We start from the raw sequence: 72089 nt of genomic DNA, 5'->3' as shown, positions 1-72089 counted from the left end.
ACCTATGGTCATGAAGGATGGGTCATGACCGAAAGAACGAGATCGCGGATACAAGCGGCCGAGATGGGTTTTCTCCGCAGGGTGGCTGGCGTCTCCCTTAGGGATAAGGTGAGAAGTTCAGTCATCCGGGAGGGACTCGGAGTTGAACCGCTCCTCCTTCGCATCGAAAGGAGCCAGTTGAGGTGGTTTGGGCACCTAGTATGGATGCCACCTGGGCGCCTCCCTAGGGAGGTGTTCCAGGCACGTCCAGCTGGGAAGAGACCAAGGGGTATACCTAGGACCAGGTGGAGGGATTATATCTCTTCGCTGGCCTGGGAGCGCCTTGGGATCCCCCAGTCAGAGCTGGTTGATGTGGCCAGGGAAAGGAAAGTTTGGGGCTCTCTGCTGGAACTGCTACCCCCGCGAACCGACCACGGATAAGCAGGAGAAGATGGATGGATGGATGGTGTTATTACATTTAAAACATATAATTAATAAATGGATGAAAATTGCTTGTGTCCATAATGGGCAGCATTAATATATACCCACATGACAGCTCATTGTTACTTTGTAATTCTACTCCACTACAATTCAGAGGTTAACCTGGTATTTTTACTCCACTACATTTATTTGAGTTACTTTGCAGATTCTGATTAATGATGTGAAATATAAACAACCCTTAAATCAGACTTTAGTTACACCTGAGTAAAATTCAGGGAAGGTGATTATCAAGTGCCAACAATCAAGCGAGATATTAGTTGGTGCTTGAGAAGACTAAAAATGTATCTGCAGATCCCTATAAAGCAGGGGTGTCAAACTCAAGGCCCGGGGGCCAAATTGGGCCCGTGACTTCATTTTCTGTGGCCCCACAAGAGCTTGCAAAGAATATAATATGTTTATTATACGGTTACATGATGATTTAATGAAGCACGTTGCCCATAAACTACATTCCCCTACAGTCCCACAATGCATATCTAATTAGACTTTTGTCTCAGAATTTGACTTTTTTTCTTTTAAATATGCCTTTTTCTTAGAATGTGCCCTTTTCTCAGAATTTGACAATTCTTTTTCAATATTATTTTTTTTTTAAATGTCAGTTCCTTTTTTTTTTTTCACTTCTCTTTTTGTATTTTGACTTTTTTTCCAGCTTTTCTTTTGAAATCATTTTGTGACATTCTCACTAAAGAGATTTGCAATTATTTGCCCCAGACTTCTGCTTTCAGACGTAGTTAATTATGAAGTTATTACCCTATCCAATAATAATCCAATGCAGAGGCAATAATGTAATATAATTAGGGCTGTCAGTCGATTAAAATATTTAATCGCGATTAATCGCATGATTGTCCATAGTTAATCGCGATTAATCGCAAATTAATCGCACATTTTTTATCTGTTCTAAATGTACCTTAGAGGGATATCTTTCAAGTTTTTAATACTCTTATCAACATATGAGTGGACAAATATGCTTTATATGTTTGTTTATTATCATTTGAACAATGACCAATATTCTCATGAATATTAAACACAACAACCTCTGAACATTACAAATATTCACCTCAATTCAACCTGGAACCTCTCTCATACAATAATACTGTGTGTGTGTGTGTGTGTGTGTGTGTGTGTGTGTGTGTGTGTGTGTGTGTGTGTGTGTGTGTGTGTGTGTGTGTGTGTGTGTGTGTGTGTGTGTGTGTGTGTGTGTGGACACTGTGATGAATCGTTGGAGCTATGTACAGCTCAAGGCATATATGCTCGAATGGGAGCTGCCTGGATGCTGCAATCATGTTGCGCGCACTATCCGTGCTGACTGTGCTGACTTTTCGTACAATGTCCCACTGTCTGGCTACCTGCATAAAGTCAAGTGCTCGGCGCAGTTGTCGGCGAAATGTCATTGAAACAGCTCCTTATATCCGTCAGCGCAGCTAGCTAGCACCAGATGCTAACAACAACAACACGTAAGGTGTGCCTCGCTCGCGAGTCGCGCCACACATACACCCTCCTTCCCGGTCCTCCTGATGGCCAGTCCGGGCCTGCCAGTGAGCGTGGTAGTGTGGTCTGCCACAAGCGGGTGGCAGGAGCGGGGCTGTCAGCATCAGCTTGTCGATGGTATTTTACACTCGATGCGCTCTGAAACTACGGCGGCCGAGGACAAAAAATACACATGCGTTAATTGCAAAATGCAATTAATTGCAAAATGCGTTAATATATAAGTTACAACCGGCCCTTTGAGTGCAGCCATAATGCTGATGTGGCTCGCGATTACATTGAGTTTGACACCCCTGCTATAAAGTATATTCATTACTCGTTATTCTCTACTAATAGTTAATTAAAGACTGTATATAATGGCTATTTTGCACATCCCTTTCAAGATTTCAAGATTTTCAAAGGTTTATTGACATAATCATATACACAACTATAGTGTAGTTATGCAATGAATGAAAATCTTGGGTCGCAGGTTCCTCAACAGTGCATTACAAGACATCTATCAATATGTGTGTAGACCTCCACCATTAAACTGTCATATTCTGCACATTTATTATACTATCTACATACATAAGAGTATAATTCATATGTATAATATCAGTTAAAATAAGTGCTTCAACATAGTTAACATTGCAGGAAAGCAATATATTAGACGTTAAGTACTTTGTCAGGCTTAATATTTATCTGTAGATACCCCCAAAGCTTTTTTCTTATTTAAAAGAAGACCTTAACCGAAAGTATTCTTTAATGTTTAAATAAAGGTTAATTTGTTTTTCTGTTTTGCACATCCTTCTATTAATATCTTTGTACATCCGGCACTAAACTGTTTTATTGTAGAGATCACTTATCTTCTTGATTTTTTATATTCTATATTTCTATCATTGACCTTCTACTTTCCCCCTATTTTGTATGTACTCTTAATATTTCTTTCATCAAATATAACATATTAAAAAAAAAATTCAATAACGTGCTTTAACCACTAGGCGGTGCACACAAGGTACACACAGCATACAATGCCATAATAACTTTGTATTATTAGTGTAGGACACTTATGTATGTATAACATCTGAAGATGTGTAGTTTTATTCATGTTTTCACATAATTTTACAGGATATTGCTATATTATTTCACATGTTTTACTTCTACACATTAATATCTGATTTGTAAAACAGACAGAATGGTATATCCGTCATTTAATGGTAAGCTATTGAAATTCTGATTCCATAGATGTGTCTCCCATCACCCAAAACCCCTGACAGCACACTCGGATTAAAGTATTATTCTTTTTTTTTAAATGTTTTTCGGATTTCATATCGCATAAACACCATATGCCAAAGTGCATTGCGGCTAAACAATCCAATCACCGAGCTTACACCATAGCTGAGGATCTTGGGTAATCAGTTCAGTGGGTGTGTATCTGTTTCCGGTTATTTTATTTTGAAATTCAGTTCCTGACGGACGCCAACAAAGCCACAGATTATAGAATTAAACAAATAAATAAAAACAAGGATAACAGTGTGTTATTTAGAAAAGAATAACAAATTAGAAGGAAAAAAATATTTTAAAAATATAGATTTCAGTATTCTGAGGCTCTGAGCCCCATTTATTTTCCTCGCGGATGGCAAAAAAAGTCAGACATTATACGATTTAAAATGAAAACCCCTACTTCACATAGAGAGTAGGGGTGCAACAACTAATCGACTTAATCGATCAAAATCGAAGACCAAATTAGTTGCCAACTAATTCAGTCGTCGATTCGTTGGTGACGTCATCACGTGTGTTTTACGAGTAGTTAAGCTCCAAAATGATCGGTCTTTTTATCGGTACTTGAGACATTTAAAAAATATATGTCATATGTAGTATTGCTACATAAACATTATATCGCAGTCTTAGTGTCGCCAACTCGTTTATAATATGCAAAAAGACAAACATTCGTCTATGATGCATTTTCGGTCTTACCAATCCAGACGAGAGATCTCTCTCCCCATCTGTGTGCGAGGGGGCGGGGCAGTTTACACGCACGCTCTGCAACATGCATGCAACACACACACACACACACACACACACACGCACGCACGCACACACACACACACACACACACACACACACACACACACACACACACACACACACACACACACACACACACACACACACACACACAGGAAGTCCAGACGGAGAATACTTTTGCGGTAGTACATCTCTATACATCGATACAACATTACGTGTTGATTTCTTTCGTAATGAAATAAGACCCCACGGTTTGATGATTGATAGGTGTGTGGGCTGTCTTTCATTTTGACACACAGAACAATGGGGGCTATCCACCCTTATCCACAATGTAAAGTAATTCACACAGCCTCTTCTCTCTGTGAGGAGCAGCAGGTTCAGGTTTCAGAACAAAGTAACAAAAAACTAATATGGCATTCATTTTTTTTAAATATGTCGTGTAGTAATAGATTTATTTATTTTTCTTCTCAAGAGAGTACCAGAATGTGTATTTTATGTTAGTATTTAAAAAAATCTCCTGGGGGAGAATCCCCCCCAGCAGGGGTTGGGTTTTCAGCATGTCAACTCTTTCACCTGTGGGGAAATTGCAGGATTGGCTCCAGGTCGCCCTTTTTATTTAATACAAGACAAATGTGCCATTTTATTTCATACAGTTCAATTTGGATTGAGAGAGACAGGGAAATAATCTAAACCTCACGCGTGGTGTTTCACTGTCGGGGGGAGCGTGTATGTAATTATATTGCAAATACTGACTTGAGCCCCACCATTGTATGAGTTAGCCCTACCATAGATTACCCAACAAAAATACTCTGGAGCCGCAACTGCCGACCCATATTGCGCATGCGCAGATCTAAGATCCAGTAGAAATGATAAAAAAGTAAAAGTCTGCTGCTTATTGTTCTACTAGGCCAAAATAGAGTCAAAGAGTATATGAGAGTGAGAGTGTGTTCATTAATTTGGCAGTTTGGAGTAAGTCTGTAGATTTGTTTGTGTGTGTGTGTTTCATGTATAGGCCTCTCACGATAATTAATTTTGTTGGATACATTTTCCCAGAAATTATTGCGATAAACGATAATATTGTCGGCACCGTTGTATGACCATTTTAGACCACTGACATAATGATAATATATAATAATAATTCAAGTACATCCTTTCAAACTGCTAGTCCCATCCTCATGTAAATGGCAATTTATCGAGGTCAGAAAAGTTATTGAGTTCATTTTTATTTATCATACGATAAGTCAATGCATTGCTTATCGCGACAGGCACACAATAAAACAGTGGAATGAAACTTTGTGCCCTTTATAGTCTGTGTCCATTATTGTGTATTTGTATATATTGTATATATAATATATCCTATATATATGCTAAGGTCCCGCTGCTGACACGATAGCAGTCATTTCGTGCGCATATGTGTAATTAAACCGAATTAAACCCATGATATCAAAATCTCACTCCAGCCAGGTACCCAAAGTTGGCAACCCTGCTAAATATAAGATAACTTTAACAAGATGCCTGTGTGCTTAGTACCAGGTTGTAATCATACCAGCAATGGGTCTTGCTCGTTCTTTCGCTTCCCGTCTGATGAAAGGACCAGGAACGGCTGGATCAAGTTACCTAGTTTAGCAAGCACGTTAGTTAGCATTACAGCCTTAGCCTTGTCATTTTTATTAGCCTTAACATGAAGTAACATGAAGTAACCCAAAATGTTAAACAGTAAGAGTAGTAGTCATATTTCGTGAACCCTTTTAAGAGTACTGTCACACCGGTGTGATCATTCTATAATACACCGTTTAAGCCCGGATGCCCGGGGGGAAGACATGCTAACGCTAACGCTACATTAGCATCAGCGTTCTTTTCTACTTCATAATATCTGCACAAATGGTTAACATTGAACATTAAAAAGATCAGGCAGTTCAGGGAGAATCGAAGGCAGGCAGGCAGCTTTGCATGACATTCTTCTGGACGTGTTTCATTGTGGTGATAGTGAGGGTGAGTCAATCCCTTTTTTGGCAAGACAGTAGTGACGGCCATCTTGGTGTTAGTGACATGTGTTGTGCAAGACCAAAGATGTAGTTCATTGAGCGGTTTCACACAAAAAAAAGTGTTACTTCACAGTTTTACGGCAAACATTATTATTTTTTACTTGCAAAATTAGCTTTTAGATTGACAGACATCATATGTGTAATTCGTGGCACAATTCAAACGGGATCGAAAGATAATTTTTTCTCGCCATTGACTTCAATACATAATCTTTCCGAAATATTGAGCAGAGCATATTAAGACCAAAACTCATGTACAACAACTTCCTTACTTGCAATAAATAAGCACTAATTAGAAGGTTATAGAGGAAAAACTCTCAACTAATGGGTTATTACTTGTAGAATATGGTCATGTAGAATAAGGCATTAATAAGTGTTTTATAATGACTAATAAACAGCCAATATACTGCTAATATGCATGTTAATTAACAACTAGTTGATGGTTAATTTGTGTACCTTAATATAAAGTGTTACCAAATATGGTTTTAAAAGAGTGGCAGTAAAGAGATTTGTAGAAGAAAGGAAACGTGTGTTCAATAGCGAGGTGTCTGCTGGAAATAGATTCTGAGCATGAAAGTATTCGCCGATATGGCTAGAGTCTCTGTGATCCATCGGGCGGAAAAATGACATTTCAGCAGGAATGACTCACACAATATTCTTCATATCTGTATCATGACACATTGATTACGGTAGTAAACAGGGAATTTAATGTAATGTGGCTTTATGCTTTTAGAGTATACAAATATTGGGAATAACTATATAAACATATCATGTTTTTAATGTGAATGATCGCAGATATGTAACTCATGTGAGCTAAAAACATATACCAGATGTCTAATCCTCTCATTATCCTTACATGGTTTTCTCCACCATGCATGTCTCATCCTGAACTTCATCTCCTCACTCAAGTAAGGATTCCTGTCCAGACTGAACATCCAACAAAGGAAAAAGATCTTTCCAATTTATCCAAATACAGATAAATAGCAACATTGAATTGTATTGACGGCTTAATGGTTCATCCCTTTAAACTTTGCTTTGGTATAGGGGATGGTCCAGTAATTGGCTATGTTAGGGGATAAAGGCCCTGACACACCAAGCCGATTTTGGACGCCATCATTTATTTTACATCATGGCGATCTGGAATGAAGAAACCGAAGACCAACTCAGTTGCCACGTAATATGCTGCCACACTTCCTGCACGACGTGGACAATAGCTTCTTCAAGTATTTAACGGACAGGACCCTGGACGATGTGGCTATTTTTTTATTATTATTGTAGGCCTACTACTTACTATTTTTATCTTATTGTATTTTAGTCGATTGTTTACATTGTACAGTTCTACATTTGATAAGAAACCACTTTTTACCGCTACTGCAAAATACAAAACTTTATTTTGTACCTTCATACTACAGCCATTAGATAACACAACATTAGAATGAGGATACAATTAGCTATACTACAATAAACGTCAGAAGATACAGATGTACATGATGATACATCATTTGCCAGTGTTATGATGTTGTATGTTAATATAATCTTGGATTATAATTACTGATGCATGGAATGTGGTAGCAGCAGTACTTTAAGGTTGCCAGCCACAATGCTTAAATAGTTTATTGCTGCTTCAGAGAGCTGAAGTTTGTATATATCATGTCTTCCGGTTGCCTGTTTTGAATGACGAATACACACTACCGGCACCTGCTGGTAAGGAGAGTTATTGCCACTCACGCATGCGCAGTTCGTACGTGCTACTTGGCCGTCGGCTGAAGTCTTTGCGGTGTGTTTCAGTGCGACTGTTGGCCAAGACGCAGGAGACGTGAGGCGACACAATAGTCGTGTTCCGTCGGGACGTGCTCTGGGCCTTAAGAAGGGAAGTATTGAGCAATTAGAGAATTGTATCAGCTCTTGTCATGGCTGCCACTTCAAACTGTTTTCATTTAATTCAGTTAGGAGCCCTTCTAAGCATAAGGAATCGTTTTGAATGAAAATGGTTTTGAATCTTAATGAACGATTTTCACGAGTCTTTGATTTGATAAGCCCCAGGTGCACATCGACGATATGATTTAAAGACTCAATATTGGGACCCCTAAAATGGGTCCTTGCGGGACGCCTACTCTGCATTTAATGTAGTTGTGTGATGTTGTATCAAAAAACAACAGGCTCAGTTAATATTGTTTTTTTAACGACAAAGACTGCATTGCACTAAACACAGGATGAATATAAAAACGTAAGGGGATACAAGAAATCCTCATTAATTGTGTTGTGTCTGCATTACACTGGTATTCATTTCTCAACAATAACAAAGACTAAGGACTCCAAAAATCCTAAAATAGTTTAATAAAGGCTTTTCTGACACAATGTCAAAGACAATGGAATATCTTGAGCTTCACCAAATGTTTTATTTACTGCAAGGCTGTTGCGTTTGCTTGGAGTACTGTAGACAGGAATCACAAACGAACTGGCAACTCATTGTAAATACAGTATATTAAATCAAAAATAAATGAAACAAGCAAAACCTTTCCCGAAGGTAAAACTGGAGGAGAGATGCCTTCTTCAGATTTAATGTACATTGAATCACGACAGAAGAAGACAAGGGGGCATTGTCCCCCCCTTAATTTCTCCATCCTCCACTGTTCTAAGTGTTCACAGTGAGTGTTTCACTGATGGAAAGGTGTTGTTGCAGAACCATAAACATGATTGCCCAGATAATGAGCTCCGTTTTCTGTATGTCATCTGTTGAGCCTGTATACCCAACCATCAATATTGTTTTTGGACCATTACTCCATCCATCATTGTACCAATTAATGTAACAACAATGCAGCTTGAAAGTGCAAAGTGGCAGCAGGTTGCTGGTGGATATGACAGATGACCAGAGATGGGGTCGTTACTCAAAGAAAGTAATATATTACATATTACTTTAAAAAAAGTAATATATTACTTTACTTCGTTACTCTCTACATAAAGTAACTTGTTACTTTACTTGTTACTTTACTCGTTACTTTACTCGTTTCTTTACATTACTTTTGCGTTACTCAGCAACAGCCTATAGCCAACACTTAAAACTTAGGCCTACATTTGCACACATATAACAATGGCTATTGCAATAAGGAAGACATAACACAAGTCTTTCTTTTAAATGCTCTTTAATAAAATAGGCTACCACAAGCTAACAGTCGGTGAAAACCTAAAGAGCATTTCAAGATTTCACCATTGTGCAAATTGCAACATTTCCTCTACTATAAAGGATGCTATAAGCCTGTCCATCTCTGCTTTTGTTACCGGTCCAAATTCTAGTTTTTGCTGCTTCGGAGACGGCACTCGGCACACACTCAACATCCTCACTCTGGGTTCGGGGGTTCTTAGCTACAGAGATGGGGTCGTTACTAAAAAAAAGTAATATATTACATATTACATATTACTTTAAAAAAAAAGTAATATATTACACTACTTCGTTACTCTCTACATAAAGTAACTCGTTACTTTACTCGTTACTTTACTCGTTACTTTACTCGCAGGGCCGTCCCGCCCCTCCCTACAGGCAGATCACGCAGACTGCTAAAGTTTCAAATGTTCTCTTTAGTTCAGTTTCCATTGTCGCATAAGACTGATCCAGATAGCTCTGACTATGGCTGTCCTCTGTCTCCTGCTATCTGTATTTTGCGCAGTATATCTCTGAACGATGCAATGGTGATTCCACTGTGCAAATGGGCAACATTACCTCTACTATGAAGGATGCTACAAGCCTATCCATCTCTGCTTTGGTTACCGGTCCTCCAAATTCTAATTTGTGCTGCTTCGGAGTCGGCGGCGGCGCACTCACAACATCCTCACTCTGGGTTCGGGGGTCCTTAGCTATTAGCTTCACCTTAGCATGTGTTCTTTGCAGGTGTTTGTTGAGGTTTGACGTGGTGTTTGCAGCAGAGTATAACAGCTTCTGGCCTGGACACAGTTTGCACCTCACCGTCACATTCCTGTCTATTCTTCAGACAAACTCAAAATAATGGGCATACCTCCACCCCTCGAAAGTTATCGCTGACTCTGCCATGTTTATGCAGCACTGCATGCGGAGATGTGGACGCGCAAGTCGCGCAGATTACGTACATATAAACCTGCGGCGGAAACCCCTCTTGTCTGTCAGTGTGATTATGACTGATTTTATAAAAGTAACGAAGTAACGCGTGTCGGGGCAATGTTAGTAACTGTAGTGTGATTACTGAATTATAAAAGTAACGCGTTACACTACTCCGTTACCGACAAAAGTAATATTATTACAGTAACGCGTTACACCCAACTCTGCTTAGCTATTAGCTTCACGTTAGCATGTTGTCTTTGCAGGTGCTTGTGGAGGTTTGATGTTGTGTTTACAGCAGTGGATAAAAGCTTCTGGCCTGGACACAGTTTGCCCCTCACCGTCACATTCCTGTCCTTTCTTCGGACAAACTCAAAATAATGGGCATACCTCCACCCCTCGAAAGTTATCGCTGTTGATGATGACTCAGCCATGTTTATGCATTGCATATGGACGCGCAAGTCGTGCAAATGTTACGTAAATATAAACCTGCGGCGGAAATCCCTCTTGTCTGTCAAAGGGAGAATCTAGTAAATCTTTATGTTAGTAGGCTAACTGTAGTGTGACTGAATTTATAAAAGTAACTAAGTAACGCGTGTCGGGCAATGTTAGTAACTGTAGTGTGATTACTGCATTTATAAAAGTAACGCGTTACACTACTCCGTTACCGACAAATGTAATATTATTAACCAACTCTGCAGATGACCCGACAACCAGTCAACAGACAAATACAATATTATATGTATCTCTTTTCACAACCAGTTCAAACAATTTGTGCCCAAATCATGGATTTGGGCACAAATATAGTGTATATATTTAGCACATTTTAACATTATTATATGCTTACCTTTAACCTTTGTGTGCTGTTAGGGTCTGTGGGACCCGTTTTCAGTGTTTACTAAAAGAAAATGTATGCAATTTAATTATAATTAACCTGCTTTATTTGGGGGTGGACCTCACCTCCTCTAGGGGGGTCCTCACCTCCTCCAGGGGGGACCTCACATACTAGGGGGTCCGGGGGCATGCATCCCCGGGAAGATTTATTTTTAAATGTTGAAGTGAAAAGCATCAATCTGGTGCAGTTTGAGCACAACATGAATTGATCGATACAGCTCTCAACACTCAGATGAAAGGGAGCTGTATACTTTTCAATAATCCAAACATCTTTAGAATATGATCACAACCAATAACAGATCATTTAAACTGGTTTATTCTTATCTTATGTTACCTAGTCTGCATTCTTTCTTTTTATTTATGCATATTTTACTAATCACTGCCCTTTTAAACTGTTTTTTTTACTGTCCTATAGTACACATTGGAATGATTTCTTACTTTATCTATATTAAATAGATAAAGGTATGCCGTCGCTCTCGCTCTCTCGCTCTGTCTCGCTCGCTCACAGAGGCTGTGTGCTCCTCCGTGGTGATGACGGCTTGCGTTAAAAAAAAAAAATAAAGATATTTGTAAAGTGGGGGGACACAAACGGGATTTCTAAAAGTGGGACATGTCCCCCCTGTCCCCAGTGGAAATTACGCCATGCGTGTGTGTGCGTCAAGTGTAATAAATATATATGCAAGTTGCAACACGAACAGAGTAAAACTCTGCCCCTCATGTGCTGTATAGGCTGCACGACTAGGCTGTTCAATGGGGCTGATGTGTTGTAGATTCTGCCAGAAGGAAAATCACGGTCAAACTCCTTATGAAGCGGTGAGGTGCCGCTCCACATTGCATATTTTTACATTTTGGATTTGCTTGGCGAGCTATTTTTAGAACATGCCCCGCGGGCGACTCACGTTGCCCCTGCGGGCGACTAAGTGCCCGCGCGGGCACCGTGTTGGTTACCCCTGCTCTAAGTGATGACATGTGAACATAATTTGATGATTTATATTAGTTATTTAAATAGTTATAGCACCTACATTGTTGAAACTACTAGGAAAAAAAAAAGAGACTTTGGTAAGAAACTATATAATCAGATCCTCGAAATGCCTGTCACTGTTACTGTAGGGTTTTCATTACATTTGGTAAAGATGAAGAGAAACATAATGAACCCTCTTTTGTTCAACCAAATACTTTTTGGTTGAACTTAGCAACTATTCCAAGGCTCATAGCACACATTTTATAGTCTTTGTATACTGTCTTAAAGCTTCTCTACTTGGCCATTATCGCAATGAAAGGGCTATTAAAGGATAAACTTGTACAAATTGACTGCATTTATAAAGCACTTACAACACATTTCAGCATCCACCCATTTACCTACAAACTCGGACACCGTTGGCTATTCCTTTGAGAGCATCCACTTTCTAAACATATGCGTCTAACCAACCGTCGCATTGTTGGTCGACCGCTTTTAGTTTACCTCCTGCAGCAATCCTTCACTTAATTTACCCCAAAAAATATCAAGGAAGAACTTTTGCCCTTGAATTATTTCTGTGGTCTTCCTGATTCCAAACCCTACTACACTACCGTGGCTCCTAGTCTTCTGTGAAAAGAAGTCAGAATAACTGAATGCAAATTACTGCTGATCCCCTGCAGTTTATCCTTTGAAACACAGAACTGTTTCTTTTTTTAGACACCTTAAAACATTAGCAGTAATCCTGACTTCAGTTCTCTCTTAAAAATAATATATCAGAGCACTTCCCAAAAGCAGATGTTGGTTTATCAAACTGTGAAATGGTCTTGTGGTTGAACCAAAATATTCAAATGTAGAAAATGTACCAGCAGTGATACTGTAAGTAGATGGTAATATATTGTAATGTAGGCACTACCAATAATAATAAGGGTTAAGCTCAAAGAAAGGAATATAATTCATAACTGGTGGTCAAGGGTACTATGAAAATCCCTTATAGTAGGTAAGAACTTTTAAAGACCTGAAGCCACTTTAAAGCTGTAAAATTGTTGAACGCAGCAGAGCATGGTGTACAAGGTCAGTTACCTACTTTCAGGGGCATGCCGACTGTATATGGCTTCATAATCCTTTGAGAGTATTGCCTTTTATGCTCTTATTTTAAAATAGCCTGTGCAGACGAGCAAGGTACAACTCTCTTGCTGTTCCCTTTTTCAGAACAGTCATAACCATCCTGAAAGTTGAGAGCACATTGGTTACACTTGGAGGAGCAATTTATTTCAAGGTTCATATGAGGAGGTTAGGCCAGTTATGTCTATGAATAAGCAGCCCAGTCAGACACACTGCAGCTTGGATGCACTTACAGAGGAGCCTTTTTCGTTTTCTATCTTTATTACAGCCTTTTCCTGGGCATAACATACACTGTGTCTGAACTCTTAGCCCACGAAACTCTGGCACACACACACACACACACACACACACACACACACACACACACACACACACACACACACACACACACACACACACACACACACACACACACACACACTCACACTCACACTCACACTCACACACACACATATACAATCACACACCTAGCAGCCTTATAATGTCAGCTATAGACCTTTATGTCTCCCTTCTCCTTTATGTCTATCCATTTCTCATGGATGATGTTGAAAGAAGGTACAACATGAAGCTACGGGAGGGAGAGTATATGTATGCAGACTGATTTGGTTTATGTATTAATGAAAACATCAAAGCCAATACCCAATGAAAGATTAAATGCCTTCCATGTAAATTATTGAATGTGAAAAACAAACAAGTACTGAGTGTGAGGGAAAAGAAAACATGTCACGTAAAATATGCAATTAGGTCAAGCACGGTTAAAACTAAAGCAACAAAGAAAGTAAATCAGAAAGCATATTTATCAGTATCCGACAATATATGAATAGCATCAAAGACTGTCATAAGGACACTATTTGCAAAGAATTATATTACATTATCGGTTTGTCTGGAAAAAAGTACAGTCGCTGATATTTACAATGTATTTCCATCTGGCATTGTGTATGTGCCTTCCTGCTCTATGAGTCATTGGTCAGTTATTTGAGACAACTCACTGAATAGACATAAGTTCTGATGAGCTTTGCATTGAAAAGAAAATAGTTGATCAGCAAAGACGATGTCATTGTCACGATTAAAAGTGGGAAAAAAAATATCTGATGAAAAACCGTCTTAAATGCATGTGTTGTTAGTAGGTCTTGCATGTATTCAAGTCTTATTGGTTTATGATTAAATGTTTCACAGCAAGTATTTGAAAACAGAAATAGACTATTTGAAAAGGGAAAGAGTAACACCTCTTTCTTTAAGATATATATATGATGGACATGTCACTGTTTTACTGTTCAATATCAGTGTGAAATTGTGATTCAAGAAGGAAGCCCTGACAATTATCACGTATGTCTATGCCATCCTTGGATAAACAAGCGTCATTTGCATAGCAGCAACCGTATGTGCAGTCATGCTTACATGAATCCACATGTTCATGCTTTAGCTCAACCACACACACACACTTGACCTTCATGCACAATGTCAAGCCTCTAGGGCATGAACTGTGGCCTCCAAAGAGTGTGGACATTTTTTGTTAACAACCGACAGAGGCATCGAGCTGCTGATCCAAGCAAAAAATATGTACAACCAGCACATTTATCAAATTTCAAAATGTAAATATTGTCTTCCCCCACTTTGATTTAGTAATTAACTTAGATAAAGCTGGGAGATTGTCAGTGTTGGCAAGGCAGTTTGATGTGCCACTCTTTGCCCTAAGCTTGCTTGAGACATTGCCAACAATAGGAGGTTGTGTTGAAAAGATATGGCAGGTTGAATGAATTGACAAGGCAAATGTGTGGATGTCCTAAGATGTATTCCAACTAGCCAAATATAATGCAGCAGTGAATAGAATAGCAGTAAGTGCAATAACACACATCCTACTTAGCACAGTGGCATTTGATATCACACACATGACATGATCAAGGGTGTAGCTTTTAATATACAGCGTGTATACAGTTTCTGTCATTATCGGATGTTATTGTCTGGTAGTCATTTAAAAAAAAGAAAGTGTGGCTTCGATTTACGCTTACTATGTAACATGAGCTCTACTAATCTTCTTACTTTAGGTCAAATGTACATGTTGGACTAGTTTGAATTGAAGCATCGTTTTCACTTTTTACTTACTGAAATACATTTTACGACTTTTCAGTGTGGAAAAACACAGTAGCTTTTCGGCTTTACAAGAAAGTGAGAATCTTTAATGAATTGATGAACATGCTGAAAACATGAGGCCTTCGAGCAAAATGGAATTGCCTGCATTAAGACATAAGCAATGCTCTCAGCAGCTATTTTAAATGTGTTTGCGTATTGTAACTTCTGAGAGTTATATTTTCTGTCTTTTGCTTGTAAATACAGGTGGTGATGTTGCTCTCTCCTCACAGACTTATATTGTAGTGCCTATATTTAAATGGGCAGCTACTCCAAAAGTAACACAGTAGGGCAAACTAGAGAATGCAATTCCTGAAGAAATTGCTAGTGGGAATGCTTTATGCTGAAAATCTGACGCTAAACTGCTATGCTGAAATGTAATGTGTAAGAAGAAAGTGAAGAATTTAGATTGAAATGATACATGAACACTGGGGGCTTGAATGTGTGATGAGAGAAGAAAAGAGAGTAAAAAGGCTTGGAAAAGCAGCAGAATATTTGAACTGCAAATCTTTGAACTAACTTGATGGTGAATGATCTGTCGCCATGCCAACGGCATTTGAAGAAATCTCAAAACTGTCCCATAGATGTCTTCACGGCTGGACTGTTAGCACACATGTGAAGTTTGAGCACTTTTTGAACATTTTCATAGGAGTTATAGCGACATCGTCTTTTATGGCGAGAGATGCGTTTCCATGGAAACGGCATATGGTGAGATCTCACATTTGGCGTAGAGCTGTTGAGGCATGGACCGGTGATATACAAGTGAAGATTGGGGGACGATCGGACCGTGTCCATTGGACTTATAGCGAGCATTGTGTTGCCATGGCAACGGCATTTGAAGAAATCTCAAAATTGTCTCGTAGATGTCTTCACGGCTGGACTGTTAGCACACATGTGAATTTTGAGCACTTTTTGAACAGAGAGAGAGAGAGAGAGAGAGAGAGAGAGAGAGAGAGAGAGAGAGAGAGAGAGAGAGAGAGAGAGAGAATGAAATGAACAGTTAGAACTGACTGCTGTCAGTTGGAGTGATGACATCATCGTGTTCCATTGCACAGGTGTTTATCGTTGAGCTAACGAGGTGCCTAGACTTCAAAGGTTTCATTGTTCTGAATGAGAGGTGAACCTCTTACATGTGAACATTTTGTGGAAGAACGATAACAGATATCTGTGAAATTTCAAAACGTGAAGCATGTGAAGGAAGTTGAGTATCTGAAGTGTAATTTTTGTGTACTTTCGGGTTAATAATGGGGCCTTTTTGGCAGTTTAAGAAAGGTGTGCGGCTGCTGCTGTGAGGAAATATCTGCCTGAAATTACAATGGGCTTTAAAGGAGACATGTTGAACGTTTTTGTCACTTCATGCCCTCAAGAGGCATTTTGTTTAATTATTTTGCTTAATTATTTGTCAATTTTCAAGCTACGAGATGTTTTCCTACGTTTCTCATGAAATATTATGTCTCAAGAATGTAGGGTTTGGAAATTATGGCAGTTTTAAAAAAAAATATGAAGGCACATTTCAAGATTTCTTACGGTACGTCTACACAGCAGCGTTAAAAAAATCTTGGAGGTGGGCGTATCTGAAGCTTGAGGATTTTTTGCGAGCAAGGCACGAACAACCAATCACATGAATCTCCCGCCCACGACATACGAAGCAAAAAAGCCCGAAGTAAACTGGATATAAACTCCCCAAACAGGCGAAAACCTACCACTGTCTCTGCCACCTCCCTCCATGCCTGGCTCCTCCGGTTTATATCCCGGTAGGTCTGGTCATAAAGCACCGGGTGATTGATTCGCTACCGCTAATTTCTCCTCCATTTTTTGGAATATGAGGAAATGACCTGCGGTATGTCTCTCCCAGCATACACGCCGTTTGATTGGCTAGAGCTTGAACTGTCAGATTTGCATACACGGGATTTGATTGGCTGACGCTTCCACCTCAGCCTCAAAAGTTGAACATTGTTCAACTTTGAATCCTGAAAATCCTGAAAATCTCCGCTCGCCTGCCCACAATGCAGTTCGGCGAAAAGTGAGGGAAAGTGACGTCACCCCATTCAAAGTGAATGGGCAGAAGCGTTTCAAGATTTTTTTAACGCTGCTGTGTAGACGTACCGTTACCCTCTAGCTGTGACATTACGCACTCTAGTTAATGTTAAAATCTGAAGAAAACCTCTTTAACAAGGTCTGAACAATGTTTAATATCTCTAAAAGTAAGAATCAGATTTAAAAGTTGTGTTACACGAATAATGTCAGAAAGATGTGTAACATTTTAAAGTTCGAATGAGGTTTCTGAGTGAAAGTATGAATGAACAGTTAGCAGTTGAAGTCGCATGAAGATTTGTTGAAGTCTGAAGAATTTCTCCATTGACTTCAATGGTTAAAAATGTGATTAATTATGGGATGTATCTCTGGAATTATGAAAGTTATGAATGATAAAAGTAATAGCCATCGATTCCCGACGGAGCTGAACGTTTTGATGTTTGAACGGAGTTTCTGCGATGTTGAATGTGGGAGGAGAAGACGGACAAAATAATTGGACGGAATAATAATAATAAACTTTTCGTCCGTAGCATAACATATAGTGGGAATGCTGTATCAGCATTCCCACTAAATAAAAGGTATGTTGCAACAAACAATCAGAAACATTAAAGGTCAGTGGAAATGTGTTGTTATATCTTCTTTTGTAATTGTTTTACATGAACAGGACAGCTTGTTATGTTTGACGTTACAACTGCATTAATCTAGTGTTTTTTACAACAAGTAAAGATAATAATTCTGCCTCTAAAGTCGTAAAAAAGGAGCATATCTATATTATGCCATTCATATCTGTCAGATATTTTACGTGACATTTACATATGTCAGGAAATTACAAATGGAAATTGCAGTTGTATACATACATTTTCTTGTCAACAACTCATTCTGCATTTGGTCCAAAAACATATTCCATACCATGTTACAACAAAAAGCTGCTGTCATAACCAAAAATCTCATTTAAAAACACAACTTAATAAGAAATGATCCATAAACTACCAAGAAGGCTGGGAAATGGGTCTTTACTGACTTAAAAATTGAGAAAATGAAAATGCAGTGCTGTCTATCTTTGCTTTTGAAGCTGGGTGGAAAGCTGCAGGACGATGCCTGCGAGGCTGCCCAGGAGGTAGGGCAAATCAAAACACAAAATGCTCCGGGGAGACTGAAGGTTGGAGTTGTGGTTGAGGATATTAAATGAGAGTGGGAGAGTGTTGCATTCTGCAGATAACTAAATCAGAATCACCAGCATTGGAGAAGTCCCATCACAACATAGGCTCTGGAACACTCTGCCCCTCCATGTGAGGTCGGCCCAGACCCTAGGGGTTTTTAAATCTACACTAAAAACACACTTCTTCTCTCTGGCCTTCTAGTTAGAGCGGAGTACGACTCCTGACTTTTCCTTGTGTTTTATTTTTATTTTTTATATCTGTTGTAACTTATTGTCTTTTATTGTGATTGTAGTAATGTGTTTTTATTAAATGTACAGCACTTTGGCTCGACCAAAAATCGCTTTTAAATGTGCTTTATAAATAAAACTTGATTTGATTTGATTTGATTTGAACATAACAGCCGTAAGTAGGGATGGGTATCGTTAAGGTTTTAACGGTACTACTACTTTTATCGATACCGCTTATCGGTCCGGTCTTTTAACGGTACTCTTATCGGTTCTTTTGGAGAGAAAAATGAGGTAAACTAACTATATGTTGTATGTCAGGGACGACGGATGGAAATTAGCTCAAAGCAAAAATCCGGCATATTTACACTTGAAGCTAGGGTGACCAGATGTCCCGCTTTGCGCGGGACTGCACAGCATTTTCACGACTTTTGGTGCGTCCCGCAAATTGAGACGATGTCCCGCATATTTCATTTTGATTGGCCAAAACGCTTTTCTGCGGAGAAAGGCCGGCTCGGTTCGCTAACGGCCGGCACCGCCCATTATGATATGTTTTAAACGGCATTATGTAAGTTGCGCTGACAGGCGACAGAGGTCCACAGTGTACCCCCCCCGTTGACAGTTCATGCGTCAACATTACATTTACATGTCCCACATTGTCCCACACAAACATACTCTCTGTCCCACTTGTGGCTTTCTGGCACCTGGTCACCCTACTTGAAGCATTATTTGTCTAAAGTGTTCATTAATGTGCATTGTCCCTATTCAAATAAACGATTAAATGAAAATTAACAAATTGTGAACAAAACTAACATTGCTTTTTATTTAAATGAAATACATAATATTTCACATCAACAGAAACAACAACGTTTTAACAAATCATATTAAATAATCTGATGACAGAACTGTGAACAGAATGGCTGAAACTTTAACAAACTAAATAACTCAGTTCCCTCTAATCATTAACCCATGTTTGAATCATTGAGTTAGCTCCGTGTGTTGCTGCTAGCATACATAACACCTGACGTGGAAACGTTACTCGTGGATGGGGCTACAGAGCTACTAGAGAGACAGTCGAACCCGGTGCATTTCTCCGTCTGAACGTGGTGCACTTTTGCAAGATGTTTAGACAAATTGCTCGTGTTACCGCCCTGACATGCTAAACTCTTATTGCACTTTAGGCAACGAGCGAGACGGGTAAAGTTTAACCACACCTCGGAGCGCGTTCTCTCCGCCATCTCCTCCGTGTGTGTGTGTGTTGCTGCATGTAGCAGCTGCGTGTGTGTAAACTGCCCCGCCCCCTCGCAAGCAGGCGGGGGAGAGAGATCTCTCGTCTGGATTGGAGAGATCGAAAATACTAAAAATGACGCATTTTGCAGTCTTTTTGCATATTAGAAACGGAGTTGGCGACACTAAAACTGCAATATAATGTTTGTGTAGCAATAATACACATGACATATTTTTTAGATGTCTCCAGTACCGATAAAAAGACCGATAACGTCGGAGCTTAACGGTACCACGGTCTTTAATAATTCAGCCCCGGGGCCCGTTTAATACCGGGGCTCGGTACCCATCCCTAGCCGTAAGGCCAGCCAATGAGTTTAATACTGGCTGTGTGTGCTTGTGGCAACTCAATACACAATATATGCATGCTTACACATACAACAACAGGCAAACTGCAACATTCACACACAATTACACAACAAGTCTTCATTCATAACATGACCAAATATGTCTGATCCAAATGCAGTAATTCATTGCTCAATATCCTATTAACCTAATGACACAGTAACACATGGTGTACAGTCAGTGATAATGATTTTAAAGAGTTATTACATTTCAGTTACTATTTATTTTTGTTTTTTCAGGTGTATCTTGTGAAATAATGACACCAAATGATTATTGAATCCTTGAATACCAGAAATAGGATAGGAATGTTGATATATTTTTTTCCTGTGTGTTGAGTAAAGTAACTGATCTGGGATAAATTACCCTGGAGCAGGGATTTTAAATACGATTTAGGAAGGTAGTCTACACCAATCCAAGATAAATATGCTTCATGGTAAATCCCAAGTTTATTTATTTAGATTTATTTTATATTAGTTTTCTTATTGTTATCAAAAGAAATATGAGTTATTTAACTTGGTTTTTTATTTAAATGTTGTAAATTAATATAATTGAAATATAATGTTTAAGTGATACTTAATGAGCATTTGGTAACGTAAATTGCACTAACATTTTATAAATAATTGTGAATATTTTGCTTCTTCATCACACAGTAGAGTTGAATATAGTATATTACACATTATAGAAGTTGTAAACAACCAGGCAAGTGTCTCTGGTCTGAATACCTGGTTTGGATTTTGAGATTGTTCTAATAGTGGTTGCTTTGAAGCAACCACTACAACGAACAACGTATTTTCATATAGAATGCAGTAACACAATACTATTGTAGTTGTTATCGTATATTATGTAAGGGATAATGTGCAGCTATCAACAATAGTCTTGCGGTGAACATAACATGTTTCTGAGCCAATTCTTACAATCAGTTTTATTATATAATTCCTGACAAACTGCTCTAGGACACTTGAACATAAATATGAGTGTACCCACCTGACTAACCAAACGGAACCAAATAATTACTTGTGATTTTAAACTAGTAGTCCTAACACGTTTTATCAATAAATGAAGCGTTTCCTTCTCTGCAGTGTTTGAGTGGTATTATGAGGGACCATCATCAGCCGATCATAACAAATATTTTACAATTGTGCTCATTTTATTTTGGAATACAATGTCACTCTAAAACCCAATTTCTGTACCCCCTGGATGCAATTTTCTATGGCAGAATATGTTTTCTCACTCTCGTTGAGTTTTTTTCAAAGAAGGACCATTTTAGACATGTAATGCAGTATATCAAATAGATGTCAGCTACTCTGCCAGTTCCACAGACCATGTGCCGCTCTCAAGAAAAGAACACTTTGCACCCACGTTGAACAATCATAAAGGCAGAAATCCACTTTTGAAGAGGCAGAGATGCGAGTTCTTTCACTGACAGTAACCTCAATAGACCCAACTGCATTGCAGCTGCCACAAGACATGTGTTCAGTACAGGTGGGACTCACTTTTCCTCAGAAAGAAACTCACCATGTTTACCTCTGCCTCTGCCGCTGTCTCAACCTACACATTAAACCCAACTGCATGTCCTGGCAAGCTGTCTGAAAGATGTTGGAATTCACCCACTGAAGTTGTTACGTTCCCTACTGGGCTAGGGGAACCAGAGGGAAGTAACAACATATAAAATGACCGGGCGAGAGAAAAAGGAGAGGAAACTGTATACGGAAGCAAGGTTTTAATGGAACAAAAGAAAAAGGGCTCACCAGCCAACTTGCAAAGCAAACTAAGATACACATATATACAGGTCCCACACAGAGACATAGACACCATGCTGCAGCCAGAGGAGAAGGAGAGACCGACTGCAGCTTTTCTCAGGGTCCTTTATGGAGGCCCTGATTGGTGATTAGGAGCACCTGGAGGAGAAGCTGCACCTGGAGACAATATAGAGGGAGAGAGAGAAAGACACAGGTTGCATTCGAATAGTCCATTTAGCTTAGGAACCTTCCTAACGGAGTGAAATGACCCGGAAGTCCCTCAGTGGCAGCCATGATAAGTGCCGTTCGAATTCTCTAAATTAAAAGGAAAGGAGGTTTCAAACTTCCTTTATAACCTCCTTTAGCCTAGGAACCACTGGACCTCCCTAACCGAAAGGAGAGGAGAAAATGCTGCCCCACAATGCCTTGCGGCCGCAGCATTTGCCGTCACACAACAGTCGGCCGTTCACGGAAACAACCGATTATGAACGAGAAATGATATCGGTATAAAGTTACGGTGCTTATTAAGCAATTTAAAACGTATGTGGTAAGTTGCCAAAGTGCTTTGTTTTGAACGTTCATCAGTATTATAATCAAAAAGAGAAATATGAACGTTAGTTTTTACTGAAATGATCAAATAAAGTCAACATTTCACAGTCTTTACTGAGCTGTGTGGGGTTTGTTCAACTTTTAAAAGATGTTTGAATGGTGATATACACAGTGATAGATGTTAAGGACTAACGTTTATAATAAATACATTTGTATTGATTTTAAGATCTTTTCATACAATCATACGTATTGGGATCATTTGTATTAATGTGGACCGGAGGGAGAGGGTGACGAGCATAAGTTTCACTTTCCTTTTTTATTTCAATTCCAACTTTGGTCATGAAGAATATGTTTCTCTGTTGTCCCTGTTCATAAAGCATAAAACAACAGCATCAGAGCACGGTGCAGAGTCTCTAGATGAGTTTACAGTAGTCCCTCGTTCTTATTAAACATCCATGTTGTAGTCCGCTGTATAGAAAACTGTAGTTTCCATAGTTTCCCCACAGCAGCAGGCGCACATTTATGACCTCCGCTGGCGCATCATAAACACGTCGGATAGTGAAAGTGCAGTCGGATTCTCTAAAGTGCCGCAGTCTCTTCTCCTAAATCCTTTTGAATTCTCCTATCCACTATCCCTTAACCCCATGACGTTTCACTCCGAGGTCAAGGAATAGACGATAGGGTTAGAACTTAGGAGCTGTTTTTTTGGAGTATTCGAACGCAACCACACACACACACACACACAAACACCAGCACCCACTACGGCACGTAACAAAGTAGACAAAGCTAGATAAGAGAAGATACAAAAGATTCCAAATATACATTCTTAATGCAGATTTAATTCAAATTTGGATTTTTGGATTATCAATTTAAGGCTGTAATAGACCAACACTTTCATGCTCATAATATTTTTTACTTTCCCTATCTTATTGAAGGCATTGTTTTAGTCACTGAAAACACAATATAAAAATGATTATGCCTGCTGTTTAAAAACAATTGCAATTTATTGAGTCTTACACTATGCATCAAAGTTAATCACAACACAATTCTTGTCTGGCCACCTTGTTCCTTACAGCAATTATATCTGGGGGCGTTGTTGCCATGCATTGCTAAACTCATCAGTCTGCCATGTGTGTGCAAGGGCCAGCTGTTGTTATGATAAGTACTCCCAAGTTGTAGATTTATGACGTTTACCAGCTGAGTTGTAAAACTGGTAGAAGCCAACTCTTCTCTAATTCTAAGGAAAAATTGGCAATTTTGTTGACCGCATGTAAGAAGTAAGTCAATCTTGATACATCAAGAACACTTTACATACCTTTGTTACAGTAACACTTAAACAGGCTTTGGGAGGGCATAGAAATCAGACAAAATAATCAATAGATCTCGTCTCGGTCATTGTGCGTCTGCCTTATCCTGTTTTGTATAAACACTGCAATCGGAACACTGTCTAGATAGTCGGAGGTAGGGCACCTTGGGTCAGCAGGTGGGCCACTGCAAGCCGCATAATCTCTTTGCCACAACACAACTGCAGTATGCCCCCACTATTAATAACAGCAGTGGAAGCGAAGTGCACATGGAGGAAGAGGAGAGGGCCAAGTGGTCAGGCATTAATCAGATGTTGTGAGGGCTGTAAGCCAGGAAAGTGCTGGTAGCAATGTTATCAGGCACAAGAAGGGAAATGCATCTTCTCAATGTACACTGTAGGGCTCACAGGTATAAGGATACGGAGATGTTAACCCCATATGATTGTTGAACACCTCATCCCAAGACTTTTGCCATTCATTTGCTTTAAAAGCATGTAAGGCGTAGGTCAAACATACGAGAGTATTTCTCATTTGTTATTGAACAGAATGATGTCCATACAAGCAGGATTTATAAATAAATGATGTCCAGCAGAAGGAGAAAAAAACACAATTCATGCACTTTCAAAGCCAGTGGTCAGTTGGTCTAAACACACACACACACACACACACACACACACACACACACACACACACACACACACACACACACACACACACACACACACACACACACACACACACACACACACACACACACACACACACACACACAGACATAGTTGGCCTCCTGTGTTGTGGGTTGGTTGGATGTATCAGTGACCCGTGCAGGAAGGTTAATTGGCCAAGTCTACCATTCAGAGGTATTTACGCCACTGTTGCACAACATGTCACCTCATTAGTAATGCCTCACATAGGGCGCACATTCTAATGCTACAAGACAAATTCATGTCGTTTTCCACACACATTTCTACAATAAAAAGCAGAGTTTCTTAAAATCTTAGAAATGTGCAGTTTTCATTGACTCAAAACACTGTTTGTTTATGTACGTAAGGCAAAGATAAAGCTATGTTTACAAAAATACCCATAGATTTGAGGACAAGGACTACATTAAACTCATAATAGTTAAACATAATTGTATTAGCTGCAATAAACAGCTGCCTTGCTGCCTTTTACATTGCATGAGAGTCCCTTGCAGAGCCTTGGGTTCTTTAAAAATGTAATACGGGAAATCGTCTCTCCATACCATGACATTTATGGCGCATTTCCACTACACGGTCGGCCTCGGCCACACTCGGTACGGCTCGGTACGGCTTGGCCGCGTTGGGCCTTAACAGGGCCGACTCACTTCATGCTGCGCTTCCATTACAGTTTAGGAACTGGGGTAGTTACTATAGTAACGCAGTGTAGGCGGAGCCGTAATGTCATCTTCAATGAGAAATCCAGAAACACAACACAGCCGTTAGCTGTGAGCACTCGGAGCTCACAGCTCCTTATATATGTTCAGAAACTCGACAAAAGTTAAACAAGTACACACCACAGACTGCCTGTGTCATGGTGAATACAGTCGCTGCTTTATTTATGTCTGTATAGGCCGTTGTTGTGAGTGTGGACGGTCGGGGCATATACTGCGTTAGCTTAGCCAATCTCCATCTAGAAAAACACGAATTTTAAAAGGTTTTTCGCCTGCCGTCTGTCTGCAGACTTGACAAAGCATTAATTCATGGTTTTTACTAACCGGTATCAGTATGTTGTTACTTCGGCATCATTTTGAAACGTGTATTACAATTAAATCACGGTCAAATATGTCCATCTTGTTGTAGTTCTAGCCCTCTTGCCAGCGCTCCTCTCTCTAGTTTAGCATACTCAGCCCGACTCAGCCCTGTTTGTTGGCCCCGATAGAACCACAATTTTCTAGGGCCAGAAAAGAGGGGAAAAAGTGGCCCCGCGCCGTGCCGCGCCGGAACGAGGCCTAGTGGAAGCACAACCAAAAAAGGGGACGGCACGACACGGCACGCTTAAAGCGAGCTACGCGCTGCAATGGAAATGCGCCATAAGATCATCCTCTTCTGGATCTACACTATCATTGCCAATACGAAGTTACACGCAAGGCCATTGCACATCATCCACCCACCAAAGCATGACATTTGGCTTTAAGAGATGTGAATGTGGTTATTACGAGTCAACAAATCAACAATGAGCCCCCCCCCACTACTATCCATGGATGTTCAAACATTGAGTAACTCAGCCATCTGCACTCTCTTTCTCTCTTCCCCTCCCTCACACACTCTTTCTTTAAGACCATTTCTCCTTGGGGAGCGTATGCGACGCAGCGATCCAACACTAATTCTGCTGCCTCTGCTCAGTATAATCCAATCTGCTCTACTGGGGAAACAGAGGAACTGGCAAAAGAGGAGAGGCCCCGCAAACAAATAAACAGCTATAGTCTTTCTGACAACAGAACAATTGAGATTTCCTTCTGACGCATATTCCCTTTGATTTATTTTGACCAAACGTACAGCATATACGAAGATGAGCACTGTGCCATTACATGGTCTACTTGCAAATAGTCTGTGCCCCATTTTAACAGGCTCTATACTTAGATAAAACAAAAACAGAATTACGGATTGGAACTGCATTCGCCCCCTTTGCACGTCCCTCCTGAGATTTTATAGCGTAATCATTTAGAAATTCAGGCTGCTCAACTTCCACCAGAAGAGCATGAATATTTCACCCTCTGCAAATGAAGACTCAGCGTTAAATTCCTTGATGGCAGTGATTATGACACGGTAATTAGTGCGATGGTTATGTGATGATGATTGTCATTATCGTGCCCTCATCAGAGGCTGTCAATCACAGCTTGTGTGAAGCTAATAAACATGAAAAGGAAAGAGTGAAAACTGGCATACATAAAGAACTGATATGCTAGTATAATGGAATATAAATTCACCAGAGAATAGGTCTGCAACCAAATTTAAAGATCAAAGGAATGTGATTATTTTTACATGCTTTGACCATGTTCACAAGGAGCGATGATATATACGCAGCTAATGACGGGTATGCAATTATTTAGGCAATATATGAGTCTAGTGCACAGGTTTATCATAGTCAGAGTAAAGTAGACTATTACACATACAAACACATTCAGTGTAACTGGGAATACTCTAGGCTAGGGGGATGGATCTCTCATCCACAGTTAGTCAACTACAATAACCAGGCGTTCAGAACGTTTACTTTTTGAAACATGTTACATATATATTTAAGGCAAGTCATTGTTTATTTTAAAGGTTCAATTTGTTTTTAAAGAGGACATGTGGCCCCTCTGGTCTGCAAACGTCTTTAGTCCTGAAGTTCACCCCAGAGGGAGTTTCTCTCCCACACACTCCCCCCCTGCCTGAAACACCTCAATTGGACTCCTTTGTTTACTTCCGTAACAGTGACATCACTATATAACATGCAAGATTCTATTGGCTAGCGCTCTAACACATTGTATGTGATAGGCGGCGGGACATCTCTGATCGATTTAGCAATCACAACAGATCCGGACAGCTCACCAATCAGATCAAACTGGGCTCTGGTTTCAGACAGAGGGTGAAAAGAGGTGCTGCAGCACAGGCTGTACTCTTTGAGGCATAAATTACAATTTTGAAACCTGAAAATGAGCACAATAGGACCCCTTTAATCCATACACGTGACATATATTGCACATCTGTCCATCCTGGGAGAAGGATCCCCATTTGATGCTCTTCCCGCAATGGGGTTTCTTGGGAGGTTTTCAATTTTACAGACGTGTTATATGTGACATTTGGCCTTTGATTCGAGCATTGAGTTAAGAAAATTCCCACTTTTTAATATTTCTCACTTTCAAAATAGAACCTTTTTTCCCTTACAATATTATGAAGGCTAGTCCTCCTAATGCTAGGATTAAAATGTCACGACAGTGAAGTAATTCGCCTTCGGAAGAGTTCTGTAAAATGAGTCAGATGCTACACCAAAGGTTTCCTCTGTGATTCAGCAATATTTTCATTAACCGGTCTTGACTCCCATGCCTTCCTCTGCAGACTCCCACATCTCTGTGAACTACTCCCTTTCCTCTATTATTTAAGTCCTGCAGCAAGCAGATTCCTGAAAAGCAGGGGGTGGCAGGGGAGAGAGAAATACCTCTAAGGATTAGTAACTAATCCAGGCTTTGGTCTGGGAGACTCTGGCCTCTGCCTCCTGTCCTTCAAAACACTGGGTGCTCTGTCGGCAGGGTCACCACTAATGGGTGGGGGCTTCAGGGGTTTACACGGAAGGAGTGATAGGGGTGCTCGTTAGCAGGCCGAGGGAGTATTAGCTGCCGCTGTTTGTTAGTGAGGGTCTGCTGGTGTTGGACTGCTGTGTGAAAGTGTAGCAGGAGTGAAGCAGTTTTAAGGTAATGGATTCAGTCGATCACTTACACCAAAAGTGTACAGAACATATATAAGTATGTTATAAATTGTACTTTGTTACTGACAAGACATTGATTGGGGATGTTCTTTGGTAAAACATTCTTTCTATTTTCAAGAAAGATATTAGACAAAATCAATCCCCCATTTAGGAACAGTCACCCTGTTATAACAGCAGCAACATTGTCAACACATAATAATCGTACAAAAGATGCACCACATCAGCTGTGATCAGTTCAATCATTTAATGATATGGTGATCGTCCTCTGAAATGAAATACAGCAGACCCTTATTTGCATTAACTGCAGTTTCATATAAAAGGGTTTACATTTCCCCCAGTGGATGCAAGACACTGACAAATATGTCGGAATAGGCACTGTATCGGTTAGGCCTAAAACAAAAACATAAAGGGACAGGAATGTTTATCATTCCCCATGGATTATAATAATAACACACTGTAGTTTATGTGTGGGTTAAAGTAGGCTTATTTTAAAGTCTTATTTATTTGTTGTGTTTTTTTCATGACCACTGTCCATGGTGCTGAATATGTGGTGTTCCTGGGACATCACCGACATTCAAAGACTGATAAGTCAGTAACTGTTGTGGGAATTTATTTATTAAAAGTGAATAATAATCAAATTCCGTGTGCTGTAGAACAAAAACGTAACAATGTCAAAATATGACGAATGTGTCATACCCACTTAACGGGAAGAGACTCAGCTAACTGACGATATGAAGCATTTTTACCTAAACAAAACACAACTCTAACGCAGAGCGTCTGACTTAGCACTAAGCGAAAGAGTGCTAACGCACTTAGCACATAACTCACGGTAGAAATATGTTATACTTCATCGGATCTGCACAAACTGTGCGACCAAAACTCGCGGCAGCGAAGGCAAGCAACACACAACTTCACTTTACGGGGCCAAAACGGCAAATACGTCTTACCTTTGCTGTTTTCTGATCAAAAGTTGTGTTCAATGGCATTAAAACGCATATAAACGCTGCTGAAGGTTTAGTCCAATGTCTCTGTGTCACTTTGAAATGATTACTGATAATCCATCATCATATTTATGGCAAAAAGCGTAGTTTTCTATAGAGCGTAACCCAGCTTCCGGTTTTTGCGCATCACTCTCATTCACCAATGGTAATGTGGATTTTAGGAACTCCGTCTCGATTCTATTGGCTCTAACGGTTCAAAAGAGGTGTCAATCACCAAAATCGACCGATGGGTTCCAGAGATAGGGCAAATCCACCCAAATGACCCCAGAGGTGGGTTTTTCTAAACCTCTCTAAAAAGGTCAAATTTCACTTGTTTTGCATCAATCTTGATACAGGGTACTTATTATATGTTATAGTTTGGATTCCTAAAGCTTTATGGCTACTAACCCATCATTCAAGGGGGGTTTTCACTATAAGTAATGGTTTATTTTTGGACGGAAACTATAATTTATATTTTTTTACTATGTTCAATCTGAATTTACTTTAAAATAAAAACATCTATATTGATTCTGACTTTTCTACATTCAACTCACAGGTGTATCATTGCTGAAAAACAGGCTTGGGACTTAACAGGTTAATAGGTTGTTAAATGTTAAGAAGCCCTGAGACACAGTTTCGTGAATATTGTTGTGTTATGCCCCCGTCTTATTTTCATAAAACTGGGTGGTCGCATGGGCCAAGAATGAAACCATTACATTTTGGAGTGGGTCTGAATCACAGGGCAGATACAAAAATCACTTGCTTACATTGCAAGACTGGGTATTTATGCTGCTTTCCCCCCTTAAAGGTCTCCTATCATGCAAAATGCACTTTTTAATGTCCTTTATACATACATATGTGTCCCCTGTCTGTCAGGGAACTCACAAAGTGTCAGAAAACAAAACTTTTCCTCCGTACCCAAATCTCTAAAAATGGGGGTACAACGGAGCTGATCCAGATTTGCGTCCGATATGACGTAATATCGGAAATGTGGACCCATGGCCCTATCAGAAACGTTGCTATCAGAAACAATGCCTGACGTGTTTTGGAAGTAATATGTTCTTTGTTTACATTAGCAAGCATCGCTAACACTCAGAGCTAACCTGTACTGGAGAGAGTATGTGTAAAAAAGCAGGAAATAAAAAAAAAAGGAACTCACCTTGTGGTAAACCCGCAAGAGAAAAGCATTATACTGTTTCAGAAATAATCCTTGATGTGGTTTGGAACATGGTATGGCATTTAATCACGGCAGCATTTAGCTGTATCTCGTAGAATTCTGAGCAGGCACAAGCTCCCCCTCCTCTTTTTTTTTTTAAAAGGACCCAGAATCAGCCATTCTCTAACAGGGCTGTAATAGAGGGATATGAGAGATGTCTAAAATGCATGATCTGTTTGGTATTTTGAGCAAAACACATCATAGACATGTTTTTTATATATTTTTATCTGAGATCCATAATATATGCCTAGAAATAGCATGATCGGAGATCTTTAAGTCAGAATTACAAATTGAAAACAGATATTTTATCAATGTGATGTTCTTTTGTAGCATCCATGTTCTCCTACAATTGGTCCACCTGACCACCATTTGACATGGCAGTGCTCTTCACCCTCAGAGTTCCTTTGTGGTTTCATCCTGTTTGGAAGTTGTGGTTGTACAGTAGTTACTTACACACTAGACACTTAACTGAATAGCTTCTTGTCTTTTCTTTATTGTTCCTCTCTTGAAATGAGTCACCACTCACAAGCCTGTCCGTCCTGTCTCAGCACATAATTACATGATTGATATGTGTGGACAGGCAGAGGATGATGTGGAGCACCACTCACTTTGTCACTGTCAGCCACACATAGGTGATCTAAACCCAGAATGAGGGGGCAAGTAATCACCTTCAAGGTTTGCCAGACATTCTTATTAACATGGGCAATGAATAGAAGATCTGATCACAACTTTGCATAATGAAAGAAGAATAAGTCTGGTGAACTAACTGAATTGTGTTCAATTAAATGGAATCTTCTTATATTCTCACTTGCTGTTTAGAGCAGCAATAAATGAGGCGATAACATCCAATGTGAGGCAGGTGCACTTCCTCTGAATGTAATGCTCTACTAAAGTGACAACAACTCATGAAGTGAGATGGCAGCCCTCCAAAAAGACACAAAGTAATCTCAATACTTGAGACTTGGGTTAGGGATTTTTTTCCCTTTAAACTGATGCGTTTTAGAAAAGCATTCATCAAAGCACCACACAAGTGATCTCCTACTCCTTTCAGAGAGAATGAGCATCATCCCCAGGTGTGTGGGAGAGGTGTCAACCACAATGAGCAATAATATAAAACCCACTCTTTTCATCAAAAGAATAATAGATTATTTGTATTAACCCAGCTCCAAAACCACAACATTGAGAAACATTTTGTATACAGAGTCTAAATGTAGGTATACACTCTTATCAAGGCGGAAATACCTAAAATGATAAATAAAATAACATCTAAAGAATTATGTTTGGAATAGAAGGTCTACAACACAATCACTTACAGTATGGCATAATGTCGTAAACATTTTTAATTCATTTAATTAATTGGAGTTCTACCAATACAATTCACATGCTCATCTATTGCTGTGGCAGGGTCTATGTTGGTGGAACCAAAAGACATCTCAAAATAAGAATGTATATGGAAAATCTAACATGCAATATATCAAGTTCCCTACTTATTCAGCAAGCAGGGCTTCGAGACATGGACATATACCTACAGTTTTGACTGAGAGAGACATTTTTGATTGACCAACTTAATACATTGTGTCCATTTGGTTTACATTATTATTTATGATTCCTTTCTCTTCTCCTCCCCAGTGTAAATGAGGCCATAACCACGCTGCAGACTCACAGGGTTTCTTGTCAACTGTCCCTTGAAAACGGCAGTTAACGTTACTTTGAACACTAAAATCAGATCAAGCGCTCCAAGTAATTCTCAGTGAATACACTGCTAAAGATCACACATTGTTACTGTCCTTCCTTTGATGATTACCAAACTGCCTCTGGTGCATTACTACAACTGTCTGGTCTGGACTGGGGATTAAGATTATTTGCATATAGCTATACAAAATAAATAAGGACAAGCCTGATCCGGCTAGCAAAGATACAAAATACAATGCTGAGCTAGGTGCTATTGTCATTTTGGAATTAAGGGAAGTAATAAAACAGGTTGTACCAAAAAGGTTAAAACACACTCACAGAGAAATGTCCTGTTTTCAGACCTCTACTCGTTTTGACCTAAATTGTCATACTGAACTAACTTTGCAGGCTTTGCTCAATTAGTTTATTGTATAAGATGTGGGTAGGAGTTCTCTGAGGAAAAGAGGCCATCATAAACCCCTGCTGACATGCTAAGCTATTTTTATTTCCCCCCAAATTGCACTGCTGTTCGGCACAGCATGAGCTTTTCAATCCCCAGTCTCAAAAGCGTAAAGAATATGAATTATTAACACAGAAACTGAAAGAGAGTTAGACAAAGAGGGAGAGGGACAGTTAGGATTAAAAGTCATGTGATGGGATGTCAGGAGGAACTTTGAAAAATAAAATAATAAAGAAAGGGGTGACACTGTTACTGGAGTGTAACGAATGACATGTGAGAAATGAGAGACCAAGAACAAATTAGAACCAATCAAATTAAACGTTCCATTTTCCTGCAGTTTTATATTATACTCTTCAATCCAATCTGTTTAAGCTCATGGCAATCTGTGTTGCTGCTCCACTTCTCCTGTCAAAATGAGAAAAGGTTTGGATGATACTGAACCAGAAGTTATTTGCAGTCTCACGCAGTGTCATTTCTGCCCAGCAGGGCGAGCTGCCCCCGGGGGAAGACCTTATCTTTCAAAACTCTGGCATAAATGTTGGTGAGCAGGATCAGATGATGGGCAGAGGAGTTCTCAAGCTACAAAAGAGTGATGGGTGGTGTCAGAAGGATGCAGTCAAGCACATGCAGCCCCTGGCTCTTCTGGGACATCCAATTCCCTGTTTGTCAGTGGCGAGATGTGCCTGGAATATCATCTGAAGATATTGCCACTCACTCTCCATGTTCAGCCTCCCAAGACACCTCAGTTACGTAAAGAAAAACTCTGTCCATGTACTCTCAAATAAGTTGTTAAAAACTGCCCCCGTGATGTTTCCAAATTAGTTTTTGAAGGCTGAGAAGCCGCAGCGATGTTTTGCAGTGTGACATTGTGGGTTCAAGACCAACAGAATCACATTTTCACCAAAAAAAACATACCACCCATGTCTCTTTGTCCATTATGAATGTGGTATTGAGTACAAGGACATCACATCATTCAATTTCAAAAACAGCTTTTTGTATGATTCATAACTGAAAATCGTAATGTTGTCTTTATTTATTCAGCAGTTAAGACCTCTGAATATTGATCCAGTGCAAGTGTTTGACTTTTTTCATGGTGTTTTAAAGCAAGGCTTTTTAAATTCAGGAGAATATCATCCAATATAAACCAAACTATTCTCTAACAACTCTTGCGAACGACACATACATTTTCTTTTTAAATCTGATATCTGTCATCACAGAACATTGTAATGTGTCAGTCCAAAACCCTTACAAATCCCTGCTCCAAAAGTAAAACCTCTTCTGTTTTTATACAGCCATAGATACGTTTTGTTTTCAGGTTGAGGGAAAGATTGTGTTTTTGGTTTAAACCAGAGCCGTATAATAGAAGAGTTACAACATCTCCGTTCACTCCAATGGACCAGTTTTTTTACAGCAATGGCGGATCGTGGAGCCGTCAATAGTTCCCCGGAAGTTAGCTTGCCGCTTACTTCCGGGGAACTATTGCGGCCAGCAACACAGTAGAGTTGCAGCATAATAGACCGTTCGTGATGGACTTTTAAAGGTAAGAAGACGTTTAAAGATTTATATTGCAGATATTATCAGCACATCTGAGTCAAATGAACATGTGTATTAAAGGATGTTAGTGGATTATCCCTAAATCAGTAGATTTAGGGAACGTTTACAGATAACAGATTAGGCTAGGATACCGGATAAAGTTAGCAACACACGTTAACCATGAACAGCTATTAATCCGTTCTCCTAATGTTATTTCATCCAACGTTGTGGAATTAGAGAAAAAGGGCTTCTAAACGTGATTTTTTTGTGGGGTGGAGGAATATAATATTAGTTAAATATAACATTGGGGCACGTGTGATTGTAATGAGTGGAGGTGGATAAATTACGATCTCCATTTTGGAGTAGACCTACAAACTAGTATAATAAAGTTAACGTTACACAATAATAAGGAAGAGAGCTATTTGTGTGATACATCGCTATTGATATTAATTTAGAGTGCATATTTGAGACTTCCAAACAGTAAACAAAAACGTAATTTATGGGTGAGTGTTTTTAGTGTATTCTGTTGATTATTACCTGTCTGTATTATGTTGCAGCTCAGCTGATTTTGAAATGATGGCAAAGTGAGAGTGAAAACACAAGGTACATTTAATACTACTGTTGTATATAAGTAAGCATACTAAAGATGTATTCTATCACTGTATTATATAAGTAATCTTGTTAGTGTATATTAGTAACCTACTGTATGGTAGGTGGAGGGGCAGTGATGTTACAGGTGGAGGACTTACTGGACATGTATACACTCATTACATACTGCACGTAAAATACGACCAAGAATGTGAGACAACTTTATACAAATTCATATCACATCCATTACTGATGCCATTTGTCATACTTTGTTAAACTCACAAATAATAAAGTTCCATAACTTCAGTTGGAAACAAAGACCACACCTTATCTCCCCAAGGCAATTTCCCATCCAATAGGTGTGCTATATAGGTGTGTATAACCCTTTCTCCTGTCTGTTTCTCCCTCTTTCAGCACAAGAACCAGAGGGGGATTCAATAGAGCCTGAATACCTGCACTGAGACCCTCACCCTGCACCCTGAGTCTCAACTCTCAGAGTTTTTCAAGCCTTTCCCTGTTATTTGTATTAAACCAAACATTAAGCTTCCCAATGGTGTGGTCTTCGTTTTGTGAAAAAGTGCAAATGCAGTGTTTGAATATGATTACCTCACATATTTTGTTGCGGCTGTCTGTTTTGATTGTTAAATTGCTCCTGCTGACTTGAGCTAGCCATTTTTCCCTCCTCTCTGTATCAGTGGGGAAGCCGTACATTCTGATTCTTACTCCTTTCTCTGAGCGATTGCAGCATCCCCAGGCAGCACAGCAAACTATGGTGGAGACGATATGCCAGGACAACACGGAGGAAAAGGCACAGACAACTGCATGACATGCTATTCAATGTTTATTGAATTCCATGTATTTACAATGGATGTTCCTAAAACAACACTTTTAACGTCATAATCATGTTGCTGCTAGTCCATTGATAGTCACCTGTTGGTCTCCTGTCCTTTCTGAAAGTCATAAAGATGACATTAGTCATTTAGATTACTTATGTCCTCAAGTACCATGGGATTACTGAAACCACCATGAATTAAAAAAATGGTAGAAATTAATCTAATCTAAATTTTGAAGCATTCCTTGCCATCCCCTCCCATATAGGTATGGCCCTACAATATATCATTTAAATATAGCATGATAGGTGTCCTTTAAATAAAGCAGGATGTGTATTCAAAAAAGATGTTCAACTTATGAATTGGCCTTTCAATATAGGACTTATATCATTAAGTCAGGCAAAAACAATATATAATATAAGTGTTTATTTTATTATTTTTATTCTGGGCCACTTGCACTGTGACTCACCTTTTTCATTATTTCTAAATTGGTTGACACGGCAGCAAGGTTGCCTTATTTACTTTTTTTATCTATTTATTTATTGCTTTGTTTTTTGGCCCGTCACACACAAACAAACTCTGGCAGAGACAGCCTCGATTTTTTAATGTCAAAGTGATACCCATCTGGTGCACCTGGAAGGTGTGGATTGATCCCTTAAGTCAATGTGGCAGGTTTGTGCCTGGGGAGATCAGCAGAGAAGATATACACACATAAATACATATGTGATCTCTAGAGGCAACACAGTGCAGACCAAAGTGGCAATCAGACAAGGTCCATCTCTCTTCTGAAAGTTAAAACACCATATAGAGAGAACATTTCGGATTAGATAGTGATTTTTTGCGAGGAAATGTGAAAGAAAAGACACATCCATCATACCGCAAATGCAGTCAGATTTAGTCTGCAATTAGAGAGCAGAAGGTGGCTGTGGGAAGAGAGGTTTGCATGCAGAGCATTGGCAGTTGGCACCACTAGGCACACTCCCCTTCCACCCATACACATAAACACACATGCACACACACACACTCACAAATCTCTATGTGCCCTCTCCATGATGAAAACCACAGATGTCACCCCCATACCCTGATGACTTCTGCAAGTAGTCCTTTTCAAGCTGAGAAACAAATGTTGCCTGGGTCACTGATTCATGAAGGTCATGTGATGCATCATTCATGTTCCTCCTGTCACCGTCACCTAACTGCGGTCTACTACAGACAAACATCCGAAAAACTCTGGCAGTGAAAACGTTTTTACATTGTTTTATGTTTGTTTTGCAGAAATCTGGCAAGGGTACCAGATAGTCACTCACATATTTCTAAAGCAACCCTTTTTCACTCCAGGGGACTGCGAATATAACCGACTGTAAAAAAACAAACAGAAAAATAGTGGTGATTCTTATTTTCTCTGTCAGTTTGCTAAATTACCAATAATTAAACATGTCTACAAAATGAGTGTTCACATACAATTTGAGTCTAAAAATGCGTCTCCTTGATGCATTTTTTTACAACGTAAAACTAATCCAATGTTAATGTGCTAGTCTCATTTACTGCAACTGCTCGGGACATATCATAATGATGATATAGTAGAATCCATGCTGGGTTTATGCTTGTACAAGTGCATCCATTACCTTTTCCCCATCTCTAACTTTATTCACAATCATTATTGTTCATCACAGGTATATATATTATACTGTATATAATATATATCCCATCTTAGCATCTTAGCTAACTGTTGGTTTTACAGCATGTCATTTTCAAGAAGTTAGCTGATTTAAGCAACAAAAACACCCATATGATTACCTACTGAACAATTCACTACTTTCTTGTAATAAAAAAAAACATCTAGCAGCTAGAGAGTCAGATATTTCTTTCTGAATTGATAGCGCGCTAAATAAATTGTGATTTTCAGATTTACCGTCATGTAGTGGACAGTAACACAACTTAAATGCGAGCTTGCCATCAGGACTCAAGTTCCAACACAGCATCACTGTAGGTTACCGTCCAAAATGGACACAAGTAGGCATATTGAGCAGTTATATATCTACAGCTTTACTGGTAAAAACAGCATTTCTGTTCTGTCAGAGTGAAAAACGAAGCTGAAACAATTAAATCCGTTGGAAGGTACAGGACAGATGCAACTCAGATCAAAGATGGCCGACAAGGTCTCAGGAGAGCCAGATGCTTGGAAGTGAAACTGTAAAGGACTCATTATGAGAAACGCATTGAGATAACAAGCATACATTGTTAACAGATGTTGCTGTAACATTGAAAGTGCTTTTAAGAAGAAAGAAATGCTACAAAAATAACTCCATTTATCTACAAGACAAAGTACGGTGCATTCCAAAATTACTCGTCTGAGTGCTCTGCCAGTCTGACACCTCAGAACTATATTTTCTGTGGTAAAAAATGTTGAGTACACTGTTCTACTGTATGTAATTATAGATATGGAATTTCAATTATTTTATAGAAAAATGGCATGAAGCAAGATGTTCTCCATAGCTTCATCCCAAGACAGTAATGCCTTCTTGGTTGTTAACCAGTGGATTAATAACATTTTCTCCCTGGAAAGTGCTTTCATCTGCTGATAGTCGGTGTGTTTGAATCTTTATTCTGTATACAATAGAAGCAGGAAACAACTGTAGCTGTAAAGGGGAAGCAACTGTGAAGGGAACGAGCCAACAAAAGACATTGTCCATCCTTCTTTAATTACGTTTTAGCCAAAAACGGAACCTACGAATGCTTCACGTATTACTATTCTGAGCCCTTTGATGTATCTGAATGATAAAAGGAGTGTTCATTGTGTTAAATTGTACATTTTGTCTGAAGATGTAAGAACCAGATTAAAAAGAGCCATTCGTGTGAGTCAACATCACACCAGGGATCATAATAAACGTCAGCTACACTATTTCTAGATTACTGCATCCCACTGTATTATGGTATTAGTCATGCTTTTCTGCCCCAATCCAGATTCCCCAGAATGCAGCCAGGAATTGTACTGAATGCAATAAATGGGCCACATTACACATAATGGTGTATCTGGCTCTGATGTGACAATTATAGAACTGACAAATCCTTACAGTGTGCTTTGCAAATCTAGATCACAGCCTTGCTTCATCTTCTTATATCTCTGAAATGTCCTCAGCCATTATCCCTATCCTGTCAGGCTATTGATCATAGTCTCTTATCTGTCCCACCGTTGAAGAAAATGGGTGATTGAGAACCCATGAAAGTTATACAGGCCATCAGTTATATCGTTCAGTTTGTTCATTTCTGACTTTGGAAAAAGGAGTTTGTCAAAAATCTCAACTCACAATCTACTTGCTAATTTACCCATTAAAACTAAGGAAGCTTTACTAGTAAAAAGGTAGAGAATAATGATTATAATATCAATAGTAATTGGGATGCTAATTGTTGATGCATGATGTGCAGCAATGGTCTGGAAAGTTGCTTAGATTTCATGAAACGGTCGTTTAAAATCCTTATCTTCAAAGCAACTTGCGATTTTCACAAGATTCCCACAAAATGCAGTGGAATGAAAATCAAAAGTAACAGAAAATAAAAGTCATTGTCAAATTCAAGTACATGAGTTCATGTATTATGATCACATAAAAGCTCCTGAGTTTAGAGTTTACGGGATTAGTGAATTATGAATCCGTGGTTTACAGATCACAATATTATTACCGGCATGTATTAAATTGTTGATTCAATAACATTAGAAGCCCACAGAGCCCCCTCCATTTCATCCAACATTTTTCTAGTGTGTTTCTTTCTGCCTTCTCTATTCAGAGCAACCAACGCAAGTAGAGGAGCTTCCTTTCCTCTCGTCTCACGTTTCTAAATATATCACCCTTTACAGCTGTTGCTATAAAAAATGACCTGAAAACAGCCTAAAAGAGAGGTTTGACACGTGGTGTATATGTAACAGGCTTTCCCTGCCAAATCCGTCTCTGTATTTGCCAATAAAGCAACCACGACAAATTGATCTGAGAATGAAAAACCCTGGATGACGACATGTGTGGCTGAGGTATTAAAGCAGCATATCTCTGACATTTTACCTCAGTCCATCTGCTGCCCTGTGACGTTTCAGTATGTGAACAGTAATTCCAGAGCAGATTATTCGTGGCATTTCGTCCATGTCGGGAAAAAGGGCTTTAGATTCCTTTTGTAGAATCCTCATAATGTGTAAGGTACAAGTGACTGCACAACTCAATAATTTAAAAGTACAGGGTTATTCCCTTTAAACACAGGAACACTACGTTTTTCAACATCAGACAAATTCTGACACAGGCATTACATATTTAACCAAGAATGAGATCAAGCTGGATTTTGTGTATAATCAAGCAGTTGGGAGATTTTGGACAGCAAGTACATTTTAAACCATACAGTGTTGCACGGCAGAGATGGACATCATCTATTTTATATATCCCGCACAAAATAAATCATCATCTTGTGCGGGAATTCACTATGAATGAGGCAATCAAGGTCTGGCTGCATAAAAGTCTCATACACAGTGCCCTGAGCCACATTTGTGAAAGTGTATATGAATGTGCATGAACCTAAATGTGTGTTACAGTACAGTGTTACTACACACTTGCTGTGGTTGTGCATACAGCTTCTGCACACACTGCCAGCGGGCATACACAATCCCTGCATTTCAAGGACTCGACACCTGTGTTTTGCTACCCAGGCAGCACTGCTCCACTCTAACAAGATATCCAGGACAGGGAGAGGAAAGAGAGCTGTATTTCTCGGTGCTAAATAATGCAAAGAGGGTAGAGAAAATATTGCTTCTTATCCGTCTGCAGTTTGTGACCCTTAATGTTACAAAACACTGGTGATTGACACAGGGGTTTTGTATAGTGAATCTAAGCTGACAAACGTCAAACAAAATGCTTTATTTTTGAGATTTTAAGCGGCTATAATTCATTATTTTATGTTTCTACTACTGTTTGTTTCATAAAGGTATTGGTCATAAAATTAACCCACAGAAGAATATCTACTGAATCTATGATTCCCCGCAGCTCTTTCTTCTTCCAGCAACTTGTTGTAACTGTCTTGCTGCTCTCATAATTCACGGATACCGCAGGCTGCTAATTTCAGGGAAACAACCTCAAAAACCAGCTGTTCGCTACCTGTCGAGCACCGATCAACATCGAGTATTTAGTAGCTAAAGAGTAAGATATTTCCCTCAGGGAAAGTTAATAAACAGAGCTGAAAGACAATGAATATTGGACTTGAATGTATCAGGGAGTAAATAATTGTAGCATCGTTCCTTATCTGCCGGGTTCACAAAACCGACAGGTGTTTCCTGACAAGTTTATTTTCTTTCCTATCTATGTGTTTACAGTTTGTTTATCCCAGCACTCTAGTGGATAAATCAATTAGACCCTAATCGTAGACGCAACAGTGCGCGTTGCAACTTCTAAAACCTGTTTGACTCCTCCTCGGAGCGCAAGGCACTCTGAGTCAATACGCACAATTAACTTCCTATGTTCATATAATAATATATATCTTATCTTATTTATCCTGTTATTGCACAATCGTACTTGTTATATTCTAAATTGAATGTATCTCATGAAAGTGTTGAACTAAACAAACTAGAAGAGTTTAGTTAGAGAAAATGCCACTGGGGTTATTGAATTGAGGATTAATCCCCATAAGAATGATCATGTTAAAATATAAAAGTTTTAAAAGTTTGTTTCACTTAATGATGTTTTGGGCTCATGTCAAGGTTATATAGATATTTGACCTTGTAAATGACTTTATTGTAAATAATTATCATTCAGGATAAAAGGCCGTAATCGAGCAATTGACTCATTGTCTAACTGTATACTACCAAAGCATTTCCTTCTGTACATTACCCGTTTGCCCAGAACTAAAGCAGCATACGTCACACATATGTGTTATTTCTTCTCCAGCTGTAACATAATTTACAACCTATGGTTTATTTTAGGGGAAATATATTCACACATGGCAAATCTTCACATATCGCACAAGGGCACCAGTTTCCTCTTGGATGGGAGCATGCTGCTTTTTAGGGTGGGAAGTGGGAGCTACTACCAACACAATTAAACAGCAGCGTTATGATCATCAAAATTGGATGATCAATGATACTTGGTGCTCCAATGTCGAAGTTTGTGGACAATGTTTTGACATTTTGTGGAATTCTCAATATGCTAGCCATATTATCTGCCCAGAGAACAATGGGAATGTACCTTCTGTTTTTCTCGTGTTTTTCTTGTGTAGCATTAATGGACAAAGCTATACTGCATTGTGTTGTGCAACCTTGTGTTGCAGGATGACAATAAAGGACCCTTGTATCTTTGTATTGCATCCTTGTTTCACTTCACTGCAAATACCATGAATCTGTGGATCTTTTATACCTGGTGCCAATAGTGCAAGCTGTTGGTGGTGTAATTAGAGTAGAAGATGTTTTCTAGCCGGAAGAATGACTTCATCGACCTGCGCAACTTCAGCTACACGTTATATTCCCACAGCAAGGTTACTTGGTTCACAGCTGTACTTCTGCGGTTGGATGTTTCTGAGTAATACAATTAGGATATTGACGTCCCTCTATGTTATGGTCTTTTGATGAGTTACAATCAAATTAGGATAGTGTCTGCTCTCTATATTAATGAACTAGCAGCTAGTCTGCATTTGTCTATGGAAGAGGTGTATGTGGCTCAGTGACATGGATTTGTTGTTGCTAGTCAGAAATGGTTCATTTCATTCTGAGAGCAGGCTTTTCCTAATTATTAAACAGGTCTGGTAACGGTGAAGTGTGCTTACTGTTGGTCAACATAGCAACTTCCTGATTTATTTTAACTCAAGATGGTTTTCAATCTGTCTGAGTATCTGCTCCTATCGTGACATGTTGGGCTTTAGTCTATGTCTCCATATTCCCAGCAATTATTTTATATTGCACTGACATATCACCTATGTCAGCACTTAAAAATATAACTCAAGGTAACCAATGCCTTGATTTTACACTTCATTGTATAACTTTAGGGGATTTAGTAAGTCATGAGAAAAAATAAGGCTTTTACAGAAACTCAAGGTCTTCACACAATAATAACCACTGTGAGCTCCTTGATTTCCCTTTAGCTCTTTAACAGACATTCCAACCATGCTGATTTCATCATGAGTACAAATTAATGGGTAGTGCTATAATTAACGGACACAAAAGTGTGTTTTGGAGTCCTCTGGAGAGTGTGAACTCAGGTTGTGGGAAGAAAATATTATACCATTCTCTACAAAATGGTGTTATCCTTTCAGAAATGTTAATCGTTTACTCCATTGTGGTTTGCAGAGACCTTGGGTATTAAACAGATTTAAAGAAGACATCCTCTATAAATATGAAAATGAGGGAAGGTCTCGATGTTCTTATTTCTCATCAACAGGTTGAGAAAGGACTCGTATAGATATTTGCAAAAAACAAATAAAAAGGTTAAAAAAATAATGATTTAAATGTTATTTTTAGGGCTCAAATGTTATAGCAGTGGGGAAATATAACATATTGTTAGACAAATGATTTATAGATGTGCTCTGTTTGGCCAGTTCTTTCTAACCAGCACCTTTAAACATAATGTGTTTCTTTAACCTTTAAAATAGAGATAAATGGTGCTAATGTCACTAATTATTAAATGTAATGGTGTATGGAGCTCATAATAGACTGGTCTGTCATGTTATCATTTTAATCAAGTGTTTTTATTTTGTAAAGCTTCAAGGCCTGAGAGCTTGCCTTTAAAAAAAACTATTTATAGTAGATATTGAATGCAAATAAAACACATATAAGGGAATAATCTTGCAGCGTTTCCTCCAAAATGAAGACAGATTAGAAGAGTGGCAAGTCAGGTGACGTCCCCTTTTGGAGAAAAACTGACATGCCCAAAAGCTTAGATGCAAAGACGAGGTTAAAATAAACACGCAATGCTGCGTGGGTTTGCAGATAATTCCCTGCACGGGTGCTTATCTCAGCAAGGATTTATGAGAAATACTGTCAACCAATATGGAGATGAGAAAAAAAAACATATAGTATGATAAAAATGTGATTACAGACAAGAGTGTTTCATTACATAACTAAGGTTGGGCATAAAATGGCATTATCCAGATATACTGTACACCACTGGGTTCATTCACCACTCCATATGCACCCTCTGATTTACAGCCTCAGTGTCTGAGAAAACAAATGTGCTTGGTCAATTGAGAGTTTGATCGTGATTTATGCCCTTGACCACCCCGCCCAGGTTCAGCCTCTGTCATGGTTTTTCTGAGAGTATTGCACAGAGTCTACTCAGCACATCTTCTCAGGTCATATATCTGTGAATCAACCATTTTCAGCGTCAAAATGGAGATATTTCCATGTTTCCTCTATTCCCATACATCTCGGAGCTTCATTTTTAGCTCAGGACTGCTCATACTTGTTTGCCTGTGCGTGCGCTAATCTCATTCCAGTTTTTCAGACCAGCCGAAGGGAGAATTTAAACATGGAGAGAGCCACAGCTGACCACAGTGACGTAAGCGCTGACCGGCCCGACCGACACTGTGCGCACATACACACACTCGCACACACATACTCTCACACACCTATACCCACATTTCCACGGGGGGATTAAGCATCAATGGCCCCTCAGTGTGTGTGTGTGTGTGTGTGTGTGTGTGTGTGTGTGTGTGTGTGTGTGTGTGTGTGTGTGTGTGTGTGTGTGTGTGTGTGTGTGTGTGTGTGTGTGTGTGTGTGTGTGTGTGTGTGTGTGTGTGTGTGTGTGTGTGTGTGTGTGTGGGAGCCAGAGAGAGGGAGTAACCTATGCTTGCCAGTTGCAGCTGTAGCTCGGAGCATTTAAGGGACTGAGTGTCATTTTCAGTTTTCCCCTCTTTTCATTTAGAAATAATTCGTACCCGCTGGAAGAGCTTTCATATATTAAAATGTTAACTATGAAGAAATAGGTCAATGTGAAAAGTAATTTATTAAATTGTCATATTTCAAATTCTAATGTTTAATCTCTATTTCAAGCTTGGAAATGTTTCAGAAGCATGCTTCCTGCAGAATTAAATGTATCCAGCAAAATTGAGTCATTAATGCCAAATAATCTCGGAATGAGCTAATGTTACAAATATGACAAAAAATGTTGATTTGAATTCAATCCAACCACAACATTTAATTCCCCTGCCTGATATAGTATGCTCCAGTGTGAATAATACATCATATAAAATCTAATTTCAAAGCTGCTCTGCACATTAAATCACGGTGCTCACAATTTCTAACAAAGTAATGACCTGGTTGCTATGGCTCTCTAACGCTGACCTGCTGACAGCTTCAATTAAGCTGCTCACATCGCTTCTAGCCAAGCCCAGCTCGTCCGGCTCACCCAGCCCCCTGCTGCCATTTGCCCAGCAATCCAATAACAACTCGGACAACCTGCGCAGAAAAGTTGAACAAAACGATCTCATGATTTTCACATGAATCGTTTTGATTGCACTGCTTGACTCTCACTCAAAGCTCTTTGCTGGAAAGGACATCAGCAGGTCTCCTCAGCAGCAACTGATTGAATCATCCGGGCTGCTCGTATGCAAGCATATAGTTGACGTGTTGAGGTCAAAGACGATCCGAGGATATGGACAATAGCGATGATTGCATAGCATAGTTCAGTGAACTCATAACTATATCTCCCAGTAAGCAGCAGAAATGGTTGCACACACACAAGACAAAACAACAATAGATTTTCTTTGCACACTATTTTAGAATGATTCTATTACTGCACGCTCTTCAATAATATTCACTTTCCGTAGTGTTTTCTCACTAATGAGTATCCTTAGCTACCAGGACATGTTCTGTCAGCTCAGTTCACTTAACATTGAGCTAAAAAGAAGCAAATATATTTCTGCTCCGTCATGCAGTCATACAGGGTCAGATTATTAAAGTCACATTATAAGGGGATGAGAATGAAAAGGCATAGGGGAGACATGGAGGGAGAGAGATTTGCTGTACTTTCTTCCAGGGGCTTGTGAACCATGTGTTCAGCCCTGGGACACAACAAACAACATGAGGGGCTCAGCGAGAGCACAGAGATGCTTCGACACACTGACACATGGAAGCAGGCTGCACACTGTGTGCCGGGGTCAGGCGCGTGGGGGGAGAAAGTGCAACATTACTGGCAAACTGTCGCAGTCAAACTCCAGGGATAGAAAAAATAAACCAAGTTGAGTTGAATTGAGAGCTTCATTTCAAAAGTGTACATGTTCAGCTAAAATGTCACTCAAATGCAGGACTAGTGATGAACCGTCAAAAATGTTAGTTCTCAATATTTTGTTAAAAAAAAGAGATGTAAAAGACAGCATAAACACATGCCAGTTTCAGCTTTCAGAGGCTTGAGCGGCAAACTGAGTTCCATCCGAAAGCTTTGAAGCATTCAATTTTTTATTTCCTTTGCTTTTTTATTGTAAAGCTGGAAAATGCATTTAAAAAATGTTAAAAAATAAATGAATAGCTTGACATTTTGAGACATCTTTTTATTTACTTACTGATGGAAAGTTAGAAGAGAAGATTGATATCACTTATGTATGTACTGTAAATATGAGGCTACAGCCAGCAGCCAATTAGCTTAGAGGTATAGCACAAACACTGGAAGGGAAGCTAGCCAAGAAATTGTTTGGCACATACAGTAAACCCCCCCATCAAATCAAGATCTAATAATGTTATGCTACATTTTTTGTAAACAGATGAGATCTAATGGGTTAATTAGAGAGCTTTGGAAGTGCTGGCAGGTGTTTTTTCTTCCTTCAAGAAAGAGTCAGGCTAGCTGTGAGCTAAGCTAACCAGCTGATATTCCTTCATATTTAATATTCAGACCTGAAAATACTATCAGATAACAGGTAAGCGCATGTCCCGAAATGTCATATGCATGTACCTACGCCAACCTTTGCAGAATTTTCTGTTTTAAAATTAAAAAGTATGCCAAGCACATCTCAACGCTTCAGAGGTAAAGTGAAAAACCGAGAGTGAGCACTGAAGCAGAGGAACAATCCCCCGAGATCTCAGTAAGAAAGAAAGAGGTGGATGATGGAGAAAGCACAGGCAGAGGGAGAGAAAGTTTGCCTCCAGCCTCGGCACAGAGGAGGATCAAAGGTTTGTGCTCTGCATCTCAATGGACATCCGGTCACCAATACTGATGAGCCCGGGCGTGTGATGCTCTATTCACAGGGTTTATATCTTATGGGTAAACAAGAGGCCATTGCATGGAAGTCAATGGACTTTTTTGCCTCGTGTTTTTTGACTGCAAAGATATATGCTGTGAAGCCGTTTGTAGAAGTAAAAAATTCAAAGCTAAACTGTCAAAAACCAAAAGATATAGAAGAAAAACCATCAGTGTTCAGGACACATAACTCTGCTCTATGCTCAGGGTACATTTAGCAGAACTTATCACATTCTCACTAAACGCAATTTAAGTACTGTAATTTGATATAACGGTGGATCTGAAAACCAGACTTTGTATGCCTATTTATTAAGGCTTGGTATCGGTGCCTCATACCATTAGCGTATCAATCAATCATTGATACTAGTTTTGTGATTTTTAAACAATACCCAGCCTTTATAATTATACATTAGTTTGAACGTTGAAACTGACATATTTGTGCTAATAAATCTGCAATTTGTTGTGCCTCTGCTGTCTTTGGTGGTCAGTATTTGTCAGCAGCATATCAGCAGATGTGGTCATCGCACTAAATGGTGTGCTTTTAGCAATATCACTTGTTCAAGGTGTTTCATTTGCATTTTATAAGGGCAGCTGTGTTTTGTGCACGCATCCTTGACAGTTTCTGTGCTACATAATGCAAACCGACATTCAATTTGAGCTGCTACAGTAACAGAAGGAGAATTAAAAATAGAGTGCACAGCGTGAAATTATCATGTTTGCTGCACACTAACTGTGAAGACAGTTTGCAAACCTAAACTGCTAAATGTGCCCAAATATAAACCAATTGCTGGGATGTTTATCCGAACATTGCTGTTTGTACCAGCTGGGTGTCTCAGATCTGTATTTACTTTTGCAGCAACAATGTTCCTTGAGTCCGTCAGTATCAAACAGCTTAGCATAATGTACATTTTACAGCAGAAATACATGTTGTGCTTTAGTTCAGCGATGTTATGTGAATAGGAGTACACAAATAAAAATAAGCCTTTTTGTATTCAGAATGTTCACTACTCTGGCAAAAAAAAAAAAAGACAAATTACTTGACATGTCTTTTTTGTACTGTATATTAGCCATGACCTGATACACTTTAACATTGCTTAGTTAAAATAGCAGGACAACTGCTACTGTTAGTATTCAGAGGATTTGTCCCAGATTCTAGACAGTGGTTACTGTAAGGCTCCTTTTAAATGTGATATAATGTAGCTATTTGTGAATGTGATTGTGTTGCACAGTATAAGCTATCCACTCAGCAGTGCAAACTGTTCTACAACAAATATCTTCCTCGTTTATGAATCTTTCATGTGAGGGATAAACATAGATCCAGCATGAACTTTTAAAAGAGATGAGATTTTGAATTTAAGAGCCAAGGCATACGCTATTTTTAATCTGAGATGTTTCCTCTTTGTATACCTTTCCTTATGATCAAGGTGACATAAAACCAAGGAAATCCTTTAAAGTTTAACTGATAAGTGAATGTCTCACCATCAATGGACGACAGTAGCATAACATTTTTTAATTAAAGACAGAAAAGGCCACGTAGATTTTACACTGAGTGAATAAATGGATTGACAAGTTGTAAGATAAATAAAGTAATAAATAAAACTGACAAACACTACTTGAATTAAGACTTAAATTACGTCTACATCCGTGTCGTAAACATCTTGACAATTGTTAAGTATTCTCTAAGGAAATTAATAATTGTTCCCTTGTCCCTTTAACTGGAGAGCCAGTAAATTGCAATAATGCATTGCAAACGTAGCATCCGTCAGAAGTGCTCTTCTCTTCCCACATGGATAGAAAAGCCATAGTGGTAAAGGTTGAATGCGACATTCACTATTTATTGCACAGTAGGGCTTGTACAGTCTTTTGGACACAAAAAACAAAACAAGTCTGCTTTACCAAAATCCGTCCAAATTTCAATCTCGTGTTTTTGAAGGACAACAGTTTACTTTCATTGAATCAACAGCTTGCATACAGGAAACAATAAAGACAGTGCCTTGTCTTGGTTCTATTCATGAACAAAACTAATTATGACACATTTGTGAAATAGCTTGTCTGATTTCTTTGAGTAGAAAGTGTGCTGTTCTGAAACCTTGGGGAATCATCCGTAGTTCCCCTCGGTGCATTCATAATCTTAAAGTTTAGTGCAAATTTGTTGAGACAAAATTACAGAAACAACACCAACAAACTAAAGAAATGATAAGGCAACAATTATAAATATATCAAAAATAGTCATAGAGAACTATCTTTGTTACAAAAATGTTACAAAAGTTTTGTCCTGTACCAGTGAGAGTGACATGTTTTTCAGTTCCTCTGCTGATCTTACAGCCTTGTATCCCAGCTGGTGAAGTACTTTTTGACACACAGTCTGTGTGTATTCTACCATGTCATAAGACAGTTTCAAACGCCAGCTCTCTGCATTAGCAGCTGAGTCCCTCACTGTTCCAAACTTATGTTTCGCTGAGGGCTCATTGCTGCCCCGGGTGTTTGCATGTATCCAGTCTTCCACATTTCTATCCATAGGCAGCCCCAGATAGTCATAGATCTCCTTTGTCTTGAGAAGTGGATTTCTGGCCAAATCCTCATAGCGAACCAACATGTATTTCCCTTTGAGCCAATAGGGATGACTGAGACCGGTTGAAACTGAACTGAGAAAGTCTTCACAGACAACCGTAAGCTGACTCAAGTCTAGATTATATGGCCGTCGCCCCGTGGCCCTCCAAATACGCCAAAGCCGATATGTATCCCTGAATGTCTCAATCCGTGATGACAGGATACCACGCGGGTCTCTGACCAGTTGAATCACTTTTATATTCAGCCTTGGGTCCTCTACCAAAGCACGTAAATCTCCAATTTCTGGCACCCGAACACTTTTAATTGCCACGTGCCGCTTCTCACGGCATGAGTCCGTTGCTAAAGTCATGTTTAGAGCTGCGCATTTCTTAACACAGTCCCCTTCTTCCACGTTCACATCAGTGGGACCAAAGGCGTCACAAACAGGTTGCTGGCACAGCGCACGGCTTGCACCTCGGCGGAACAGTTTGTCTGTGGTGTGGTTGGTGGGCGTTGGTTTGATATAGCTCTCCAGGAAATAGAGGTCGCAACCGTATAGGCTACGCAGGAGGTCTCGACTGGCGCCCAGCATCACACGCCGGTCTGCGGAATTGCGGCTGTGTGACAAACGTGGAATCAGTGTGGTCTGAACGTGATAAAGAGGCTCAAACAGGTAGAATACCTCCTGATGCTGGTTGAGCAGCTGGCCAACGAAGGACGATCCGCTACGGGTGGTGGCCAGGATCAGGATGTGCGTTTTACGTGTGGCATTGATGGAAAAGTAAGGGTAGTCATCGCACCCTGCACCCCGCTCAAAGGGAGGTTCTGTCTCCTGGCCCCCCAGACCACAGTTCTGGGGGCTGGGCAACGGGCACAACTGGAAAGGCTTGGAGGTGAGGGTCCGGATGGCTGTGTACTGGATGGCAATGGAGGCCAAGGCCAGTAGAATCACTGCCTTCCAGGAACATTGCATGGCTGAACCACTTCATTTAGACGCAGCGGTCCATGCCAGGTCCTCCCTGTGAACATCAAATTATTGGTATTTTTATTCTTAAAATAAATAATAAAATATTGCGTTTGTCATTTTGTATTTTTTGGTTTAACCGTTTCTTAAATGTCTACACACACAAGATAACCCCTTAAATGACATTTGAAATGGCCAGTGATATAATACAATTAGACACAGTACAGTGGAGAGTGGAGAGCATCATAATGAAATACATAGTTTGAATACACCATTTGACAGTTGTGTTGGTATTGTCTTTTAGATTTGAGCATGAGTCATGGGTTGAACATACAGGCCATTATTTATTTATGATACTTGGGACAAAAGCGCCGCAAATGTTATTTCCCTTTATACATTGAAGGCAGACTTGAAGATTTAGAAATGTGCTGTAGCAAAGAGACAGACTCTTTATTACCTAATCATTTAATTTGTCTCCTGCCTCTCCTTCCAGTGCTAAAGCCCCTGTATCTAGAAATTAAAATAGATAAAAGTGTTTTGAGTCCCTTATGTTTGGTTCCTATCCAATCAACTGACACTGTCGGCCAACATAATGTACAGCTGTCTGAGAGCCCACACTATATTGGAATGCAACGACAAAACAGGCTGTATATATAAATGTCTAGACCCCTTTTTGACAATGTTTTAAAAATAACTTTAACACACATATTAAAAATAACTATTATGGTTGTATGTCTGCAGCATGCTATCATTATTAGGGAAACAAATGATTTCATTAAGTACACTGCACTACCCTATACATTCACCCTGGCTCTCTGTCTCCTCCAACATGTCTACATTTAATTAAGGACCTAATTTGGCCTGATTAAAGGGTCTAAGCATTGTACTGTGTTCCACTTGTTCATCAGGGGACAAATGGCCAGCCCAGAAAGGTAAACAATAGTTTAAATCTTAACTGCCAATGTCATATCAAGGGGAAATTACGCTGCAAATGAAGTATCACTGACAAAAATATGTCCCACTCTGAATTAGATTTTTGTTTGTAATAATACTGTAGCATCACATACTGGGGCCTTGATGCAGGGAGCTTTGATAGTGTAAGTACAATAATGGCTCAACATCATCACTTCAGAAGCCACGCACAAGTCAGTGTTCAAAAAAGAGATGATGCATCAGGGGATATCTTCTGGATTCAAAGCATCGTATTAAGGAAGGATACTCTAAAAATAACATACCAGTATAAAAAAAAAAAACGTTTCAATAAAGCAGATCAAATGTATTTTCCTCCCACTCCGTTAGTGCGATGCTGCTGACACTGTTGATGGTTTTGCATTTATAGCCGAAATAATGACTTTTATGACCACCGATAACAACTATTATGCTTTTAGAGAGGCTATACTTTCTTCTCACAGACATATTGAAATAAAAAGCACACTATACTGTCTGCAGCGGGATCAGGATTCCTGACCGAGATTTTCCGCGATGCAGGCATCCTCTAACGCTGCTATAACCGAGCACAAATGAACGCATCCCACCCAACCGCAAGTGTTCAAAAGAGAAAGCATCCCAAAATAAAATACGTGTATAAATCATCCGATTCTATGAAACACAGTGTAATGATTGAGTATGCTATATTTACACTTACTCCGGTATACCTTGTTGGTAGTTGTAGCATTCTCATGATGCGCGGTACGTCCATGAATCACGGCTGTTTTCCGTCAGTCCTCCAACGTTTTCCTCCGTGCGCTTCCTCTCGGGTAGGAGAGAATAAATGCGCCTGGCCGACCCGTATTTTCCATATAACGGTGGTGCGAGCCGGTTTAAGTTGAACGGTTGGATTCTGAGGCAGAGACAGAAAACGAAAGTGGTATAATGGTAACGTTGAAGCGGTGGTGTTAATATGAGTCAGCCAGGCGGTGAGAAAAGCGACAGCCGGGCTCCCCTTAAATGATGCGCAGAGGCTGCGAGTGTGTGAGGTACACAAGGACTGACTGTCTGGACCACCCCAGACCCCTCCCCCTTTCCACCTGCCTCTCCCTCTCTCTCCCTCCCTCTCTCTTTGTCACACACAAATACACACACAAACACACATCATCATCCGTAGTCTCTTGCCTGCCACATCACTGCCCCCCCCCCCCCCCCCCCCCCCCCCCCCTCACACACGCAAGCAAATCAGCTCTATTCCGATGTAGAAACAGGGTTCATTCTTCTTCATTGGTGGGATAGCTACAGTACCTTGCATAGCTTAGCTCACTTGTTCATGTTATCTCCCCTTTCTGATTGAACTTGGTTTGTGCAGTTTGAGCGATTATATGAAAAATCCTCTCATGGTATTGTATGACTTTCACATGTCTAATCAGCATGACACTTCAGGTTATGTGATTATGCATAGCCCTTATCTGTAGTGAATCTCACTTCCAAACAGTTATTAATACAGGTGGGCTGATAAAAAACATACAGTATGAGTGCAGAAAGTGCATGATGTCTCTGAAGGTGCAGGACTGAAAAGCAAGACCTAAAATGGTAATGTTTACATTTGTGAGGAAGAAGGGAGGGATGCACACTAAGTCGCCTCATTTTAATAATAAAACCAAGTGATAACTAACTATTGTTCATGCAGAATTGCCTTAAACCTGCATTATATGTAATAGCCAGTAGGGGGGACTCCACTGGTTGCAGGAAGATCATGATGTCTGATTATATAGAAGTCTATGAGAAATAATGACCATATTTCCCACTTGATTTCTCAGTAAACATTTTCCTGACAAGTGAATAGTCTTCATCACCAGTCTTGATGGCCAAAATAAAAAACTTGAGGTTTCAAAACAGTATCCGCAAACCAATGGGTTACCCTTACTGTGACTATGTAAATGTCTTACAGAACACACATGACGACAATATGGCCTGTAACCAATTATGTTCACATGTTTTTTTTTTTGTGTGTTGATATTTCTTTTACTTATTTAACAGATTTTTTACAATTTTATGTCAGAAATGATATATACTGTTACCACTTTCCAATAAGGCATTCTATTATATTCTCTATAAATAACCTATAAGTTGCAGTTTATTTATTAACGCCTAGTAAATAATTGTAGTAATGTTTTATACATAAATTATAAGCCAATAATCATTTCACAATTCTGTTTGCCAGGTTGTTAACAACTATCTGGCGAATGTCCACCTTCAGAAAGAGACTTGCTTTGTCTTTTAATTAAATACATCATCAAGTAGAAGACCACTCCAGTGGAACAGTTGGCCAAAACACTTCCAGATAAGTGCTAAGAGGACCTGGACCCAAATTCATCTATTAAAAACGTTTTAACACTCAGAAATAAAGCCATGAGGACAATTACTATTACGTTCATAATCACAGATGAGTAACTAACTTCTCCTGTCAGCTTAATATAAATTGAGAAATATTTTTACTTACAGACAATTCACATGACAAAGCTAATATCTACATGGATCTACATCATGCTACAACATTATTATTTTCTACTCACATTTATTATGTACAACCTTGTTTCTCGTTGTCACTTAAAGTGGACCTATCATGCTATATTATAATAATATAGTGTAGGACCATACCTATATAAGGCATATTTATACTTTTTTTTTTCAAAATATCAAACAGATCATGCATTTTAGCCATGCCTCATTTCGCTCAATTTGCACCTTTTTAGCCCTGTTCTTGCAAGGGCTGATTCTGTGAGAACAGCACCACCTACAGGCCTTGCATATGTACTACAGCGTCTCCAGCGCTTTCGAACGGCAATGGCCGTGGCTGTCTCCTCCTGATTGGTGGAGTTGGCCCAATAGCCGTAGCGCCACTGTCCTGACGTCAGGACAGTGTTCAAATCTGGATCAGTTTTTATCAGATCCGTTGCAGCCCCTTTTTTAGAGATTTGGGTATGGAGGGAAATAGAGAGGGTTGTGTTTTCTGACACTTGGTGAGTTCCCTGGAACACCGGGGACACATATTCATGTATAAAAGACGTACAAAAGTGCATTTTGCATTATAGGTTCCCTTTAAATGTTTCTCAAGTGATTGTTTTGGAGACTGTTATTTCCCTACCCTTACAAAAAAGAGAAGTAAAATAAAATATGCCTTTGGAAAACAGAGGAAGTGTACATTTTGAGGAACTTGTGAATCCAGCAGACAGACTATCATGATGGACAACTGACGGGAATTGGCTCCCTATTTGGCTGCCAGAGGTCAGTGAGAAAGTTAAAAAGCTCTGAAGTGGCAGTGTGCCAGAGAGACGAAGATGTACAGACTTGCTGAAGGCCCTACTGTAGATGTTGACGAGCTGTCGGGGCCGACACGTCACATTTCCATTTCACACAAATGTCAAGTAGCCTTGTGAAGTCGATACCTACATTTTAGAAGATTTGGTTTTCACAGCAAGATTTCAGAAGAACTGACTGACCCCAGCTACAGCACGCTGCGGCCAATCAATACTACGTTGAGTGGTTTAGAAATGATCACTTGACTCTTGCGCCCTCTGTACAACTAGTTGTTGAACATGTTAAATGAAATGTAACTGTGCTATGTCGATTGAAAAGAGCCGTGGCCATTTTGAAACAGTACTTGGAAACAGTGATAAGTAAAATATGTATGCCTTTAGTTTCACTTAATACATTTAGTATGGGAAGAAAACTAAGTGGTGTTATTATTAATACTATCATCAATAGCTTTGATGACATTGCTGTACCACAATGAAACCTACATCTTGCAAATACCGAGATATTAGCAAAATGCGTTAAATTACTCTCAATTGTAAATGTTTAGACAAAACAGATAACTGATGTTCATTAATGGTTTTAGGAAATGCTTGAATTTCTTAAGCTAAATAGACCATATAAAAGACGTTACATGATTTTTTTTTTAGGGAGTACTGTTGCTCTTTTCCGAATGTTGTTTTTCATCATAGTAATTACTTATTAGGTAGATCTATTAACATGTAAGCAGTATTTCAATTGTTCAGTGAAGATAAGTGGTGACAAAATGAAATCTCTCAATCTATATATATTTAAACATGGTACAAAATGTAGAAATAAATTATACAATGTAAATATTAGTAAATATATTATTATTTATCTCTTAAATTAACTGAAGTATAAAGTAACACAAAATGAGAAAGCTAATTATATTTTAAAACTGTTCACACGTTTAATACTTGAATACATGTATTTAGTTCATTTCCACCAGCGGCGATTACCTTGTTTTCTGTGATGGTGTCACAGACTACTTCCTTGATAACATACAGTACGTTCATACTGATCATTTGTGTATATCACATGCACTATCAAAGGCAATGTTCCGACCCAGCATGAATTTGATTTCATTTATTTTTCTGTATTTACAGTCACATTCATATTATTTTCCGGGATGTTCTGTGAAGTTGCTTGGGTATTGTCTTAACCTTGCCGATGAAAGCCCCCTGGATGTGCTTATAGCCGCGGGGAGGCCAGCGATGACGCAGCCATACAGCTCTGATTCCATGGCTGTCCCCTGAACGTTTATGTCAGTAAGCGCAGCTTGTGGAAGTCTTGTCAAGGGACGCACAACACACTGACGCTGGGCATCTGCTGCAGCGTGATAGCCTTTCAGCGCATTATCGCGTAAGGCTATTCTTCTTGAGCATGCTCTAAAAGGATTTGTAATAGATTCATAACACGCCAGGCTAAATAATGTGTGTGTTGGGGGGGGGGGGGGCTTTGTTGTTCTGGCTTTGTTCTTCTCTCTGTCATCCTTATGCCTGTATGCACATGGTGACAGAAGCTGGGTTTTTCTGTCTGGCATTTTTCATTCACAATTCTCTGTGCAAGCAAATGTTTCAAGGGACTGTCTTGTTCTTGTTTCCAGGAGAGGGCAGAACACAGGGCATCTGGAATAGTGTTGCCGTGATTGGTATAGCAGCTGACAACCATGTTTTATTCAATATAGCATTGCTTATAGTGTTTTGCTGTTACTGTAGTTTGCATATTAACTTCTCAATGCAATGAGATGGCATTGAATGTAAAGAATAAACCTCTAGGCACACATATTGTAAATAAGGGTGTTTTTCACGTATTCGTTTCCATATTCTTCTACTTATATAATACAAATAAATACAAATAGTCTACTACCATTGTGCTTTAAAACCAATTTTAAACAGGAGAGTGCAGTAAAGGTAGAAAGCAGGCTGTTTGCATTCTTAATTTTGGAGGTATAAGGTTTTCATAATACTTGTTTTTTGACACAGCCACTCACAAGGGAGCACAGTTTTAATTGAGCTGCAAATAATCAATGGAAATTAACATTAGCTTATGTGGCGGAAGCTTAATCTAAAAGTAAAATGCCATCACTTACTCTCTTCTCTTCTTTTACAGTAAACTGCATCAATTTAATATCTAAATCCCACAGAATACAAACATATCTTCCTAATATCTTTCATTTTATAATTGCAACTATATAATGGAAGAAATTGTTCAATATTGATTTCATATCAAGCTTTAACAAACCTTTATTATCTTATTATATTTTTGGGGAATTTGAGTGATTTTAGACTCAATCTGTAGTCAGCAATCCAAAACTAAGATGGCACCATATAATTATAGCTGGTCAAATGATGAAGTAATGACATGTATTTAATTCCAAAGAGGATCAGGATTAGTTTATAAGGGGTTTCTCATTAGGATTTCATACAAATGGCCTCTGCAGAAGAAGAAGAAGGCTGCTTGACTGATGTTTTTTACTTTCAGTCAGATTTTAGTCATTTTATCCCATCTTGCCGAGTTAATTCAAGTTTTCTTCCCCATGTTTGGGGTTCCAAATTCCAATTTCAGCAAATGACATGGCTGTTTTGTGATTCAGATGATGCAATTACTGTATGTTTTGGAAACCAGAACAAAGTGTTGTAATTAATGTGTGTCAAATGAGATTTTTTTTTTTAAATCAATTGAAATGACAGCTACAAGGACTACTTTGCAATTATATCTGTTTGCCAAAAAACAATAGGCTTGGTAGATTGTCTTTTATTATACTCAGCAGAGCACCATGCCATTGTCCAGAGTTTGTCTTCCTTCTTTATTCTGCTGAATTGAAGAGAAAAGGTTTTTTGGTTACCGTTTGATATTCAGCAAAAACAAGGACTGCCCAATATGCATCCCCGGCAGTGAATATGTGAGTGACCTGAAAAGGCTCACGTCTCGTCAGTTCTCCAGCAGCAATGGCACTGCTGTACGCGCTCCAGACTGCTTTAAATTCTAACTAGACGTAGGTCCCTGAGGATGAGCTTTATGCAGTGTAAACCCACAGAGCTCCGGCTGTCATTCTGCTGTACCGGCTCCTTTGTCAAAGGCCCCCTTAATCAAATAGACACCATATACCCTGGCTCTTCATGCATCCATATGTATGTGAGTCTTTGATAAACGACATCATAGCCACGCCAAAATAACACCATATTTGAAACATTCACACAGTGGTTACGCACAAGGAGAAACATACATAAACCATATTTAAATGCTATAAAAAATATTGAGCCAATTTGTCACTGGAGCACATTTGAAAGTCAGTTTTTAATATTTCAGGTGACTATTTAAAACACAGCAGCCATAAGAAATTGTACAATAAAATAATACAACAGTTTACTTTCATGGCAATTTTGTTTGCAAACTACTGTTAAAGCAAGACAAAGTCTAGTTCAAATTTAAAGATTTTTTTTTGTTGAGATTCAGCTAATTGTTCAGCTATGGTAGCGCCATTAATGTTTTATATGATGTATAACTGATGTTGTTGCAAGCAGCATTAATCGCCTTTCCATTATATAAGGGCATGAAGACATCACATTTTTCTTCCAATGAACGAATAAATTAATCTATCTAACCAAAACAAAATAGCTTTATGATTGTCTTTTTTGTGTATTTTAGTGGGTTCTTAGTGTAGAGAGGACCAAGGGAACACATCTAATCACACTAAAAGCACTGGACATATTTGTACAACTATCCCTCTCAAAGGTACATTTGTAAACAAAATTCATGGATGATGACAGCAATTGTTGGGTTTATAATAGCCTCTCATGATTCCCTGCATCAGCTCATAAGAAAAACATCTGGGAGAATCATCAGGACATCTGGCCATAAGAGATTTATAATATCTAACATATCTCCGTATTAAAAAGTAATGCATCTAAAATGACGTTTTCTAGACTTAGAGACAGTAGGGAGATGGGATCAACGAGACAAAGATGGGCCATAACTGTAGAAAGCGTATATCAATGGATGTCCAGTAGACATTTAATCCAATAAAACTTTAATATCTTTCATTCCATATGACTTTATTAAAAGCAACTTCCTGAGCATTTGCCCTTGATCTTCATTATGGAAGTCAGAAATCCTGCATATTTGTATTACAACTCAGTTACATCATTTTAAAACCCTCATACCTATCTATGCTGCATGATGTTCTAGCCACTCCAAAAGTTGGAATTACTAAAGCTAAATCTTTGTTAGCCCCACTCCATCATTTACCAGTAGCACTACTGCTACACATGCGGATACCTCCACCAGCTGATATACACTGTAATAATGCTAATGCAATACACACTGCACTGCCAACAGCAGATTAACGGGAGCTTCAGATGAGTCTGGCACATCTTTATCCTTATCCCGTGCCCTTAATCATTTGCTGTGCTGAACATTGGATAGTTGGCTGGCCGGTGGACTACAGCTGTTGGCTGGATGAATAGTTGATTGCTGTTGGAGCACACAGTAAACTGGGCTAGTACTAAACCTTTCAGAAGAAGTACTGATGTGGGCTAATATACAGTTTACTGTATAATCAAATAAATACAACATCTCTAAACTCCTATTAAAATACACATTGCTGCATTGTCCCACCACACAAACACTGAAAAACAATTAGATCATTTAAAAGAAATATGTTAAAGGTTACCAATGATGTGTTTTATACATAAATGTGTGTTCCCTCCTAGTCCGAAAAGGTAAGGCAAAAAGGTTCTCTCTCTTTTTGTCCAGATCCATCTATATAAAAACATGTTTTTTTGTCACAACCATTAGCCAATAACCAACATAGATAACAACCTCCCACCATTTCACCTGAATCTCCTCCATTGTGTTTTTTTAACCAATCGTCTTGCAGAGGGACGTCGCCAGCAGCAACTCATTAGCATTTAAAGAGACACAGAATCAGCACTTTTGAAACAGGGCTGAAACAGAGGGGCTTATGGGATGCTACAATGATCTGTTTGGTATTTCAAGTCTAACACTTCAGGGACATGTTTTGTATATATATCTGGTTTTGTTACATTGCATTTCGTTTGGCTCACTCTTGTTGATGAAGAGGCTCTTCTAGTTGGATAATCCACTGTTTTTAACCACAAGCTGAATTGTAACAAATTATTTATCTGAGTCTGGAGATTTAGAGCGCAACTTTTTGCCAGGAAACACCCCCTGACAATGTGTTCTCTGATGCTCCTCAGAAGCATCCGTGTTTGAGATATCTGTGAAATATAACAGTTTTTACAAATTAAAATAGCTTTATTGGCATGACCATAATGACATAAAATATTCATTCATGTCAGGGATGAAACATGTAATGCTACTTTGACATTCCAGTAAGGTTTTTCCACTTCAACCTTGCTTGGCGATGAGTGATGTTAGCCAATATTCAGAAGCTCTAGATACTGAGTTTTTGTCTGTCCACTGACTCATCTCTACTTACCTTACCTCCACCAAGGACGTCATGTTTATGTCTCTGATTGCCTGACCGTTTGTATGTTTGTTGTTTTGTTAGTTTGTTTCTTTGTCTATTGGCCTGACTTTCTTTTTATGATTACATTTTTTATGAAAATATAACAAAATACTTTTCTGAAGCGAACAAACTTAATGAGAAATATATTCCAGATGAAAGTGACATTCCAATAAGCACTTTAATGCAATATTTTGCTTTGGTGGAGGTTTCTGCTCTCTGGTTGCATATTTGTACGCTATGTTTTTATGTAAACCATTATTTAGTCATTTAGATGGTAAATATACTTCAGGTATATAAGAGCATTACTTAATGTGTCAATCATAAATGTCCAATCAAACAACCCATCAGAAGCCATTTTGGATTGCTCAAAGACATTTCAACACTCCCCACTTGTCAAGGAGAGTTTGTACTCCTCATAAAACAAATAAAAAGATAAAACACTTTTCTGGAAAAAATTGAGAGTGTTTAAATGTCTTTCAATGAGAGCTAGGGCAAGTTATCAGCGTTTAATGGAACCACTGTACCTCTATGAATCACTCTGCTCCTCTGACTGACATGCAATATGCTTGTGGAATGACTCATTACGTGTGACAGACATCCTAAATGCTAGATTAGAGAACCGTGTCTTATCTCAAATAACTAAAATGGAATGAAAAGCCTTCCAGTTAAATAATTCTGTCCCTGCAGGATACCGATGTTATTTTTTATCGTACACACTGACAGACTAGGAGATTATGTATAATTATGGAGATAAGAGAAATTAAAGGCCTCTGTTCTTATTGACCTGCCTAATGCAGTGGACTGGAATCTGGGTCCCTGAAAGCCTGTTTGCGAGCGGCAGATGTGCATTATTGTGACATATTATGAGAGATGCGCTAAATCAGCATCCTTTTTTCATCTGGCACTGCGGCTCCACTCTGCAAATGAAATGAAAAACAGGCAACACACCTCATCTAGAACATGAAATAGAGTGCATGAAAGCCGGGATGGCAGTGATGTAAGATATTTTGTGCCATTTTGGTTCAAATGTTTGTTTCTCTTCAAAATAGTCTCTGTAGTTAGACTGCATTTCCCTAATTTGACTGTTCATTTAAGGGGAAATAAGGGCTTCGGAACAAAAATGAATGGTAAGGGCACTATGATTATTGTTTTTGTAATATTCTTGATAAAGTGCACGTAAAGTGTATATTTAAATTTGTCAGCAATTTTCCCAGCCCTTATATTCTGTATGGAGGAAATTGTATTATACAGAACATACATAAGTAAAGGCACGCCGCATCTGCAGAGTGAAGTCATTTATTATGCATACTTTGCTACCAACTGTTCATATAAAGGCAAGGGAGCACAGATAAAGGAGAATAATTCGTACACAGTGTATATTTTACATGTCTGTAAAACACATGCACAGCCTATGCCAGAATAATGCTGAAGGCCCAATTTCTTAAAAAAACAATTGTCAGAGGATAAAAACAATTGTTAGTAGGATCTTATTATGCTTTTGTCAGTGCTGACCCACATTTCAGTTTGTTGCCATGGCAATCAACGCCAACAATCAGTGATTGAATATTCTCACTGGGCTCCTCAGGAAAGGAGGGAGGGCAATAAATGCTGATGTTCAACATGAAACAGTAAGCACAGATTTGCTTTAAAGTGATCTTAGCTGATGGTTAAGAACACTGTAGGAGAGCAATTTAAGGAAAACATGTCCACGTTTATACTGTATATCATGTATTAGATTTAATTTGGATAAATATCTCAAATCTTGCTGTGGTATGTCCTAATCGAAAATAAACAATGCTTTGATTTGATAAAAATCCAAGACCCAGTTTAATGATACGTGCGGTATTCAGATTTTCATGAATGTTGTCTCTCAGAATTCAGATCATGTAAATATGCCACGTAATATCCTGGAGGAATTATTGCGGGTTTCTGTACCAATTCAGAAAAAGAACGTTCATCAAAAAGCGCCTGCCTTGCTAATTTATACTGCGATGTCTGCTGAAACAGGAAATACACAGAGCGAAGTGCTTACTTTGGATGCAATGTAGTGAATGGAGACATGACAGCAAAACCTATTTTTAACTATTCAGAGAAACCTGGTGACACCTGAATGATTATCATTGGCTTTTCCTTGCCACACATCTGTGCATAAGCCATTCATTGTAAAGCAAACTGCAAACAGCTGATGCCAACCAGCCTTTTGTTGCTCTCCCTGAGCTAAAGCTATGCTCATTTTCTGACTCACAGATAGCTATTTTCTAACTTTTGTGAGACACTTTGTCAATTGGTCTTCCTCTAGATTGTGCATTTGATGTCAATGATCATAAGGCCTATGTTAGACTTACGAATGATATCAGCTTCTTTGGATTTCTTAATAAATGCTACCTTAAAAAGAATGTAGCCTACTGCAGGAAACAGAGGTCTGAATACTTTCTCTGTTTTATCTTCACTTTTGGACTTTCTTTAAGCCCGCGTCACACTGTCCCGAAATTGACACCAGATGGACACACGAATATGGAATTGTGAATTTCGCACGAAGATGGCCCCGAACTTGGTCAACAGCCAAGCAACAGCCGAAGCAAGTACGATGCCTACAGAAGGCCACACGATGGCACCCGAACCACACACGAAAATATGGTTGTAGACTTTACTGATGATTTAGAATGTATCCAGACTCAACGTAAGAGCTTGTGCCTCTTCGGGGGGTGCTAACATTTAAACATACACTTTATTCTTTACTTTCTCCATCTTTATATGTAGATTAGAAGATATTACTTATCTCCGTCATGTTGTTTCCATAGCAACAACAACTTCCTGTCAACAGCGTAAACTCGCCTTCAAAATAAAAGCATCTAAATAAAACAGGAAGTTAACCTAAAATATCCTTTTCAGTTTCACAGAACACACATTGGGTTATTTCCATAATATGTTTACATGATTTTGTTGTGAAATAAATTAATCTAAATGGCATCGTACTATAATACGATGGCTACATGACGGCATTGCGAGGGCTTCACGTAGTCGTGTTGCCTTCCTAAGACAATCGGACAGCTTCTTGTTTCCTTCGTATTGTCTTCGTGAGGCGAAAAATGCCCGATGGCACCGATGATCAGACGAAGATGACACGATTTGACAAGATGCCCTCACGAGTGCCTTACGAAGGGCAAAATGGACACAAATTCAAGACAAAAATGAACCTTTGCAAGGTCTTTCGGCAATTTTTTGGCATGCCAAAGATTTTGCCAACGCTCACAAAGTTGCTGCCGGAGCCTCAGAAACTCCACCGGCAGTCATACGATGGCTTAAAGGGGACCTATCATGAACTTTTTAATGTCTTTTATACATAAATATGTGTCCCCGGTGTATCGGGGAACTCACGCAGTGTCAGAAAAGAAAACCATCTCTCTTTTCCTCCGTACCCAAATCTTTCAAAAACGGGGGTACAACGAGCGGATACAGATTTGCTGCCGATATGACGTCAAATCAGCGGCGGACCCACAGAAAGTTGCTATCAGAAACAATGCCTGACGTGTTTTGGACGTAATCTCGTCTTTGTTTACATTAGCAAGCCTCGCTAACACTCAGAGCTAACCTGTACTGTAGAGCACATGTGTTTAAAAAGCAGGAAATAAAAAAAGGAACTCACCTTGTGATAAACCTGCAAGAGAAAAAGCATTTGAGCTCCATACTGTTTCAGAAATAATCCTTGATGTGGTTTAGAACAGGATGGCGTTTTATCACAGCAGAATTTAACTTTATCTCCGGTAGCATTAGCTCCGCCTCCTCTTTATTTTTTTTTCAAGCTAAGGACCCAGAATCCGCATTTCTCTAACAGGGCTGCAAAAGAGGGGTATGAGCCAGCCTGTCCTCTACAAAAAATGTTTCGTGTAAGAAACAACATGCTCCCGGCCCGTTCATTGCAAACGCTCCGGAGGGACGTTTATTCACAAATAACCCTCTGGAAAATCCTAAATTGTGGAATAGTTTGGCCATTCAAATGCTTTTTGATTTGAAGTTCTAAACTTTTTCGGAGTTTAGACACTACAGTTTCCGAAGACACTACACTACCCAGAATCCCCAGCTATCGTTTGGGACTACAACATCCGCCTTGCTTTACAAACCCCGTGATTAGTCATCAAGCCCTGTGATTGGATGTTGGAGTGGCAGTGCGACAAGGTTACGCTGAGCGTCAAACAGCTCTATGAAATGTAATGGAACCACGGCAGACTTTCCAAAACTGGAATTGGACGGGTCCAGCCCCCCGCCCCCCAGAACTACACATGGGCACGTCTCTTTATAAGACGTTTTCGTATTTCCCACAATTAGAAGTTGCCAGTATTAAACTGTGTACACCCTGGAGGTTTAGGGGATACGAAACACAGTGGTGTTATCAAATTTAAAACATATAATTAATAAATGGGTGAATTAATATACCCACATGACACCTAAGGTCAGAAGAGCTTTATTTAACAGCTGGTCTTATGTCTGTGACCCCTCCTGTTGTTCATTGATAAGCCTGACACATGCACTTGTCTAGGTTCAGAGGCAAATTTAGCAAATATGGCAGTAGCCACCGATCATCTTAAAATAAGATAAGATAAGATACTTTATTGATCCCAAGTTGGGAAATATTTTTGTTACAGCAGCATACTACTTTGTTCTACTCCACTACAATTCAGAGGTTAACCTGGTATTTTTTACATTTATTTTAGTTACTTTGCAGATTCTGATTAATGATGTGAAATATAAACAACCCTTAAATCAGACGTTAGTTACACCTGAGTCAAATTCAGGGAAGGTGATTGTCAAGTGCCAAAATAAACTATGCAATATATTGGACGTGAAGTACTTTGTCAGACTTCATATTTATCTGTGGATAACCCCAACGTGTTTTTCTTATTCAAAAGAAGACCTTAACTTAAAGTATTCTTTAATGTTTAAATAAAGCCTTATTAGTTTGTCAGTTTTGCACATCCTCCTGTTAATATCTTTGGACGTCCTGCACTAAACTGTTTTATTGTAGAGATCACTACAGTATCTTCTTGATATTTTCTGTTCTATATTTCTATCATGCCTTCTACTTTCCCCCAATTTTGTATGTAGGCTACTCTTAATATGTAAATGTTTTCATCAAATAAAACGTATTCAACAACAAAATTCAATAACGTGCCTTAACCACTAGGCGGTGCGGGTTAAAAAACCAGTGGTGTTAGTTAATAAAACATAATAATATCAAACATAATATGACTATTAACTTTATTGTGAAATGAAAACAGAACGGTAAAGGAAAATACAGTTTCAGTCTCTCGATTTGAAGCTTATGCATTGTACCATGAACCTGTATAGACCTGTAACAGTCAACTGCATGAGGAGTTGGAAAGGTAGTTCAGTAAATAATATCTTTAAAAACTTCAAAAAAATCCCTTTCTATCAGCTGTACACCGTTATGGTGTAAATACAGCCTATCTACCAATTGGATCAAATATAAAAGTCAGTCGAATTAGTGTTGATACTGCAAGGAGATGTATTGTGTGAAAAGAAATGGAAGATGTTGTTTAATTGCTAATATATTTATGATCCACGTCACGTATTCAGTTTTGGCGGCATTTCTTACAGTTTGTCAAAAGGTCTTCTGATCAGGGCTCTATAAATAAATATCTACGGCAGATATGTAATATGTAATGCAGCCGAACCGTGTATTACAATACCGTTATGTGATGACTTCCAAAGAGAAAAGCAAGAACACTCGGAATAAAGTATTATTTTATTCTTTTTAAATGTTTTCGGATTTCACATTGCATAAACAGCATATCCCAACGTGCATTGCTAAACAATCCAATCACCGAGCTGAGGATCTTTCCTACATCTGTTTCCGGTATTGTTCCTGTAAAAACATTCCCAGTTAAACATAAACAAATCGCTAAATAAAAAGATAAAACACTGGCATGTAATTTACGTTAGAATAAATAGAATGGTTTTGAATAATAGATGAGAGTAAAATCTACGTCACTTTACAGCCCCGCCCACTTTTGGGGAAACCAATGCTGTCATTTGAACGGCGATCAAGCCTGAAGCCACAGAGCTCTTCTTTTACTGTCCTTTCTTCTAAGAGGAAGTACAGAAAAACGTAACTCTGTATTTGTTTTAATGTTTGAGGTGCAATAAACGACACAGCAGCTTTTTGGCATGATACAACTATTATTTTCTGCCTCGCTCATGAGAGTAACAGCTGGCGAAATTACAGCCTCGCCTACTGATTTTAATTTAACCATATATCGAGCCCGATTGTCGATTTCAAATGTGTGTTCTAAAATGATATTTGTTAAATTACTATTATCATTATTATAAGCAAGACAATAAATGGCAAAGATATGTAGAAAATAACCGTATTTAAGATACGTTGATAACAAACGTAACGTGGGAGAAAATATGTTTCTAGAAGATATGTAGAAAATAAACGTTTTTGAGATACGTTCATAACAAACATAACATAACGCTCCTGTGGGTCGCATTATGGGTCGGAACAATCGGCCTATTTGGTCGTAATAATTGGAGGACTTGTTGGTATGAGCAGTATGAGGCATGGCTACAATGGGTGATCTGTTTGGTATTTTAAGCAAAAAACTTCACAGACATGTTTTGTATGGCCCTACAATATATTTTCCCAATATAGCATAATAGGTCCACTTTTAGATGCCCTCACGAATGGCCCGATGTTGTTACGATCAGAGCCGAATTTGAATATTTCCTTTATCGTGTGTCCATCTGGTGTCAATTTTGGGACAGTGTGACAGGGGCTTAAGGACTTTTCTTTGTTGAATAAAGTAATGTTATTGACCAACTTCAGTCAGACCTCATCTGAATTACCAGCTTGTGTTAAAAGAAAATTTCGTCTTTTGGCACATTTTCTCAAAATTGGCTATTATAGAATCCATTCAGTTGCAAAATATGCTTGTTTTAGAAAATAACATAATTGAAGAATAAGTTCTGTATTGTGGTCATGTCTCAGTCCTTTTGTCCGTACATAATGTTTCTTGGTTAGAACCTTAGATGTAAGTAAGTAATTTACAAACTATTTTATATTTGTCTCAGCCGCAATAGATCCACTTATTGATTGTGTCCTTGTCACACCTTTCCCTGGATGGATGAAAGAGCAGCAGAGACTGCCTTTAAAGTGTTTAGTCTCATTCTTTAAGTGACCGTCTAGCGTCTGTCACTTTGATTGAATTTCAGAGGGGGGTGGCTGTCCTGCCTCACCCTTTCATTTATAACTTTTAGTTAAACTCTTAAGTGCTTGTGCATTGCAGAAAAAACACTCATACAGGACCTTTTTTCGAAAAGGTTTATACTAGATCATACCACCCGTTCTGCTTTAAATGATTGCCATTGCTGCTAGCAAATAATGTTTTGTGCCGGTCACTGCCTGACCCAGATATGACACGAGACATTCTTTCATGAGTTCATGCACATTAACAAGATCGGACAACTTGAACTCAAAACATAACAACTTTAATTGAAGGTTTCATGTATTTTAAAAAACGTTGATCATAGTGAATTACAAAGGACAAAACACAGACTTCTTTTGAATCATGTTATCGACCAAAGAACGCCTTTGTGCGGTCTTACAAAAACAGGGTTGTGAAAGTCGATAAGGCCTGATATAAGGAAAATAGCTTGAAATCATGTATTTTATAAATTTCACAAGTGTGTCAAATATATTTAATTTTTTACAGATCCTTTATTTATTTGTAAATCTAGTATTATTTGTTATTATTTAAAGGCATTTCTAGTCCTTGAAAACCATTCTCTCAAATGTGATGCATCAGGGGCGAAACATTTAACTTGCATGAATCATTCTGCCATTTTAAGCCAGTCAATTGTACTGTCAGCTTCAACTGTCAGCTTCAAGATGGCTTAGTGTGCATACATAAAAGCATAAATCAGAGGAATCATTCAATACAGGATAGCTTTTTGAACCATGAAATGATTTACCTTTCACTCTTCACATTCTGTAACAGCAACACAAACTACTCATCACATGACCATTTTGTTTTGAAATCTAACACAGCAAAGGCAAAGGAGAGCTAATATCCAACCCTGGACTGGATTGGCTGCCAGTTTTCTGCGGGCTGGGATGAATGAGAGTCCTAACAGAGGATGGGCAGAGCCAACAGGTGATGGTATCAGCTACAACCGGGGTTAAGGTGTCAGATGGCTGCCGTGTTCCTCTCTGTTTCACACACATATGTGACAGCCCACCCTCCCCAATACCCCTTTTATTGAAAAGCTGGAACCCGGGTGAAAAGGAATGAGGTCGAGCAAGGGGGGGTTAAGAGGGGTGAGGGAGAGACATAAACCCAAGACGCAGACGGCTTTTTCCCAAATCCTCGCCTAAAGCAAGGTCCCCTTTCACCCAACAACCTCCTTCTGTAAAGCTTCCAGCCCTCCCTCCTTTGCCCACCCCATTTGCTGTCCTTAACCCCCCCTTTCCTCTCGGGATTCCATTCAACTCAGCAGCCGCAGCATGAATACAAGGATGTGCTGCGGTGGCCATTCAAAGTATATCATTTACATGTGTAGGGAGCGCTCATCCACAAGATGCAGCCTATAGGGCCCTCATGTTTCCTTTTCAGGTTCAATGTCAGAGTTTTAGTGCGGCTCTACCATCTTTCATGCCTCATTGGAGCCTTGTCCTGACTGAAAGGATGTATTTCAAACTCAGTTTCGCTGAAAAAAGATCCTTGGGCATCTCTTTAAATTAATAATCCATGTGTGTTTAGGGAAGTCAGTGTTTAAAGGAGGGTGTGTTTGAAAGGCTGCCCCATAAAGCAGTAGGGTAGTGGAATAAAACAAATGTTTGCAGATCACTTACTACACTGAACCCAACTTGACCTACAAGTGCTAGGTGGATACATTCAGAATTTCATTAGTTATTTTATTATCTATAACATACAGACATATTTTTACACAAGGTTGGAAATGAGCCAGATAGCAGTGGAGTGCAGAGTCAAGATGTAATGCCACACCTGCTCTCTCTTTTTTTTAAAGTATGGTTACTTTTTCATTTTATATCTGGATTACACTATGAAGGTTGGACAAATGGATAAAGAGACATCAGCAGGTCTTGTCTCTGATCTGTAATCCCTTGTTGGAATAGTGTTGCTGTAGAGGCTAAAATGCAGGTCCAAACCCTTACTCAGATAATATTAGCTCTTTTACATTAAACACATTTCCACAGATACTTAGATGTCATTAAATGAGCTTCATACCAAGTCTGTCAACATGTTGGAAAAAACTTTGTTGAAAGTAGTTAGTGAAACATGTATTTATAAGAATTGGACAAATGCACATTTTTCTAAATTAACACCTGTACGATAATAGCAATCTTATTAGCCTAATCTTTACGTTGTTTTTTTTTTTTATTTGAGGTTTATTCCAAATGTTAGGATGCAAACATGTAACGAGTAACAGGTTGGATAGTGAAGATTTTAAACATTAACTGCTGAACAAATACACATGGTCATAGTTAGCATGTTAGGTTGCTTTCCGTACAATTTGGCACAAAGTTCCATTGTGCCTTTAATGCTAAGAAGGTTTAACATGCCTTATTCTAATATGTATTATTACAGGGTGCTTAACCCTTATGGCTGTAACGGTTGTGAAACCCAGAAACAACAACACGACCATGATCTCGTGTCTCAGTTCCGTTTTTCATTTCACAGAGCTCCCCCAACCCCCCTCCCTTCATAACCACAGCCTGTTGATTCCTCGTTTCATTAGAATGCACCGCTTTTAGGTCGGCTGCTGATAAGCCTGAGATTGCATTCTAATTTGAAAGTTTACTAATAGACAAAGTCAGTGTTTTAACATTTGCAGACTGGTACTTTTTAATTTGTTGATTTGAAAAGTTAATTGATAAAGTTGATTGAATTATATCCCAATCGTCCAATTGAGGCGTTTCAGGCAGGGGGGGGAGTGTGTGGGAGAGAAACTACCACTGGAGGGAACTTTGGGATTTTAGCCTTTCCAAACCATTTACAATCACAAAAAAACTATACAGTATAACACGCTACAGGAAAGGAATAACTCCAAAACGCTTAATAGTTATTTTCTTGAGTGGCATCTTAGACATATAGGTTGTCACTCAAAAGTATCTGCTGCTGTTATTACGACAATTATCAAGTCTCTAGAGTGAAGGTAGATTTAAAATGCAGTAGAAATATGGACATCTGTTAAGTTTACTTGTCAGTGTACTGAGTGGTGCTGCCTGCATGATCAGCCATTCTCCTGTCTGTGACTCACTGAGTGGCTGTATTGGGGGAAACAAACAGAACCGTTTTTGCTGTTAAATGGGTCTAAATGTGTGTGTTGAAGAGTGCATGTGGAACTATCTTTTATTTAATAAAGTCAAAATCACCCACTGTAACACACAGCTGCAGGGGAGCCCAATTTGTAAACAAGTCTAATTTGAGGAAAGTGTGTTTGTAACTTTCTGAAAGATGCTTTTAGTTTTTGGTTTAGTTTTCCTAATGCTACAATTCTATTTATTTCAAAGGCATTTTGATTTCATTAAAAATGATGGACTGTAGAGGAATAGCAACAGGTTTTCAGTTTGCTTGAGTGTGATTAACATTTTCATTTATTTTTGAGTTGCCGTTTTCTTAACTGCAATAATTACTTTCCTGGCATTTTCTTTGTGCAGGTAGTATAGTTTACAGCAGTGGTTCTCAACTGGTCAGGCCTCGGGACCCACTTTTTTCCTTTGTCAATAAATCGAGACCTGAAATTTTGAACCACTCAAATCTATTCAACACAAAATCGTGCTGTAATATATATACGCTTTTCAGCATACATTATTAATTAAAGTGAAGTACAGTGCATATATCCCTTATATCCCTTCACAGAACTAAATAATGCTTTTAAATAAGGTTTAATGAGATGATGGAATCAAAGCTGAACTGTATAACATAAAAAGGCACACATGCTGAAAACCCAACCCCAGAAGGGGGGTCTGGGGGGATTGTCCCCCAGGAGATTTTTTGAAATACTAACATATAAACTACGCATTCTGGTACACTCTGAGAAGAAATAAAATAAATCTATTACTACCCGACATATTAATAATATTTTATGCCATTGTTTGTTTTTCACTTTGTTCTGACAGCTGAACTTGCTGCTCCTCACAGAGAGAAGAGCAAAGAGGAGATGTCTGTGTGAATTACTTTAAATTGTGGATAAGCTCCTATTGTTCTGTGACCTGTCAATCATCAAACCGGGGGTCATATTTCATTATGTGTTCTTTTTTATCTGAAGTTGTACCCATGGATGTATAAAGAATAGTTATACCGCAAAGTTATTCTCCGTGGGGACTTCCAGCAACAATCTTGATTCTGATTGGCCAGAAGACTCGAAAAAACATCAGCAAAGATGTTTTATTGAGAAGATGATTACTACGTGAGTTTTCTAAACCGTTTATGGTCTCCGGTACTTCCAGTCCAACGCCTACTGCATGCACAGCGTTAGAAAATCGGGCCTTCAAAATAAAAGTTTGACTTTTTTCCCCCCCCTTTTTTTTCAATTTTTTTTTTCTTCACTCACACATCTGCAACCCACTCGAAACGGGTTTCCCCACTTTTGGGTCGTGACCCACCAGTTGAGAACCACTGGTTTACAGTATTGTTATGCATGTCTAGATTTGCTCAGGGGTTGAAATGCAGCTTTTTTGCTTTGGGTGACATTTTTTTTATGGGGGTTTCTCATAGCAGAACTGAAAGTTCTTATTGGCATGGTTGACTTAATGATGAGCTTGGTTGTTTTGTTTTGTTCTTCTTTCTTGAAGAGTAACGCCTGATCATTAGAATATGTCTGCTAGCCTTGATGGGTAAAAATCCTGCCTCAGCTTTTTTTTTTAAGCAACTTTGGAATCTCTCCACTGTGCTGCTGACACACACACACTCACACACACACACATACACACACACACACACACACACACACACACACACACACACACACACACACACACACACACACACACACACACACACACACACACACACACACACACACAGAGTCTCTTAGATTTTTGTTCCACCAGCTTTCAGTT

The 72089-nt window shown here is 39.0% G+C and overlaps 1 protein-coding gene across 3 annotated transcripts; it reads right to left on the bottom strand.

The window, feature by feature from the left end:
- Positions 1–21974: 21974 nt before the first annotated feature.
- On the bottom strand, positions 21975–52193 carry chst1 (carbohydrate (keratan sulfate Gal-6) sulfotransferase 1). 3 transcript variants are annotated; one of them, XR_004554779.1, is made up of 2 exons: positions 51869–52193; positions 21975–22144 (listed from the first exon to the last, which is right to left on the bottom strand). XR_004554779.1 is itself a non-coding variant. In XM_034116055.1 (2 exons), exon 2 carries the CDS (start codon positions 50230–50232, stop codon positions 48958–48960), a length of 1275 nt encoding a protein of 424 aa, XP_033971946.1. In that variant the 5' UTR covers positions 50233–50278; positions 51869–52193; the 3' UTR covers positions 48518–48957. The 3 variants fall into 3 exon arrangements, 2 of the variants coding, with proteins under 2 accessions (XP_033971946.1, XP_033971947.1); XM_034116055.1 differs by lacking the exon at positions 21975–22144 and adding an exon at positions 48518–50278; XM_034116056.1 differs by lacking the exon at positions 21975–22144 and adding an exon at positions 48518–50278 and having other exon boundaries at positions 51879–52193.
- Between the last annotated feature and the right edge of the window lie 19896 nt (positions 52194–72089).

Source organism: Trematomus bernacchii, unplaced genomic scaffold (genome assembly GCF_902827165.1).
Source record: "Trematomus bernacchii unplaced genomic scaffold, fTreBer1.1, whole genome shotgun sequence".
Classification (NCBI taxonomy): Eukaryota; Metazoa; Chordata; class Actinopteri; order Perciformes; family Nototheniidae; genus Trematomus; species Trematomus bernacchii.
This window is presented reverse-complemented; position numbering and strand designations above follow the sequence as displayed.

Excerpts from the sequence above, each read along its gene's own strand:
- chst1 (XM_034116055.1), bottom strand. The coding sequence starts at position 50,232 with ATGCAATGTTCCTGGAAGGCAGTGATTCTACTGGCCTTGGCCTCCATT.